General features: G+C 36.9%; 3 protein-coding genes and 1 pseudogene across 3 annotated transcripts; 1 reads left to right on the top strand and 3 right to left on the bottom strand.

Annotated features, from left to right (window-relative positions):
- Positions 1-14,834: 14,834 nt before the first annotated feature.
- LOC133046213 (olfactory receptor 8U3-like) lies at positions 14,835-16,723 on the top strand (annotated as a pseudogene).
- A 6,553-nt stretch (positions 16,724-23,276) lies between these two features.
- LOC133046139 (olfactory receptor 5M9-like) lies at positions 23,277-43,177 on the bottom strand. The gene is given in 4 exon segments (XM_061129083.1): positions 23,277-24,212; positions 42,585-42,630; positions 42,632-42,912; positions 42,914-43,177. Coding segments are annotated over 4 exon segments (1,527 nt in total).
- Positions 43,178-58,381: 15,204 nt separating this feature from the next.
- On the bottom strand, positions 58,382-59,347 carry LOC133046212 (olfactory receptor 5M5-like). Its single transcript, XM_061129133.1, has one exon. It carries the CDS (start codon positions 59,345-59,347, stop codon positions 58,382-58,384), a length of 966 nt encoding a protein of 321 aa, XP_060985116.1.
- A 10,770-nt stretch (positions 59,348-70,117) lies between these two features.
- On the bottom strand, positions 70,118-71,056 carry LOC133046138 (olfactory receptor 5M5-like). Its single transcript, XM_061129082.1, has one exon. The coding sequence runs from the start codon at positions 71,054-71,056 to the stop codon at positions 70,118-70,120; it is 939 nt and encodes a 312-aa protein (XP_060985065.1).
- Between the last annotated feature and the right edge of the window lie 1,033 nt (positions 71,057-72,089).

The raw sequence follows: 72,089 nt of genomic DNA, 5'->3' as shown, positions 1-72,089 counted from the left end.
AAAGAGGCGACTCTTTGGAAAAGACCCTGATGCCGGGAAAGTTTGAGGGCAGGAGGAGAAGTGGATGAGAGGGTGAGGTGGTTGGATGGCATCACTGACTTGATGGCCATGAGTTTGAATAAGCTCCAGGAGTTGGTGATGGACAAGGAAGCCTGGTGTGCTGCAGTCCATGGGGTCGCAAAGAGTTGGACACGACTGAGTGACTGAACTGAACTGGTTTGGAACATTGATTCAAATTCATTTAAAAACTAAATTTAAATTATTTGTTTAATTAGAAAAATAATTTGAAAGAGATGAACCTGAATCTGGCACAATGAATGAATCTTTCATGGGGCTTGCATACTCTGGAAAAGAAAATGAAGGGAAAAGTCACCACACTTGAGGAAAAGCTATTCAGGAAAAGATATTCAGGAGAAATTAACTCTAATTGTCCTGGGTTATTACTTATAAAATATCAACATCTATGCTTATTAATTATCTAAAAACCAAATTAAGTAACAAGAAGAAGGTCTGAGGGAAAAAAACTGTCTATAAATATATAATCACTAATGGTTTTTCTTCATAGATAACACTGTAATGTTACTATGAAGCAGTCAAACTATATTAAAATATGGACTTCTCTGAACTAATATGTGAATAAGAAATATAATTGAGGGAATATGAAGTACTTATATGTAAGCAACAGAAAATTAAACTCATCAGAATATTTCCATTCTAAGCATATTCTTGAAAATATAGTACTTCTACAATTTATTTTGTTAAATTATTAAATCATACTTTCAAGAAAATTTAATTATTTTAAAGACTATTTTAGATACATTATATAAGTGGAATAATGAGCAATTTATCCTACTCTAACTGGCTTATTTTACTTATAATATTCTCCAGGCTCATTTATGTTGTCACATATAGCACAATTTCTTTCTTTTTAAGGCTGATATTCCTATATATGTATATGCCACATTTTCTTTTTTTTCTTTTTTTATTAAAAGATAGTTGAAATTTCTGCAGAGCAAAGTGATTCATATCTCTGTGTATACATATATATTATATATATTATAATACATATCTTATTATTTTATAATATATTTATATTATTAATATTTATCATTATATTATTGTATTTATTATATAAAATTATATATTATATTATAATTAATTGTAACCATATATTATAGTATATAATATATTATATATATTTACATATAATCTATGTAATTTATATATTTATATAATCTATATAATTATATTTTATATTTATTTATATAAATATTTATATATTTATATCATTTATATTATATTATATATAATATACTAAATATATAATATAATCTAATAAATAGTAATTATAATGACAATAAATCATAATAATAAATAATTATAAAAATACTAAAATATAATGATAATTTAGTATTAATATAGTTAATGATTATTATAATGATATATTAATATTAATATATAAGGTAATATATACTATATTATATAATATATGTGTATAATATATACATATTATATGTACATATAATTGTATTGTGTGTATATTATATATAATATATACATATAATATATAATATATTATAATTATATATTGCTATATAATATATAATAATACATAATATATAAATATATTTTAATATATATATAAATATATTATACTATATTATAGTACATTATAATTAATTAATAACATATTATAATGTATTATATAAATTATTATATATTACATATTATATTATATATTATTATATAATATATGATTATATTTTATATTATATATATATATATAATGCCCATAAGGCTCAGTCCATGGGGCACAATGAGGTAGACATGACTGAGTGACTGAGCATGAATTATATATATATATACATATATATTCTTCATGGTCATTTCCATTATGGTTCATCACAGAATATTAAATATAGCTCCCTGTGCTATACAGTGGGGCTTTGTTGTTTATCCATCCTATATGTCCTTACAATTAAAATATATGCAATAGAATACTACTACTGAGCCATAAAGAAAAAATGAAATAATGCCACTTGCAGCAACATGAATGGACCTAGAGATGAATGAACTGAGTCACTGAACAACAAGAGGTATGGATGGAACATATCTGACAATGAACAGACATGTTAAAGCTGGCAGGTTTTATGGAGGAAATTATTGTATCAAATCTTGTAATTTTGTATGTGTTTGAAAATTTCCACAGTAAAAAACCTGATTACATGATAATTAATTTTTTTAGTAAAAAGATAAAAATCGTTGAAAGTCTGTAAGTAGTTGTTTCAGCTTGTGGTTTGAAATACTAATATGTCTTTATTAAAACTATTATCATACAGGTCAGCAAATCTTTACATGAGGAAAAAAAATACATATATTCCTTCAAAGTGTCCTTTACAATTGCTACCTCTGAATGTGATAGAAAAAATGAAATTCAAAATGTAAAAAATGTAGATGATGTATGTGTACTTCAAAAACAAGAGAATTTAGAGATGTACTTTCATAGTTTATTGCTCTCTGGTTTCTGTTGGTATGATAAGGGATTCTATAGTGGGATTCTTATTTGAGGAAAGAAAAATAGTTTCTTTGGTTGATATATTTAAAGCAATTTAATGATATACATATGTATATATGTATGTATGTATTTGTCTATCATCTATCTATTATACTACTACTACAGATGACAGAAGTATCCAAGAATTTTGTTAGACATTCTGAAAGGGACACAATAATAGTACATTCTTGAGACTTTTCAGTTCAGTTAAGTTTAGTTGCTCAGTCGTGTCTGACTCTTTGCGACCCGGTGAGAATTTTAGATTGCATTAGTTTTGAAATATATAGCCCTTCTGCAGTTAACCCTTGATTCTTGATACTAGCTAATGATTTAATCAGCTGTGACTTAAGACGAGTTATTTAAATTATCTGAGTTTCTCTTATCTAAAATATGGGAGTATTTATCCTGCACCATTGTGTTTTGTAAGGAGTAACAATATAAGGTATGTAGATCTCCTTAGTGCCTTGCTTGGCACAGAATTAGGACCCAATAAATCTTAGTCACAGTTATCATCATTCCTGTCATTCTACTTGCGATTATTATAGCAGCATTAATTTGCAGTTTGCAAATTCATTTACTGTCCATTAAAGGTTTACTCATCAAAAGTGCCTGGTGTTATAAGTAGTATTTTTCTTTCTTAATTGGGACTCAGAGTTTATGACTTTCCCAACTGTGTGTGGGGAGGTAATTGATCAGCTTGACTCAAACCTACATCCTGTTCCGAAACCTGTAATCTTCCCACTGCAGCCTGCCGTTTGATCTCCCAAAGGAAGATGCTCCAAGGCTGAGGACAGAGTCATCCCTGAGGAATCAGATGATTACTTCAACACACTCACACTGCACCCCATATTCATTAATCCTGAGTGGAAACTTTGTTTGTTGAAATTGGTTTCTATTAATACATCTCCATGAAAAAGCTGAGAAACATCATTTTAATAAGTCTCCTTGAAACTGATTAAAAGGTAAAATCTACCTTTAGCAATTACAGTAGGGAATTCTGTTTGCAGGAAAGTTTTGTAATAAGACCCAGCGAGACAGTTTCCTCACTGACACTTAAGCACACTCTGACTTCAGTTTCTCTTTACTTAATGATCAGCAGTTATTTAATTCAAATAGATAAGTAAAGAATGGTAGCTACAAAAAATTATATTTTTCTTAGTTTTCCCAGGTATTCTGAATTTTTGCAACCTGACTAGAAATGGAAATATTAACTGAATTTCTTTCATATTATATATTATGGGCAAGCAATAGGCAATTGGTAACTTTTAAATTTTCTGGAGAGATATTTCATATTCACTAACACCAAATAATTTGGTAATAGAATCACTGATTAATTTTTTTCAAATTCAATGCTGCTACTGTTTTTTTTTTTTTTAATAATTCACAGTTTTAACATATGAGGGAAGGTATTTCTAAAATGCATTAAAGGATACCGATGGGTTTAATACTTCCCTGAATTAAAAAAAAATATCCTAAAGAGTCAGCTAGGTAAAAGCTAACTCAGATGGAAATACGATTGAAACAGCTAATGTAAAATATATGTACTACCAATGTGAGACGCCATATACCTTGTGTGCATAGTTTGGATTAGGTGATAGTGTGTGAGCTGCAATAATTAGACAAAGTTTTGGTTTCTTTATAACTCTAGAATAGAAATTGTGAACCAAAATATGATTAAAATGCTCATATTTATGGTTTGATCATTTTCTAGAAATTAGGGCACAAAAATCTCATCACGATGGAAACAAGATATGAAGGTGTCAAATGAAGTCCAGTCAGCGCCAGTGCCCAGCGTCCAGTTGTGTCCGGCTCTTTGTTACTGCATGAATTGTAACCTGCCAAGCTCCTCTGTCCATGGACTTTTCCAAGCAAGAATACTGGAGTAGGTTACTGTTTCCTAATCCAGGGAATCTTCCCAGCTCAGGGATTGAACCTGTGTCTGCTGCGTCTCCTACACTGGCAGGCAGATTCTTTATCATTACCCGGGAAGCCCTCAAATCAACTTACTCTGTGAAAACAAATAAAAAGCTTGCTTCAAGGAATAAGTCAAATTTTCAGCTTAAAAGTATCAGAGAAATAATTGTGTATGTGTGTGTGTAGGGTCTCCTACACAGCAGGCAGATGCTTTACCATCTGAGTTACAAGGGAAGCCCAAATAAAAGCTAAAAGAATACAAACGAAGGTATATGTAGAGAATTAATCATGAATAGCCATATCCTCCTTCATAGTTAAATAAGAAAGATTGAAACGAGGTATATTAGAAATTAAGTACCAAAAACTGGGTAAAGAAAATAAAAAGCCTTATGTAACTTGATTTAGGAATTAAAAACAACAACAACAAAGAAAACATAATTAAATGGTGTCATTTTTTAGCCACTTTATCTGTAGTTCCTGACACAACTAGGGACTTAATAAATTATTGTTGAGCAATAAATGAATTTCTCAACAAGTTTTGGCAGTTTGACTCCCAACAATACCAATCTCATTATTTTCAAAGAAGGTTTCCTCTTTTTTGTTAATTTAGTTAATTATTAGTAAAATTTAAATTTTACTAATGATTAACATACAGTTTACTAAAGATTTAATGCTTCCCTGGTGGCTCAGTGATCTGCCTGCCAATGAAGGAGACACGAGTTCAATCCCTGGGTCAGGAAGACCTTCTGTGGAAGGAAATGGCAACCCACTCCATATTTTTATCTGGAAAATCCCATGAACACAGGAGCCTAGTGAGTTACAGTCCTTGGGGTTGCAAAGGAGTTGGAAACGACATAGCAACTAAACAACAACAATGATTTAATAGGCATAAAAGAGAAAATATTATTCTTAAAGAATGAGCTTGGCAAGTGAAAACTATATATATAATTATAAATGTTAATGCAGAAAAAATGTAAACTCTTACAACTCTGTTGAGAATCTTTATTGAGTCTCCAGTTTGTGTCAGCAAACACATATAAAGAGGCTGATGAGAGACCAAAACTTCTTCCCATATGATAAATATCAGAGAAGACAAAGGAACAAACCAACTAAAAGTTTGGTGTAATGATGAATGATATTGGGGGAAAAAAAGTAAGTTAGGGAAGAGAAGTAGTGTACTAGCAATTAATGCTGATGTGGCATTTATGATGATACAGACATGATTCTAGATCTTTTACACAGTTTACATCCTTTATATTTGCACAGTCTACACACACATTTAATCTTCAAAGCCACACCAGAAGCAGTTACTATGTCCATTTTTGTTTCAAAGATGCTGAAAACAAAACATAGGGTGTTATGTGAATAAGTATTGTCATGGCTCATGCCAACAAAGCCAGAATTTGGGGCTCGATATCTGACTAGTGTTCTCATCTTTCACACTGTGAAAGTGTCCAGGGGGTGAAAGATTGAGATGTCAAAGAAAGGTATCCTAGGCAGAGGGAACAAATGCAAACATGGGGTCTCGCAGGTGGCTCTAGTGGTAAAGAACAAGTTTGCCAATGCAGGAAATATAAGAGACATGGGTTTGATCCCTGGGTTGGGAAGATCCCCCTGAGGGCGAGCATGACAACCCACTCCAGTATTCTTGCCTGGATTATCCAATGGACAGAGGAGCCTAGAACACACACATGCAAGCTGTCATGCCCCAAAATATATATTAAAAAAAAAAAATATATATATATATATATGGATAGAAAGAAGGGAATGGGGGGAGGGGGAAGAATGAAGATAAATGTAGTCAGAAAGCCATAAACAGCCTAATCATTCCCAGTTCTGTGGACCCCTGTTAAATTTTTGAAGTGAGGTTGATTAACCTAGAGCCTGTTATACAGAGTGAAGTAAGACAGAAAAATAAATATCATATATTACTGCATATATATGGAATCTAGAAAAGTGGTGCTGATGAACCTCTCTGCAGGGCAGGAATAGAGACACAGACATAGAGAAGGGACTTGTGGATACAGGAGGAGAAGGAGTTGTCGATCAGCCCCAAGCATGTCTGGCTCTTTTCAGACCCATGGACTACAGCATGCCAGGCTTCCCTGTCTTTCACCATCTCTTGGAGTTTGCTCAAACTCGTGTCCATTGAGTCAGTAATGCCATCTCATCCTCTGTCACCCCTTTCTCTTCCTGCCCTCAATCTTTCCCAGCATCAGGGTCTTTTCCAATGAGTCAGTTCTTCATATCAGGGGGCCAAATCATTGGAGCTTCTTCCTTAGTCCTTCCAATGAATACTCAGTGTTGATTTCCTTTAGGATTGACCGGTTTAATGTTCTTGCAGTCCAAGGGACTCTCAGGAGTCTTCTGCAGCCCCAAAATTTGAAGGCATCAATTCTTAAGTGCTCAGCCTTCTTTAAGGTTCAACTGTCACATTCTTACATGACTACTGAAAAAAATCATAGCTTTGATTATACTGACCTTTGTCAGCAGAGTAATGTCTCTGGTTTTTAAGAAGTTGTCTAGATTTATTATCTTTTCTTCCAAGGAGCAAATATCTTTTAATTTTGTGGCTACAGTCACAGTCTGCAGAAATTTTGGAGCCCAAGAAAATAAAATCTAGCACTGTTTCCACTTTTTCCCCATCTATTTGCCACGAAGTGATGGGATTGGATGCCATGACTTTAGTTTTTTGATTATTGAGTATTAAGCCAGCCTTTTCACTCTCCTCTTTCACCTTCATCAGAAGGTTCTTTAGTTTCTCTTTGCTTTCTGCCATTAGAACAGCGTCATCTGCATATCTGAGAGAGTGGGGCAGATTGAGAGTGTGTCATTGACATGTACACACCACCATGTCTATAATAGATAGCTAGTGGGAAACTGCTGTAGAGGACAGGGAGCTCATTTGGTGCTCTGTGATGACCGAGAGGGATGGGCTGGAGGGGTAACTGGGAGGGAAACTCAAGAGAAGGAGATACATGTCTACTTAAAGCTGAGTCACATTTTGTACAGCAGAAATTGACACAACATTGTAAAGCAACTATGTTCCAATTCAAAATAAATTTGAAAAAAAACATAAAAAAGAATCTGATTTCTGTACTGGGTGAAATGGGCAACTATTGGAGGATTCTGTGCCAGGGAGTGAGGTAACCTAATTTACTCTTTAAACAAATTACTCTGCTTTACAATTGACTGAAGAGAGAAAAGATGGAAACAGGGAACCTAGCTGAAAGGATGGTGGGTAAAACACGGAGTAGCATTCTAGCTGGCAAAATAAGTTGGATGCCAGATAAACTGGAAGAAAGCACTGATCTGAATTCCTCCAAGTCAAGAGTGACTCAAGGTATTTGCCTGGGGCAACCATAGGATTCAGAGGAGTTTGAGAGGAACAGACTTGAGAAAGGAAAGGGAATGGTACTAGAAACTCAGTTTTGGACACTAAATCTAAGATGCTTAGTGCACTACCAAGTAAAGACATTAATCTGATGTTGAATATGAGAGTTTAGAATTCAGAATGTACTAAGGTGAAGAGTTACATTGGGAACAATTTGCATATGGACACTGTTAAATGGAATAAGACTGAATGAAATTAACAAGTAAAGGAAAACGTGTAGATATAATCAGATGAAATTGACAAAGACTTGAACTTGTGTCTGTCCAACATCTAGCAGTCAAGGCAATGAAGAGAAACCAACAATGAAACTGAGAATGAACATTCAGGAAGAAATTCAGGGGGGCATGAAAATTCAAATGTGAGAAAATTCATCAAGGAAGGAAAAACTATAGCAAATATGGTGATAGATTAAATAGCATGATCCTGTTAAGTGGACTTTATATTGAATAATAGGAATAAAAGGATGACTGGAATGATTTCATGAGGAGTGGGAGGACATGCACTAGAGGCAGCATACAAAGACAAACAACTTTGCAAAGAACAGTGCTGCAAAAAAGATAATTTTGCAGTAAAGTAAGTACAAGGCTATGTTTGTTTGTTTTTTCCAGTAGTCATGTACAGATGAGACGGTTGGACTATAAAGAAGGCTGAGGGTCAAAGAATTTATTCTTTCAAATTGTAATGCTGGAGAAGATTCTTGAGAGTCCTTGGACTGCAAGGAGATCAAACCAGTTAATCCTAAAGAAAATTAACCCTGACTGTTCGTTGGAAGAACTGATGCTGAATCTGAAGCTCCAATACTTTGGCCACCTGATGTGAAGAGCCAACTCATTGAAAAAGACCTTGATGCTGAGAAAGTTTTAGGGCAGGAGGAGAAGGAGGTGACAGAGGATGAGATGGTTGGATGGCATCACTGACTGAATGTACATGAGTTTGAGCAAAATCTCTGAGGACAGGGAAGACTGGGATGCTGCTGTCCATGGGGTTGAAAAGAGTCGGACACAACTTAGTGACTGAACAACAACAGCAAAAATGTTAAAGTAGACTTGTTGTCTTACTCAACATTTCTATTTTTCAGTATTTAATCTTAAAAATATCGGATCATTCTAAACCAGTCTTGAGTAAGAGGATTTATTATAGGATTAGTATTTTCTCATTTGTTGTTGTTTAGTCACTATGTCATGTCTGACTCTTTTGGTCACAAGTCATGTACATGGACTGTAGTCAGCTAGCAACTTCTGTCCATGGAATTTTCCAGGCGAGAATACTGGAAGGGGTTGCCATTACCTTCTCCAGTGGATCTTCCTGCCATTTCCTTCTCCTTGGAATCTATCCCAGGGATAGAACTCATGTCTCCTGTATTTGCAGGTGGATTCTTTACTACTGAGCCACCAAGGAAGCATTTTACCAATTAGAAAAAGTGACAAAATATTAAAATTGGATATATAACAGAGTATTAGAAACATATTTTGGAAATAATCTTACATGGTATATTAAATCCGGATATTGTAGTTGTAGTAGTCTTAGTCACTGGTGTCCAACTCTTTGCAACTCTGTGAACTGTAGTCTGCCAGGTTACTCTGACCATGGGATTCTCCAAGCAAGAATACTGGAATGGGTTGCTATTCCCTTCTCCATGGGATCTTCCTGACCCAGGGACTGAACCCAGGTCTTCTTCATTACAGGCAGATTCTTTACCATTTGAGCCACCAGGAAAGCCCAGAATCCTGATATATCATCAGGCTTTTATATTTGTGGGCCCTGAATTTGGCAATTCATCTAGGAACCATGGTTGGTGAATCCACTGATGCAGAACCTCTGTATTGGAGGGACAACTGTGCTATGCAATGCCGTTTTGTATAAAGGAATTTATCACCCTTGCATTTGGTGGGGAGGGAGGAGAGGTGTCCTAGAACCATTCCCCCCTGGATATTGATGAACTTGCTGGGAAACAAAAGGGGGGGGCAGTATAAGTAGTAAATCGTCATATACTCTAAAAGCATATTTTAATAAAGTACATAAAATATGAAGGAAAATGAATTGTCTTGAAACTTAAAAGAGAAGTTACCTGTAGTGGATGACTTATACTGTATATTTTTCATATTTTTCTGTATATCAAATTTTATTATGATGCTTACATATACATTTGACCTTTGAGCAATGTAGGATTAGGGACATAAACCCCACTGGTTGTAGAATTTGCCTTAACTTTGCATTAGATATGCAATTCTTCATCTGAAGAGTCAATCAACTTTGGATAGAGTAGGACTGTAGTAGTATTTATTGAAAATAAAATGGCATTTGAGTGGATCCATGCAGTTCAAACCCATGTTGTTCAGGTGTCAACTAATCTTTATTTATGTTCTCAAAAAATTATCTTTTCATAAAGTAAAGCTATATAAAAATGCCCTATACCTATCAAATTTTCTAAAACTCTAAACTCATAGATTTTATTGAGTTATTTTAGTAAATGAGGTGATATTTTTAAAATCTTGTTAATTATAAATTAATAAGAAAGAGATGGATTATTTAATTAATATTATTAGGGAAATTAGCTCGCTGTGTGGAAAAACAATAGCTTAGATTCTTGCTGTAGGTCACACAACAAACTAATGTTATGTAATTTTAAAAGTTGAGTTTTAATGATATATGATGTAGACAGAGGGTATTTATTATTCTTAAGTCTACATGTAGCAAAGAATAAAGAAAACAACTTATGATTTACAACATCTAGGTGAAAAACACAGTTAGTAGATATAAAGCAAATAATCTGAATCAGAATCCCTTCAACTAGGAAGGTCACAGGGAATGGAAGAGACATGTAAACAAATGATGACAGTGCATCACAAACAGTTGGGATATTTAAAGAGTTTACCACTTTTTTTTTTTTTTTGCTTTTGCTTGTTTTGTTTCAAGCAACTGAATTGGACATGCACAATCAAGAATAACCACTTCAGTATTCTTACCTTTAGAACCCCATAAACAGTATGAAAAGGCAAATGGATAGGACACTGAAAGATGAACTCCCCAGGTTGGTAGGTGCTCAATATGCTGCTGGAGATTGGTAGAGACATAACTCCAGAAAGAATGAAGAGATGGAGCCAAAGCAAAAACAACACCCAGTGGTGGATGTAACTGGTGATGGAAGCAAGGTCCGATGCTGTAAAGAGCAATATTGCATAGGAACCTTGAATGTTAGGTCCATGAATCAAGGCAAATTGGAAGTGGTCAAACAGGAGATGACAAGAGTGAACATCGACGTTATAGGAATCAGTGAACTAAAATGGACTGGGATGGGTGAATTTAACTCAGATGACCATTATATTTACTACTGTGGGCAAGAATCCCTTAGAAGAAATGGAGTAGCCATCACACTCCATAAGAGTCCAAAATGCAGTGTTTGATGCAGTCTCAAAAAATGACAGGATGATCTCTGTTTGTTTCCAAGGTAGACAATTCAATATCACACACACACACACAAGAAAAAAACAGCAAGTGTAGTCTCTGACTAGTCATGCTGAAGAAGCTGAAGTTGAACGACTCTATGAAGGCTTAAAGCTCAACATTCAGAAAACTAAGATCATGGCATCTGGTCCAATCACTTCATGGCAAATAGATGGGGAAACAGTGGAAACAGTGGATGACTTTATTTTTTTGGGCTCCAAAATCACTGAAGACGGTGACTGCAGCTATGAAATTAAAAGATGCTTACTCCTTGAAAGGAAAGCTATTACCAACCTAGACAGCATTTCTAAAAGCAGAGACATTACTTTGTCAACAAAAGTTCATCTAGTCAAGGCTATGGTTTTTCCAGTAGTCATGTATGGATGTGAGAGTTGGACTATAAAGAAAGCTGAGCGCTGAAGATTCGATGCTTTTGAATTGTGGTGTTGGAGAAGACTCTTGAGAGTCCCTTGAACTGCAGGGAGATCCAACCAGTCCATCCTAAAGGAGATCAGTCCTGGATGTTCATTGGAAGGACTGATGTTGAAGCTGAAACTCCAATACTTTGGCCACCTGATGCTAAGACCTGACTCATTATAAAAGACACTGATGATGGGAAAAATTGAAGGCAGGAGGAGAAGGGACCGACAGAGTATCGGATGGTTGGATGACATTACTGACTTGATGGGCATGAGTTTTAGTAAGCTCCAGGAGTTGGTGATGGATAGGAGAAGCCTGGCATCCTGCAGTTCATGGGGCTGCAAAGAGTTGGACACGACTGAGTGACTGAGCTGAACTGAATCAAGGATTAGTGATTTCATGATGACATCATTATAGTTTATTTTTGCTTATTATTAAAAATTAATTAATTTATTTTAATCAAAGGCTAATTACTTCACAACATTCTAGTTTAAAATAAGACCTATTGTTACCTTTGTCTTTATAGGCTATTTTTTTTTTTTTTTTCTAATTGACGCTTTCTAATCACAGCTGCATCCTGGAGGGTCAGTGAACCTGGTGCAGTCATGTCTGGGGAATATTAGGAATTAACTCCCCAAGGAACAGAGACTGCACTTTATAAAGGCCTACTTCACACATTCAGTTACCCTGGGTCTTCCAGCTTTCAGGGGAAAATTTCTTCTACAACCAAGTAGGTTAAAAGATACTGTCGGTCATTTCCATAATCCTCGTTTTCCAAGCCTCTACACTTTTCACAGTTTAAAGGAAAGTAGAAGACCCTGTCTAACTCTGCTCCAACTGGATGAAGCTGACATGTATACACAATAATGAAATACTTTCTTAGCCCACCCCAAATAAAATATCCTATTTGACTTCTGCCCAAGACTTGGGCTTCCTTTAGAAGAAAACACTTTGTTGATGAAACTGTGGAAGCCAGTTCCTAAGGAAGAAGAGCATTTGTTTGTATGAGTATTGTCTTTCTCTCGAGGGAAACTTTTGATCTTTAAAAACATTTGCCAAAAGAGACATTTGTGGCTGAAAGTAATTCACAAAATAGGGAGGTTTTGTGTGTGTGTGTGTGTTTCTAAAATTGATGAGGCTGTGTGTATTTGGCTTCTTTTTCCTTTTACTACAAAGAAGAAATAAAATAAGCCTGATTTCAATGTGTGCTCAAAGAAAAGTAACTCATTATCAAAATTTCTGCTAATTACCTCTAAAATATCCCAATTTGATATTTATTATGGAAGACCAAAGTGAGACTCAGTTCAGTTCAGTCACTCAGTCATGTCTGACTCTTTGTGACCCCATGAACCACAGCATGCCAGGCCTCCCTGTCCAACACCAACTCCAAGAGTCTACCCAAACTCAGGTCCATTGAGTTGGTGATGCCATCCAACCATCTCATCCTCTGTCGTCCCCTTCTCCTCCCGCCCCCAATCCCTCCCAGCATCAGGGTCTTTTCAAATGAGTCAACTCTTCACATCAGGTGGCCAAAGTATTGGAGTTTCAGCTTCAGCATCAGTCCTTTCAGTGAACACCCAGGACTGATCTCCTTTAGGATGGACTGGTTGGATCTCCTAGCAGTCCAAGGGACTCTCAAGAGTCTTCTCTAACACCACAGTTCAAAAGCATCTAGAGTTATTATATTACCATCATGGAAATGGGCAAATGATGTTCAGATCAATATTTTATCATTTTTTTCCATTCTTTTGCCAGAATGTTGAGCTGCAGTGCCAGTAGCTCTTCTAAGATGTCTGTTCAGGAAGACAAGTTAGTTGAAACAGAACTTTCACAAGGTGGGTTTTGCCTCCAGCAAGAGGAAAATAAATGAATGGGGGAAAACAGTTTTCACGTCACATTTTATGTGTGTACTTATGTATAAGTATGTATGTGTTTGTATATATGCATATTGGGATCAGTCCTGGGTGTTCATTGGAAGGACTGATGTTGAAGCTGAAACTCCAATACTTTGGTCACCTGATGTGAAGAGCTGACTCATTGGAAAAGACCCTGATGCTGGGAGGGATTGGGGGCAGGAGGAGAAGGGGATGACAGAGGATGAGATGGTTTGATGGCATCACTGACTCAATGGACATGGGACTGGGTAGACTCCAGCAGTTGGTGATGGACAGGGAGGCCTGGCGTGCTTCAGTTCATGGGGTTGCAAAGAGTCAGACATGACTGAGCGACTGAACTGAACTGATTTGTATGTGGTGGTTTAGTTGCTAAGTCGTGTCCGACTCTTGTGATTCCCATGGATGGTAGCCTGCCAGGCTCCTCTGTCCATGGGATTTTCCAGGTAAAATACTGGAGTGGGTTGGCATTTCCTTCTCCAAGGGACCTTCCCAACACAGGAATTGAACCTGGGTCTCCTGCATTGCAGGCAGATGATTTACCAGATATGTAGCAGAAATTTTGATACTGAGTTACTTTTCTTTGAGCATACATTGAAATCAGGCTTATTTTCTTATATTTATAAAGAGCTGTACTTTTTAACATATGTGTATTCTAACTCAAACTACAACTGTACTTTTTCACTTTTAGAAAGTATTTAAAAATGAATAAATTGCATATGAATCCAAAGTTTGCCTAATTCACAAATAGAAATACTTAATCGCCTCCACTTTTCTATCCTTTGAATATCCTGTTTAGCTTTTATTATATTCAGCATAATATACATTTGTTAAAATAAATGTCTATTAAAACAGATAAAATATTACATATTTAAATTTTACTCCACTGAGAAGTAAATATGGGAGCAGGATATTTAAAAATATCTTTATTCTCTCTATTATTAAATATAACTAAAATAATCTAAACCTAAAATATTACATATCTTTATAAACATTATTTTTATTAAACCTCAAATTTTGGCTTCAGAGAATTAAAAATAGTCAAACAGGAGAGTTTGAGAGGGAATATATTTATTTGTTCTGATATTCTGCTTCAATGAGCAATAATTTCTCAAGTTAAAACCCACACGTTTTGGCATCTGATGACCATTCCTTACTCCTGATAACTTATCTGTCTTTAACTTGTCTCTTTTTGGCAGTTCAGAGACTAAAACAAATGATTGAAGAGAATATTACCAGGGTGATGGAATTCATTCTTTTGGGTTTTTCAGTCCAGAGAGAGATTGAAATCCTTCTCTTTCTTCTCATTTTAGTGGTATATTCTCTAACTCTGGTGGGAAACATTGGCATGATTTCCTTAATCTGGTTGGATCCTCACATTCACACACCCATGTACTGCTTTCTCAGTAATCTGGCCTTTGTAGACTTTTGTTGCTCCTCATTAATAGCCCCAACATTCCTGGAGACCCTCCTGACCAAGCACAGGCCCATATCTCTCTGTGCATGTGCGCGCAGCTGGGCTTTTTCCGCAACTTCTCGATTTTGGAGATGTTCCTTCTTGCAGTAATGGCTTATGACCACTATGTGGCCATCTGCAATCCTCTTCTCTACATGGTGATCATGTCCCAAGAGGTGTGCATGCAACTGGTAGCAGGCCCTTACTTACACAGCTTTTCTGTTGCTTTCGTCCACATAGTTGTTACTTTTCAAGAGATCTACTGTGGCCCCAGTGTTATTAATCACTTCTATTGTGATGATGTTCCTTTGCTGGCTCTTGCCTGCTCAGACACCAGCCTCAAAGAGATCTTGATTTTTATCTTTGCTGGATTCAACATGATCAGCTCTTTGACCATGGTCCTTATTTCTTACCTTTACATTGTGGCTGCCATCCTGAGAATTCAATCTGCAGAAGGAGGCGCAAAGCATTCTCATCCTGTGGTTCTCATCTGACTGCTGCTACTATATTCTATGGGACTCTGATCTTCATGTATCTGCAGCCCAAATCAAACCATTCCCTTGACACAGACAAAATGGCCTCTGTCTTCTACACAATAGTCATTCCTATGTTGAATCCCATGATCTACAGCCTGAGGAACCAAGAGGTAAAAAATGCCTTGATGAAAGCCTTTGAAAAATATTATTTTCTGTCTCTAATAAACATTAAAATATATCTTGTAACAGCTGACTGTCTTAGAACTATGCCACATGCAGATATGTTGTTTTTATTATCTTTGGTAGATTAATTTTATTTTCACCATTTTTATATGAGCAAAATGACTTTGCACAGGTGTTCTATTTTTTATATAATTTATAAATAAGATGAAAGGTTTAAAAAAAGAAAGATAAAAAAGGTTTTTAACAGTCACAGTAGAGTGTATTAAATATGGTAAGAGTATACATCATATTTGAGCAGGGGCACCTCAGATTGAGTGAAAAGCAAGAAGGAAAAATATCTTCTTAAAATTGAGATTGTAATTAAGTTCACGTGATAAGAAGTGAGTGAGGTTATGTTAATTGCTTTTGTCCAACTTGAAAGAAAATATATTTTAAAGTGCTTATGCTTCACCAGAGGGGGATAATAAACCAAAACATAAAGAGTCTAAAATAAATAAATAAATAAAAGACTATAATGCATATTTTGAACAAATTGCTACTATTTGCATATGTGACACTTGACAGTTTTGACCTGGAGAGTTTCTATTTAACTGATAATAAGATTTGGCCACTGCTTTCAAAAATGTTTCTATTTTATACATTGTGGAGACAGAAAAAGGGAAGTGATAAAGTAAGTTTCTTGTCCATCCCCATGTCATTCCATGCAGTAGCAGTTCCTCAACTGTACCCTGTCTGCTAAAAATCATTCCTCTCTGCTTCTAACTCCCACTAGATTCACTGTTGGTCACTCTCTATAATTCCATGGTTCTCATGTTGTTCAAAATGATGTCATTTTTCACCATGCAGATCTGGGAATTAGGGTTGGCTTTTGGAACGTCATACTCTCTTTTTCTGTATCAAAACAAAAATGCAGACATACTCCTATATTCCCCCAGCAAAACTTAGGATCCTTTTATATTTTAGGGATTTGAAGAAATTACAATGGATTGAGGGGACAGGAAGGGGTAGTTTAAAACCAAGTTATAAATGTGGTTGCTGTCATATGTCAGGAATATAGTTCTATGTTGGGGTGGTTGTAAAGTGATATAATCTAAAACCCAATTAAACCATCAACTGGAATGCATTTGTTTTCTTTTATTCAGATTCAAATGTTTAGTGTCTACCATGTGGGTGATATTGTGAGCTGTTCTTGTAGAGCAAATCCAAAACATTCCTGAATATGCTGAGCAGTCTGCTATTTTGGGAAATACTGGCAAAAGAAATGATTGTATAAGTTATTCAGAAACATTTTAGTTTATTCTATCCAAGTTATCTTAGTACACATTTCATTGTTAAATTAGATTTCAGATTTATGTGAAGACATCAGTATTGCCATATTAAATTATTTATATTAAACTTTATTTTAATATATGCCTTAGCTAACCTCAACACCGTTATTAAAGCAGCAATGAGGTGTTCTCAGTGGATGTAAATTGTACAAATTCTGAAGAGAAGCAATGACTTGCAATCCTGATTTTCAAGTTCTTCTATCAATGTCTTTCAGGGTCAGGGAGCATAGTTGCAGAGAAATTAATCTTGGAAATCATGACTGTCAATTGCCAAAGATAAAACGCAAGAAAAGAGAACATCATTGTTGTAGCTTTTTAAAAAAATAGTTTCAAAAGTATAATTTAAATAGTTAAAAGCACAGCAGCAAGCTTACATAGTAGACTGTAGAGTAAAGGCTGAACCTGAGATTGGCAATGTAAGAAGGGTTTAAAGGTTAGTGATCTTTTGAAAGGAATCTGGTGCCCCTTCTGGGTAGCACACTGGATCTGGGGGAGGTTGCTGCAAAACCGCCCATTTACCAAAGACAGTTCAGATACATTTGAAGGCTCCCAGAGAAGAAAGGGTGATAACCTGGGAGACTAAAAAAGACTAAAGAAAAAACAAAGTTCTAACATTGAAACAAAACTCTAAAGAAATATATCAGTTTCATCAGTCTGTGTTAACAAAGTACACACACTCATTGACTTAGAACAACAAACATTTATATTCTCGCAGACTTAGAACAACAAACATTTATATTCTCGCATTTCTGGAGCCTACAAGTCTGAAGTCAGCATACTGGCGGAACCATGCTCTCTGTGAAGCTCTAGGAGAGGCTCCTTCCTTGTTTTGTTCCAGCTGCTCCTGGCCCCAGGCATTCCTTGGCTTGTAAACATCACTCCAGTCTCTGCTGTCTCTACATGGTCTTCTTCCCTCTACATCTGTGTCCAGGTTTCCTCATTCTTGTAAGGACATCACCCACACTGGGTTAACGGTCCACCTTACTTCAGTATGACTTCACATTAACAACTGCATCTTCAACGACCCTATATCTAAATAATGACCCTGTAACCCAATGACCCTATAACCGAACTCTGAGGTTCTTCAGGTTAGGAACTTAACCACATCTTATGGGGGAACAATTTCACTCGTAATAAGTGCATGTAAGTGTGTGCATGCTCAGTTGTGTTCAACTCTGTGTGACCCTATGGACTGTAACCCACCAGGCTCCTCTGTCCATGGGATTTTCCAGACAAGAATACTGGAGTGGGTTGCCATTTCCTTCACCAGAAGATGTTCCCCCAGGGATTGAAATCATGTCTCTTGCCTTGCAGATGATTCTTTGCAGCTAAGCCATTGGGGAAGCCCCACTAATAAGTAAGTTCAGTTAAAGATATGCTGGTTCAAATGTCTGGTGAAAACATACCTTATCTATACCTGTAAGCACAGTTCAGGAAAAAAAAAAAAAAAAATAGCTTAGATTCCCTAAGCTTAAGAAAGAGACCTGTAAGTACCTAAAAAGGCTAGCGAAATGGCCTAAATGACTGGTCAAAAGGGATCCAAAACCAGTTAATGTGGCAACTGGAGTCTTAAAGGTCATAACAAGCCCAAGGACTCATCAAGTAGTTAGGACAAAGGGATATATAACCTAATATCTAATATAGATCAGAAGCTTGAGTTTTTCTCCTTCTGGTTAAGACAGAAGACAAGATGCCCTTCTCTCAATACCAGAATAGATTCTGAAAAGACTTGATCATTCTCAGGTAAAAATCATCCTAGTGAGTGGTAAGATGCAGAGATGAAGTGCCAAGGATATGTTTATGGAGAATATTATAAGAGCAAGTATAGCACTATAGCTAAGTGAACTCCCAAGATGCAGTGACTTAATAAAATAATTTATTCCTTTCTCAGGCACCAGTATGAGTTAAGGGGTTTGGGAAGGGCAATTAGACCCTCAATATGTGGTTTCCATTTTTTCTAAAAAGTGATAATTTCAGTGGCAACATTTTCCAGTGGGAAGGAAGAGAAAAAAGTCCATATCTAATGGCTTTAACATAGAGAAGGTGATCTTTAGGTTTCAGGCATCGCTTTCTACTGATGGCTCATTGTCAAGACCTGACAATATTATGTATCTCACTGACAAGGGACAATGGGAACGGTGGTTAACGGCTGGATGACAGATGTTTTACTTATAAAATAAAATATAAAATAGTGGACACTGAGGAATATGTCTGCCATAAGGATCACAGAAAATGTGATCTTAAAGGGTCAAGTTATAATGATCTCTGTCAATACAGTTGTTTCTTGAGCAGCCTATCATTTCATATTTGACACTAACTTGTTAGAAACAAACTTGGGTGATTTGAAAACATGAGAAAAACAAACAAAAAAATACTTTGTTAATGTGGTTTCCAATACTAATCAAATGGTACTCTTTCTTCCTGCTCAGAACCTAAAGTTATGAAAAAGAACTCTCCTCCCACCATCTGCCTTTTCTCAGAACCAATCTGAGGGAGTGTGGCTTGTGGGCAATTAGTAAATTAGCCTGAATAACAATATTTTCTGTGCTTAAATGAATCCATCTTTCCAGTGATATTATCACAGGTAAATGTTACTTCTCAGAGTCTTTCTACACATGTTCAATTGTGCATCCCTTTTAATTGGATTAGCCCTTAAACAAGAAAACCCATTCATGATAAATTACTTCTTCTGACTTGCTTTTATGCTGGTATTATTAGCAAGAGTCAACAAGGACAAAAAATATATTCCACTTATATTAAGAATGAAGTTTATTTTTGTGTATGGTGTTAGAAAGTGTTCTAGTTTCATTCTTTTACAAGTGGTTGACCAGTTTTCCCAGCACCACTTGTTAAAGAGGTTGTCTTTTTTCCATTGTATATCCTTGCCTCCTTTGTCAAAGATAAGGTGTCCATAGGTTCGTGGATTTATCTCTGGGCTTTCTATTCTGTTCCATTGATCTATATTTCTGTCTTTGTGCCAGTACCATACTGTCTTGATGACTGTGGCTTTGTAGTAGAGTCTGAAGTCAGGCAGGTTGATTCCTCCACCTCCATTCTTCTTTCTCAAGATTACTTTGGCTATTCGAGGTTTTTTGTATTTCCATACAAATTGTGAAATTCTTTGGTCTAGTTCTGTGAAAAATACCGTTGGTAGCTTGATAGGGATTGCATTGAATCTATAGACAGCTTTGGGTAGAATAGCCATTTTGACAATATTGATTCTTCCAATCCATGAACACGGTATGTTTCTCCATCTGTTTGTGTCCTCTTTGATTTCTTTCATCAGTGTTTTATAGTTTTCTATGTATAGGTCTTTTGTTTCTTTAGGTAGATATACTCCTAAGTATTTTATTCTTTTTGTTGCAATGGTGAATGGTATTGTTTCCTTAATTTCTCTTTCTGTTTTTTCATTGTTAGTATATAGGAATGCAAGGGATTTCTGTGTGTTAATTTTATATCCTGCAACTTTACTATATTCATTGATTAGCTCTAGTAATTTTCTGGAAGAGTCTTTAGGGTTTTCTATGTAGAGGATCATGTCATCTGCAAACAGTGAGAGTTTCACTTCTTCTTTTCCAATCTGGATTCCTTTTACTTCTTTTTCTGCTCTGATTGCTGTGGCCAGAACTTCCAACACTATGTTGAATAGTAGTGGTGAGAGTGGGCACCCTTGTCTTGTTCCTGATTTCAGGGGAAATGCTTTCAATTTTTCACCATTGAGGGTGATGCTTGCTGTGGGTTTGTCATATATAGCTTTTATTATGTTGAGGTATGTTCCTTCTATTCCTGCTTTTTGCAGAGTTTTAATCATAAATGAGTGTTGAATTTTGTCAAAGGCTTTCTCTGCATCTATTGAGATAATCATATGGTTTTTATCTTTCAATTCTTTCTAATACCATACACAAAAATAAACTCAAAATGGATTAAAGATCTAAATGTAAGACCAGAAACTATAAAACTCCTAGAGGAGAACATAGGCAAAACACTCTCCGACATAAACCACAGCAAGATCCTCTATGACCCACCTCCCAGAATATTGGAAATAAAAGCAAAACTAAACAAATGGGACCTAATGAAACTTAAAAGCTTTTGCACTACAAAGGAAACTATAAGTAAGGTGAAAAGACAGCCCTCAGATTGGGAGAAAATAATAGCAAATGAAGAAACAGACAAAGGATTAATCTCAAAAATATACAAGCAACTCCTGCAGCTCAATTCCAGAAAAATAAATGACCCAATCAAAAAATGGGCCAAAGAACTAAACAGACATTTCTCCAAAGAAGACATACAGATGGCTAACAAACACATGAAAAGATGCTCAACATCACTCATTATTAGAGAAATGCAAATCAAAACCACAATGAGGTACCATTACACGCCAGTCAGGATGGCTGCTATCCAAAAGTCTACAAGCAATAAATGCTGGAGAGGGTGTGGAGAAAAGGGAACCCTCTTACACTGTTGGTGGGAATGCAAACTAGTACAGCCGCTATGGAAAACAGTGTGGAGATTTCTTAAAAAACTGGAAATAGAACTGCCATATGACCCAGCAATCCCACTTCTGGGCATACACACTGAGGAAACCAGATCTGAAAGAGACACGTGCACCCCAATGTTCATCGCAGCACTGTTTATAATAGCCAGGACATGGAAGCAACCTAGATGCCCATCAGCAGATGAATGGATAAGGAAGCTGTGGTACATATACACCATGGAATATTACTCAGCCGTTAAAAAGAATTCATTTGAACCAGTCCTAATGAGATGGATGAAGCTGGAGCCCCTTATACAGAGTGAAGTAAGCCAGAAAGATAAAGAACATTACAGCATACTAACACATATATATGGAATTTAGAAAGATGGTAACGATAACCCTATATGCAAAACAGAAAAGGAGACACAGAAATACAGAACAGACTTTTGAACTCTGTGGGAGAATGTGAGGGTGGGATATTTCAAAAGAACAGCATGTATACTATCTATGGTGAAACAGATCACCAGCCCAGGTGGGATGCATGAGACAAGTGCTCCGGCCTAGTGCACTGGGAAGACCCAGAGGAATCGGGTGGAGAGGGAGGTGGGAGCGGGGATCAGGATGGGGAATACGTGTAAATCCATGGCTGATTCATATCAATGTATGACAAAACCCACTGAAAAAAAAAAAAAAAAGAATGAAGGTAGATTAAGTGGACACCAATCAACATAAATTGAATAGTAAACTTGTAATCAGATCCCAATGGATACCAGTTTGAACTGTGCTGATCACATTTTTACACATGTCTAGTGCAGCGACATTTGGTTTTACAGAGATTCTTGTCTGGTTGATCCACTCTAGTTATTAAAAGCTTGACTTAAGCAGCTAAACACAGACCTAAGAATGTAATGTTAGTGACAAGAATTTGGAATCAAACAATAGCTTCATCATAGCAATCAAATGTTTAACAGGACATTCTTCTGATCAAAAGTTAGATTTTAAATGACAAAAATCCATATTGCTTCATCTTTTTAAACTATGAGAAGGACATGATAGGCTTTAGTCAAAATTTTTCACCTATTTAATACAGAGAAAAATAACTAGCCAAAATTCAAACCAAAGAGTAGAATTACGGTGAGTCAACAGATTGCTTGAAACACAAATAGTGTTAATAGAGCAATACATACTGAGAATTAACCTTATGATTGATTCATGACACTAGTTGAAGATTCTAAATACATTTTTGTTTTCAAAAGCCCATGCATGTATGAATGTTACTGAAAGCTTGTTTGGTAAATGAGGATCCACCAACTTTTATATTCATGGAAAAGTGATTAAGTCTTAGTTTTTTTCTCATGAAATTATATATTACTTATAAAACAAGTGAAGAGCAATTGTATATACAAAATATCCTACGAAATCATATTCAACTCTTACAAAGTTACCTACAAATTAACATGTGCTTATCCAAATGTATTAATAAGTTATCCAATGGCTACACTTAGCACAATTTTACACACACTGGGACTAACAGTAATAGGTCAGCGTTAGTATGCTTGCACATGTAGATAAAGGAGGCTTAGCCCTGAGAGTCCATTCATGGGGTAAACCATCGCTGTGTTAGACTGGACCTCTTAGCATATTTAAGTGTTGCCTGTACGCAGTCTGTTTTAAACGGGGAATTTATATGCCTGGACATTTATAACAGGAAGTGGCATACACAGAATTATGTCCTGCAGGTTCACTGCCTCAAGTTTGCCTTGACGATTGCTTTGTTGACCGCCTCTTTCACATCTTTGTTCCTCAAACTGTAGATCATGGGATTCAGCATGGGAATCACTGTGGTGTAAAACACAGCCACCATCTTCCCCTGCTCCACAGACTCTTCAGTGGGCCTCCTGAGGTACATGACGATGAGAGTCCCGTAAAACATGGTGACGGCCGTCAGGTGGGACCCACACGTGGAGAACGCCCTCCTCCTGCCATCGGCAGAGCGCATGCGCAGCACGGCCGCTACGATGAGGGCGTAGGAAACGAGAACCACTGAGAGGGAATACGTGAAATTAATCCCAGCAATAACAATCATGGTGTATTCTTTAACGTGGACCCCTCCACAGGCAATCTTGATAAGAGGAGGGTCAGCACAATAGAAGTGGTTGACTTCAACGTTTCCGCAGAAGTACAGGCCATAGGTCCACAGCGTGCAGATCAGGCTGACAGAGAATCCATAGATGTATGGCACAGAGATGAGACGAGCACAGACAGCCCTGGACATTTTACCGCCGTAGAGCAGAGGGGTGCAGATGGCCATGTAGCGATCAAAGGCCATCACAGCCAAGATATATACTTCCACGTGGACAAGGGCTATGAAGAAGTAACACTGCACCAAACACCCCACATAGGAAATGGTTTTTGTCTCTGACAGTAAGTTTTCCAGCATCTTCGGAGTGACATTGGAAGAGAACCACACATCCACAAAAGACAAATGACTCAAGAAAAAGTACATGGGGCTCTGAAGCTGGGGGCTGATGCTGATCAAAATAATCATAGCAATGTTCCCTATCAGAGTGATCATGTAAACTACTAGAAACACCACAAAAAAGAGAACTTGAAGCTCCTGATGACTGGTTAACCCCAGAAGAATAAATTCTGTCACATCTGTGAAATTTGGCATTGTCTTCACTTAGACCCACTCTACATTGCCTATGGACAAATGAAAAGAAATGAATGGATTTATTTTTTTCTTGAAAATTTTGAGTCATCTTTATCAGTATTCTAGTTCAAATACTATAAAAATCAATGCAGACTTTGCACAGTTTAAGACTATATAATCACATGTATTTCCTTTAATAGGCCTTATAGGTAATTATTGCAATATTAGTTTCTTAACTCTAAAACGGACAATTACATTCATGTACTACTAGTATTAGACACGTATTTTTGCTAAATTATTTCAATGATATTAACATCATAGAGGGCTAATAGAAGTAAAGCTAGACTGAGAGCCATCAGAGAAGGACCAAATCCATTTCAACATATTGTCTTATAGGAAAAGACTTGAGACTCATGAATGTAAATATTCAACCAAGGTCAGAAAACCACTTTGTGCTGAACAGGGAGGTAAGGAGAGTGAATCATTGAAATTCCATTGAATACTATTTTTGTGTATGATGGTTGCCTCTCATTGTCAATATTAATACAAATACACATGTAGTATTAACTTACTCATTTCCCTATAACTTGAAAGATAGCTTTAAAAAATGTGTTTATTTATTTTTGTCTGCACTTGGGCTCCTCTTGGTTGGGGTGTGTGGGCTTCTCCCTGCAGTGGCTTCTCTTGTTCTGGAGCGCTGACCCTAGGTGAGCAGGCTTAAGTAGTTGTGGCTCACAGGTTCTAGAGTGCGGGCTCAGTAGTTGTGGCTCTTGGGCTTAGTTGCTCCATGGCTTGTGGAATCTTCCTCCAACCAGGGATTGAACTTGTGTCCCCTACATTGGTAGTCAGATTCTTATTCACTGAGCCACCAGGGAAGTCCAGAAGATATCTTCTTATCTGTGCAATTTTACGGGATGATTGTCTTAAACCTTGGGCTTACAATCTAGTCACTGATATACTTTTCTACATTATGCCAGTATATGATATCAAAAACTTTCAACTTATGAAAATTCTAGTCATGTTTTATTTTATTTAGCTATATATTTCACTTGCTTGATTACTGCTGTTTGCAGGATGAGGTAAGAGGTATTTAATGACACAGACTGTATCAGTTTAACAGTTATCTCAGAAAAGTAAACTGCAAGTGGTTCAATCACCATATCAAAATTATATCAATAGATAAATTCTATTTATATATAAAATAAAATTCAGGTGCCATGTTTTTAAAATTACTGTCTTACTTCAGATTCTACTGCTTTTCAGCAATAATCCATTATATATCTAATTATTTATTTTCAAATTCAATGTCATTACAAGGAAAATGTCCACAAGGAATATTTTCTCCATTTAATACACTTCCCCAGATAAGTCTTCTGAGAGGTAAACTGCTCTGAGTACTTAGAGATGCATCTGTAGGATTAACATCATCTTGGGAATTTAAGATCCCCATAATAATACTGCTTGAAGAGAATATTATGACATAAAATGGGCTGTACTTATAATTGCTTATGATAATTCATTTACAGGCATCAAAACCAATTTTATGTCAAATATATTTGCTATATTATATTTATTATTTATTATATCTAGAAGTAGTCTAAGTTTTATAATATGAAATTGAACAAGCTATGTGAGATTCTGGTTTGTATCATGATTGATTCTTTTTGAAAGTGAGTGAATGAAAAACATACAAAAGAGACAATTTAGGGAATGTAACTACTATGAGACAAAAAAATGGAGCATGTTGATCAGTATGCACACAGAGTAGTCAAAGATCTCTTTGAGGATAAACTTTTCAGTTATGGGCAAGTAGCCAGTTATGTAAAAATATTGAGGAAAATGAAAATATAAGAAGTTAGAAGAGGAACTATTTTAAAAAATGTATAAACTTGATGATTGTATCATGGCTCCCTCCAACTAGTTCAGTTCAGTTCAGTCGCTCAGTCGTGTCCAACTCTTTGTGACCTCATGAACCACAGCATGCCAGGCCTCCCTGTCCATCACCAAATCCCAGAGTTTACCCAAACTCATGTCCATTGAGTCGGTGATGCCATGCAATTTCATCCTCTGCTGTCCACTTCTTCTCCTGCCTTCAATCATTCCCAACATCAGGGTCTTTTCAAATGAGTCAGCTCTTCGCATTAGGTGGTAAAAAAAACGGAGTTTCAGCTTCAGCATCAGTCCTTACAATGAACACCCAGGACTGATTTCCTTTAGGATCAACTGGTTGGATCTCCTTACAGTCCAAGGGACTCTCAAGAGTCTTCTCCAACAACACAGTTCAAAAGCATCAATTCCTTAGTGCTCAGCTTTCTTTGTAGTCCAACTCTCACATCCATACATGGCCACTGGTAAAACCATAGCCCTGACTAGATGGACCTTTGTTGACAAAGTAATGTCTCTGCTTTTTAATATGCTGTCTAGGTTGGTCATAACTTTCCTTCCAAGGACTAAGTATCTTTTAATTTCATGGCTGCAATCACCATCTGCAGTGATTTTGGAACCCCCCAAAATAAAGCTAGCCACTGTTTCCCCATCTGTTTGCCATGAAGTGATGGGACCGGATGCCATGATCTTAATTTTCTGAAGGTTGAGCTTTAAGCAAACTCTTTCACTCCCCTCTTTCGCTTTCATTAAGAGGCTTTTTAGTTCTTCTTCACTTTCTGCCATAAGGGTGGTGTCAACTGCACATCTGAGGTTATTGCTATTTCTCCCGGCAATCTTGATTCCAGCTTGTGCTTCATCCAGCCCAGTGTTTCTCATGATGTACTCTGCATATCAGTTAAATAAGCAGGGTGACAGTATACAGCCTTGACATACTCCTTTTCCTATTTGGAACCAGTCTGTTGTTCCATGTTCAGTTCTAACTGTTGCTTCCTGACCTGCATACAGGTTTCTTAAGAGGCAGGTCAGGTGGTCTGGTATTCCCATCTCTTTCAGAATTGTCCACAGTTTATTGTCATCTACACAGTCAAAGGCTCTGGCATAGTCAATAAAGCAGAAATAGATGGTTTTCTGGAACTCTCTTGCTTTTTTGATGATCCAGCAAATGTTGGCAATTTGATCTCTGATTCCTCTGCCTTTTCTAAAACCAGCTTGAACATCTGGAAGGTCATGGTTCACATATTGCTGAAGCCTGGCTTGGAGAATTTTGAGCATTACTTTACTAGTGTGTGAGATGAGTGCAATTGTGTGGTAGTTTGAGCATTCTTTGACATTGCCTTTCTTTGGGATTGGAAAGAAAATTGACCTTTTCAGTCCCGTAGCCACTGCTGAGTTTTCCAAATTTGCTGGCATATTGAGTGCAGCACTTTCACAGCATCATCTTTCAGGATTTGAAATAGCTCAACTGGAATTCCATCACCTCCACTAGCTTTGTTTGTAGTGATACTTCCTAAGGCCCACTTGACTTCACATTCCAGGATGTCTGGCTCTAGTTGTGTGATCACACAATCATGATTATCTGGGTTGTGAAGATCTCTTTTGTATAGCTCTTCTCTGTATTCTTTCCACCTCTTCTTAATATCTTCTGCTTCTGTTAGGTCCATACCATTTCTGTCCTTTATTGAGCCCATCTTTGCGTGAAATATTCCTTAGTATCTCTAATTTTCTTGAAGAGATCTCTAGGCTTTCCTGTTCTATTGTTTTCCTCTATTTCTTTGCATTGATTGCTGAGGAAGGCTTTCTTATCTTTCCTTGCTATTCTTTGGAACTCTGCATTCAAATGGGTATATCTTTTCTCCTTTGCTTTTTGCTTCTCTTCTTTTCACAGCTATATGTAAGGCCTCCTCAGACAGCCATTTTGCTTTTTTGCATTTCTTTTTCTTGGGGATGATCTTGATCCCTATCTCTTTTACAATATCACAAACCTCCATCCATAGTTCATCGGACACTCTATCAGTTCTAGTCCCTTAAATCTATTTCTCTCTTCCACTGTATAATCATAAGGCATTTGATTTAGGTCATACCTGAGTGGTCTAGTGGTTTTCCCTGCTTTCTTCAGTTTAAGTCTGAATTTGGCAATAAGGAGTTCATGATCTAAGCCACAGTCAGCTTCTGGTCTTGTTTTTGCTGACTGTATAGAGCTTCTCCATCTTTGGCTGCAAAGAATATAATCAATCTGATTTTGGTGTTGACCATCTGGTGATGTCCATGTGTAGAGTCTTCTCTTGTGTTGTTGGAAAAGGGTAGCAACTCACAATTTGGAATTTGATTAATATCTGTGAACTGTTTTCCTACCCCTGAAATCATTCATATGGGAATTAAGTGCACCATAGAGAAAATGATTTGGGCACATAACATAGGCAGTCATATTTCAGTTCTGGTCTGGGTTCACCTATACCCTATATTTTCATGATTGTAGATCTTCTGGCTGCTAAGTGTGGCTGCTAATCTGGCTGCTAAGCCAGATTTGAGTTGATGATTTTGACTGGGAGATAGAGCTAAGACCAAGAATTTTCATATATAAAAACTCTTGACTCTGCTTGGTGAACCCATAATTAACTAATTGATAGAGTTTGATTGGATTATTGGTTCTGCTGATTCTAAGAGGATGAGATGGTTAGATAGTATCACCAACTCAATGGACATGAGCAAACTTAGCAGACTTAGCAAACTCTGGGAGATAGTGAAGGACAGAGGAGCCTGGTGTGCTTCAGTCCATGGAATCTCAAATAGCTGAATACAACTTAGTGATTGAACAACAACAGCAACTAAATGTAAAATATTTAAAAAATCATCAAGGCACCTAAGAAACATAAAGCAATACTACTTCTCCAACTTCCCTTCCTGTGTAATATGTGGGTTTTCTTCCACTTTTCACAATCATATTCAGCTCTGTGATAGTAGAGTGTGTCTCATTCATCTTAGAACACTTCAAACTGACTATATTAGTTTATTATATATTGTAGACATTCGGGGATAATCACACACAATTTTTAAACATCCTGATCTCCAGATAAGCTTTATAGAATGCATTACTGTGTCCATAACTAATAAAATGCCTATTAATTTTTTTTCTAGTGGCAGCAGTCTCAGCTTTAAGGTAAGAAAATAGCTAACTTTTGTTGAATCCTTACACAATCTTTTATAAACAAAGGTCCCATGAGAGAGGTTCTAATTAGTGTATCTTTCTAAAAAATGAGAAAACTGAAGCACTGACAGATAAAGAGGCTTTCCTTGGATCAGACATCTGCAAACTGCCAGACGGAAATGCAAACCAATTAACTGGACTCTCAGGTTACACTCAATAACTTTATATCACTGCTGCCTCTTTGATAACTTTTTCTAATATTCTATTTCTCTACGTTTAAAATTCAGTTTGATTATCGTCCAAAAAAGAGAAAAAGTTATCCTTTGATAATTCATGCTTGATGAACCAGAAGAGCTTGGTATTGCCCTAGAGCCTAAAAAACAGAGTTCTTGGACCACTGTTTATCTACGCCTCTCAAGGCTAGGTGATCCCATAGTCCTAGGGTCGGATGACTGAAGTAGCTTTTTATAGAGAACCACTTTATTATATAACTGTGCAACACCTTTTAAAGCAATTAAGCATATAGAATGCATAATTTAGAAATTTTAAAAAATCACTTTCATTAACTTTTCAGGAATTTTACACACGCGCACACACACACACACACACACACACAATATGGCAAAGGTATAATTATTTGTCCAATATAGTGAAAGAGAGGGAAATGTGGCATGCTACAGTCCATGGGATGGCAAAGAGTAGGACACAACTTAATGACTGAACAATAACAATCATTCCCAATGATGCAATACCTTCAGTTCCACTCAGATACATTTTAAAACACAATGTGAAAATCAATGATCTTTGTAGAGAAGACATAAAAGGCAAAACCTGAAGAGCAAAAATTCTTGTAAGTCCCTATGGTAGCAAGATATTCTTATGAATTTTTATATCAACTATTAATAAAAATAGTAATATTCTCCAAGTATATAATTCCAGATAATAAAACACTGTGATAACAAATAGGTCCATAAGTAAGGTCTTAGTCTCCTCTTCAAAAAGGGGATAAAAATAAAAGATATGACTGCATTAATCTCTATTTCAGAGTATAAAATTTGCAGACCTACCTTCAGCAGCAGCAAAAAACAATGATAATTCCTCACTATTTATAATAGAATCTTGAACACTGCACACATTGAGAGCATCTCCCCAAGGAACTATCCAGATAATGATGAAACAAATTATAATGAAAATTATAGAAACATCTCAGGAGTAAGGGAAGTTAAGGAGGGTTAATCAGAAGAATGTCTTATGATATCATCAGTGACCAATATCCTTAATATCATGGTATAATCTCTCCCATCTTCACATGGTATAATATCGGCCTCAGGAAAACACCTTGCGCCTCAGGAAAGCATCCTTGGTTTGCATTATACAATGTTGCTCAGTCGCTTTCTTTTCTATTATGCTTTAGTTCTAGTAATCATTATCTTTCAGGGCAATCACAGCAATGTACACCCGGTGCATCTCATGGTTGTTGAAGAGATCCCAGGTGCCTCAAAAGTACAGATCCCATGGAAACATCTAGGGAGAATGAGTACAAGTAGAGGTCATTGGTGGAGAAGTTGATTGTAGTAGAACAATTTATCAGTTAACTGAAGCTCTTTTGGGAGTCAGTAGAGCATCTACTTTGATGTCAGTTAGGTCAGAAATAAAATCTTAACTTTTCACCATAATTAACTACCTGTCTTTGGAAAAGTAAGGATTCTCAGTTTCAAAGCTCATCTGTAGAAAAAGGAAACTGCTGTCTCAGTGAGGTGTGGGAATCACAGATAACATTGGGAAATTCTTAGCATAATGCTTGTCTCTGATGAAGCAGTCAAAAAATTGAAATGACCTGTGTAGGTTCACCTATTAACAGTTCACAAGTAATATCTCACCACCTATTTGTGATTTTGATCAGTATTATCTCTGTGTCGAAGGGTTAAAAAAAAAAGCATATGTAAAATAATTCTGAGGTTCTGTTTTTCCACAAAGTATAGATAGTAGGGGCTTCCTTGGTGGCTCAGATGGAAAAGAGTCTGCCTACAATGCAAGAGACCCAGGTTTGATCCCTGGGCTCTGAAGACCCTCTGGAGAAAGGAAAGGCTATCCACTCCAGTATTGCTGGTACTTCCCTAGTAGCTCAGACATTAAAGATATCTAGCAGTTTAAAGAATCTGAATGGAAGCTAAAATTGTTCATAAACTCTTATTTGTACTGCCTCAACTTGGCTGGAAAATCATGGACAGAATAATAATTAGGCAAAGCTTTCCTATATTCCTCAGTGCCCAAGGACCCCAGATTCCTTAGTTCCTTCTCCCCTTTTATGGAGAGACTGCATCAGGCAAACTCACTGGCACCATGTTATTATAACTTAACCTGCACTCCCTAGAGAAAAAGGAAATTTAAAACAAGAAAGCATTGTGTGTGTGAGTGTGCCTGTATGTGTGTGTGTTAGAGGGAGAGAGCAAGGAAGAGAGTGAATGTTAAATACATTTTATACTAGAGATGCTTAACTATAACAAAGTTGATAGATATATAAATAAATGTATGAATGAGATCCATTTTTTAAAATATGTTACAAAACCACCCTGAATTTCAACCATTTCATGGTTACAAAACCATGTAACCATGGTTACTTAACCAATGACCTTGACATTATCATCCTTCATGCAACACTGAAACAACTCTGAAAAGAGTAGAGAAAGTGGTTCACTTTTGGAAAAAAAAAAAGAAAGAGGTAACAAAGATTATCCAAATCCACTTGCCAAATTCACTTGCTAAATTCAGATTTAAATTGAAGTAGGGAAAACCACTAGACTATTCAGGTATGAACTAAGTCAAGCCCCTTACAATCATACAGGGGAAGTGACAAATAGAGTCAGGGATTAAATATGATAGACACAGTGCCTGGAGAACTATGGACAGAGGTTCATGACATAGTACAGGAGACAGGCATCAAGAAGATACTCAAGAAAAAGAAGTGCAAAAAGGCAAATGGTTGTCTGACAAGGCCTTACAAATAGCTGAGAAAAGAAGAGAAACAAAAAGCAAAGGATAAAAGATGTACCCATTTGAATGCAGAGTTCCAAAGAATAGCAAGGAGAGATAAGAAAGGCTTCCTCAGTGATCACTGCAAAGAAATAGAGAAAAACAACAGAGTGGGAAAGACTAGAGATCTCTTCAAGAAAATCAGAGATACCAAGGGAACATTTCATGCAAACATGGACTCAATAAAGGACAGAAATGGTACGGACCTAACAGAAGCAGAAGATATTAAGAAGAGGTGTCAAGAATACACAGAAGAACTGTACAAAAAAGATCTTCATGACCCAGATAATCACGATGGTGTGATCGCTCACCTAGAGCCAGACTTCCTGGAATGCAAAGTCAAGTGGGCCTTAGGAAGCATCACTAAGAACAAAGCTAGTGGAGGCAATGGAATTCCTGTTGAGCAATTTCAAATGCTCAGAGATAATACTGTGAAAGTGCTGCACTCAACATGTCAGCAAATTTGGAAAACTCAGCAATGGCCACAGGACTGGAAAAGTCAATTTCATTCCAGTCCCAAAGAAAGGCAACAGCAAAGAATGTTCAAACTACCACACAGTTGCACTCCTCTCACACACTAGCAAAGTAATGCTCAAAATCCTCTAAGCCAGGCTTCAACAGTACGTGAATCTTGTACTTCCATATGTTCAACCTGGATTTAGAAAAGGCAGAGGATCGAGAGGAGTACGTCAAGGCTGTATATTGTCACCCTGCTTATTTAACTTCTATGCAGAGTACATCATGAGAAACACTGGGCTGGATGAAGCACAAGCTGGAATCAAGATCGCTGGGAGAAATATCAGTAACCTCAGATATGCAGTAGCCACCACCCTTATGGCAGAAAGTGAAGAGGAACTAAAAACCCTCTTGATGAAAGTGAAGGAGGAGAGTGAAAAAGCTTGCTTGAAGCTTAACATTCAGAAAGCTAAGATCATGGCATCTGGTCCCATCACTTCATGGCCAATAGATGGGGAAACAGTGACTGACTTTATTTTTTGGGGGCTCCAAAATCACTGCAGATGGTGACTGCAACCATGAAATTAAATGACACATACTCCTCAGAAGGAAAGTTATGACCAACCTAGACAGCATATTAAAAAAGTAGACATTACCTTGCCAACAAAGGTCCATCTAGTCAAGGCTATGGTTTTTTCCGGTAGTCATGTATAGATGTGAGAGTTGGACTATAAAGAAAGCTTGAATGCTGAAGAATTGATGCTTTTGAACTGTGGTGTTGGAGAAGACTCTTGAGAGTCCGTTGAACTGCAAGGAGATCCAACCAGTACATCCTAAAGGAAATCAGTCCTGAATATTCATTGGAAGGAATGATACTGAAGCTGAAACTCCAATACTTTGGCCACCTGATGCGAAGAACTGACTCATTGGAAAAGACCCTTAAGCTGGGAAAAATTGAAGGAGAGAAGAGAAGTCGACAAAAGAGGATGAGATGATTGGATACCGACTCAATGGACATGAGTTTGAGTGGACTCCGGGAATTGGTGATGGACAGGGAGGCCTGGCATGCTGCAGTCCATGGGATCGCAAAGAGTCAAACACGACTGAGTGACTGAACTGAACTGAGGAGAATTTACTTGTGAAAACATGAGCTATGAAGTCAGCTTGTTGAATTCTCATTCTGGCTTTAGCAATTTTGATACAAGCACTCTGGACAGTGTTTCTTAATATTTCTGGGCTTCATCATTTTCTTTTTTTTCTACTCAAAATGGATTCCTTATATGGATAGGGTTATTTTGAGGATTATACAATAGAAAGTATGCAATACCAAAAATATTGTTCTACATACATGTCTGTGTGTATGTGTGCATGCTTAGTCATTTCTGACACTTTGTACACCCATGGACTGGCTAGTTCTCAATAATATTAGCTATTAGTCATTAAGTAAAGAATCCTAGAGAATGGCATTCAATATATTTCATTTTCCTTATCATCCACCTAAATGACTCAATGAATTTTATAAGTAACAGTACTTAAAATAGTAAATATCCACACTTTTCACACTTTCCTAGTCATTGTATTTCCTTTTTCTATTTTTTCATTTTTGAATCATAAATCTAGTTTGGGTAATGCACATGATTGTCTAAATAAGAAAGCAGAATTTTGATGGTTATAAATAAATAAATGTATAATATAGAAGTCTACATACCTATGAAGAAAGAGCCATCTTTGGAAAGACTATGAATGTCATGGCTCTTCTGCTGAATAATGCAGGCAGAATTTATATTATTTGTCAACTGATACATTTCCCTAAGAGATTACACATATAGGTGAGTATTAAGTAACTACTTTGTTAGATAGTATTTTACACTAAGTGAATTCTCTGGAGAAATAACAAATGGGTACAATTCTGATTTGCCATGGGACCCAACTGCTTTTCTAGTGTTTTTCTTTTTTTCGATTCATTGTCAATATTTTTCTTCATAGGTTGGGAAGTCCACATCATAATATTGATGTCTGCCATTCATACTCATACCATATTCTGTTACCCATAATATTTGCTTAACCAAATTTCATGCAATTTCTTCCACACAACTATCATATCTTTGTGCCACAACTTATTACCATCTCACTTTGGGTTATGGGTTGAACAGTTTCTTTAATATCCATATATCAAAATCTTGACTCCCAATACTTCTGAATATGGCTGAATCTGTAGATAAAGCTTTTAAAGAGGAAATTAAATTGTAATGAATTCAGATGAGTGCATCCTAACCCAAGATGACTGGTGTCATTTTTAAGAAAGGAGATTAGGACACAAAAGTTCACACAGGAAAAACTGTGACAGACACAGGAGGTGACGGCCGTCTATAAGCCAGACAGAAGCTTCAGCATGAAACCAACCCTACTAATGCTTTGATCTTGAGTTACTACCCTCCAAACTAGAAGGAAATCAGTCTCCTTTGTTTAAGGCACCCAGGCTGTGGTACTTAGTTATAGCAGCCCTTGCAAACTAATATGCTCTGCCTTCTGTAGACAAAGAGACTGCTTTCATATTCAAAGGAAGCTTTGCTTCTTTGAAGAGTATCATTTTTAATATATTTTAAACCATTATAGTACACATTCAAAATGTGCACAAAGCATAAATTTCCATGGGGTCACAGAGTCAGACATGACTGAGCATGTGCAGGCACTAATTCAGTTCATGAGAGCAAAGCAAAGCCTCCATGACCTAATCACTTAAAACCCTCACACCTAAATAGGAATTGTTCTTTTATTACTGTAAGTGTAGAGATCAAATTGCCAGCATTCATTGAATCATGGAGAAAGCAGAGATGTTCCAAAAAAAAAAAAAAAAATCTGCTTCACTGATAACACTAAAACCTTTGACTGTGTGGATCACAACAAACTGTAGAGAAATGTAAAGAGATAGGAGTACCAGACCACCTTAGCTGTCTTCTGAGAAACTTCTATGTTGGTCAAGAAACAACAGTTAAAACTGGACATGGAATAACAGACTGGTTCAAAATTTGGAAAGGAATATGTCAAGGCTGTATGTTGTCAACCTGTTTACTTAACATATACAGAATACATCATAAGAAATGCTGAGCTGGATGAATAATAACAAGCTGGAATCAAGATTGTTAGGAGAAATATTAACAACCTCAGATATGCAGATGATACCTCTCTAATGGCCGAAAGTGAAGAGGAACTAAAGAGGATCTTGATTAGGGTGAAAGAAGAGAGTGAAAAAGCTGGCCTGAAACTCAATATTCAAAACACTAAGATCATGACATCAGTTCCATTGTTCATGCATGCCGACTCACTTCAGTCATGTCCTACTGTTTGTGACCCCATGGACTGTAGCATGCCAGGCTTCTCTGTCTATGGGGATTCTCCTGGCAAGAATACTGGAGTGGGTTGCCATGCCCTCCTCCAAGGGATCTTCCTGACCCAGGGATTGAACCAGGATCTTTTGTATCCTTTATGTCTCCTGCATTGGTAGGCAGAATCTTTACTACTAGCACTACATGGGATGTCCCATTACTTCATGGCCAATAGAAGGGGAAAAATTGGAAGCAGATTATATTTTCTTGGGCTCCAATATCACTGTGGATGGTGACTGCCACCATGAAATTAAAAAAGGCTTGCTCCTTGGAAAGAAAGCTATGGCAAATCTAGATAGCATATTAAAAAGAAGAGATATCGCTTGGCTGAGAGAGGTCTGTATAGTCAAAGCTATGCTTTTATGCTTTTTTTTGTTGTTGTTATCATTTATTTATTTATTTTTAGTAGTAGTCATGTATGGATTTGAGAATTGGACTACAAAGAAGGATGAGCACCAAGAACTGATACTTTCAAATTGTGGTGCTAGAGAAGACTCCTGAGAGTCTTTTGGACTGCAAGGAGATCAAATCAGTCAATCCTATAGGAAATCAACCCTGAATATTCACTGAGAGGACAGTTGCTAAAGCTGAAACTCCAATACTTTGGCCACTTTGTTAAGTTGGTCACCAACTTAACAGACATGAATTTGAGCAAACTCCAGGAGATAGTGAAGGACAAGGACGCCTGGTCTGCTGCTGTCCATGGGGTCACAAAGAGTCAGACACGACTGAATGGCTGAACAGCAAGAACATAGTATCCATTACGTGACTGTACCTAAACTTATGTATTCTTCCTATTTTTGAGACTATCTGGAGTGCTTCCTGATGTGGCTGTTACAAAATACATTCTTGTTCCTGTCTCTATATGAATATATATCCATGCACTTCTGCTTGATAAAATTTTGGATAGTATTGCTGGTTTACAGATTAGGTGTATATTCTGCTTAAACTGACAAATAGTTTCACAAAGTGGTTATATGAATTACATTCCCATTAGCACTATTTAAGTAGTTTTTGTTCCATGGTCTTACCAATATTAATATTACAAGTTGTTATAAAAATTTTTTGTATGCTAGGTTTGTGTGTAAGGACAAATATTTTATAGTTCTAATTTTCATTTCCCTAATCACCATCGAATTTGAAGATATGTGACATGTTACTCGGTTTTTTGAATATATCTTTGTATCCTGGAATGTGAAGTCAAGTGGGCCTTAGGAAGCATCACTACAAAGAAAGCTAGTGGAGGTGATGGGATTCCAGTTGAGCTATTTCAAATCCTGAAAGATGATGCTGGGAAAGTGCTGCACTCAATATGCCAGCAAATTTGGAAAACTCAGCAGTGGTCACAGGACTGGAAAAGGTCAGTTTTCATTCCAATCCCAAAGAAAGGCAATCCCAAAGAATGCTCAAAGTACTGCATAATTGCACTCATCTCACATACTAGTAAAGTAATGCTTAAAATTCTCCAAGCCAGGCTTCAGCAATACGTGAACCACGAACTTCCAGATGTTCATGCTGGCTTTAGAAAAGGCAGAGGAACCAGAGATCAAATTGCCAGTATCCACTGGATCATCGAAAAAGCAAGAGAGTTCCAGAAAACCATCTATTTCTGCTTTATTGACAAAGCCTTTGACTGTGGGGATCACAATAAACTGTGGAAAATTCTGAAAGAGATGGGAATACCAGACCACCTGACCTGCCTCTTAAGAAACCTGTATGCAGGTCAGGAAGCAACAGTTAGTACTGGACATGGAACAACAGACTGGTTCCAAATAGGAAAAGGAGTATGTCAAGGCTGTGTATTATCACCCTGCTTATTTAACTTATACGCAGAGTACATCATGAGAAATGCTGGGCTGGAAGAAGTACAAGCTGGAATCAAGATTGCCAGGAGAAATATTAATAACCTCAGATATGCAGATGACACCACCCTTATGGCAGAGAATGAAGAGGAACTAAAAAGCCTCTTGATGAAAGTGAAAAAGGAGAGTGAAAAAGTTGGCTTAAAGCTCAACATTCAGAAAACTAAGATCATAGCATCTGGTCCCATCACTTCATGGGAAATAGATGGGGAGCTAGTGGAAACAGTGTCAGACTTTATTTTTTTGGGCTCCAAAATCACTGCAGATGGTGACTGCAGCCATGAAATTAAAAGATGTTTACTCCTTGGAAGGAAAGTGATGACCAACCTAGATAGCATATTAAAAAGCAGAGACATTACTTTGTCAACAAAGGTCCGTCTGGTCAAGGCTATTGTTTTTCCAATGGTCATGTATGGATGTGAGAGTTGGACTGTGAAGAAAGCTGAGTGCCAAAAAATTGATGCTTTTCAACTGTGTTGTTGGAGAAGACTCTTGAGAGTCCCTTGGACTGCAAGGAGATCCAACCAGTTCATCCTAAAGGAGATCAGTCCTGGGTGTTCATTGGAAGGACTGATGCTGAAACTGAAACTCCAGTACTTTGGCCACCTCAGGATAAGAGCTGACTCATTGGAAAAGACCCTGATGCTGGGAGGTATTGGGGGCAGGAGGAGAAGGGGACAACAGAGGATGAGATGGCTGGATGGCATCACTGACTCGATGGGCATGAGTTTGAGTAAACTCTGGGAGCTGGTGATGGACAGGGAGGCCTGGCGTGCTGCGATTCATGGGGTCGCAAAGAGTCGGACACGACTGAGTGACTGAACTGAACTGAACTGACTGAAAGAGAGAGGAAGAGATGGTAGCTAAAATGGTTTTTATTTTGCATTTTTAAAGCAGAAAAAAAATAACAAAACACTGGATGACTTCAGAATTTATTAAGCTTAGTGTGGGTGTTAGAATAACAAGTGATACTAGTGGAAGACCAAACACAGAGGATAGTTTGCAAAAACATTAGAAGGTAGATTAATAGACAATCCATGTATAGTGTTGCTTATATGCCAAGCAGTAATCAGCATGCATTTCACAGGTCTTTCCCCCCAGATATTTACAGATATTACATCAATGGCCATTGGAACAACTGAGATACGTGATACTACTGTCTCAGATTTGTACTTGGGAAAACCTGAAGCAAAGAGCCATTAAATGACCGCCACAGATTATAGGTGTTAAGTGGCAGAGCTGAAAATATTAATATGCTTTAAGTCTAATTCATTATACTATGTCATTGTATCGCCCAATTAATTCATGGAAGTGAATGAGAGAGAAAGCACATGATGAACAGGTTCTCAACAAGTTTGCAACCCCATGAATCACAGCACACCAGGCCTCTAGATGAGTGATCACACTGTTGTGATTTTCTGGTTCGTGAAGATCTTTTTTGTACAGTTCTTCTGTGTATTCTTACCACTTCTTAATATCTTCTGCTTCTGTTAGGTCCATACCATTTCTGTCCTTTATCAAACCCATCTTTTCTTGAAATGTTCCCTTGGTATCTCTAATTTTCTTGAAGAGATCTCTAGTCTTTCCTATTTTGTGGTTTTCCTCTATTTCTTTGCATTGATTGTTAAGGAAGGCTTTCTTATCTCTCCTGGCTATTCTTTGGAACTCTGCATTCAAATGGGAATATCTTTCCTTTTCTCCTTTGCTTTTCGCTTCTCTTCATTTCACCGCTATTTGTAAAGCCTCCTCAGAAAACCATTTTGCCTTTTTGCATTTCTTTTCCATGGGGATGGTCTTGATCCCTGTCTCCTGTACAATGTCACGAAGCTCCATTCATAGTTCATCAGGCTCTCTATCAGATATAGTCCCTTAAATCTATTTCTCACTTCCACTGTATAGTCATAAAGGATTTGATTTAGGTTATACCTGAATGGTCTAGTGGTTCTCCCTACTTTCTTCAGTTTAAGTCTGAGTTTGGTAATAAGGAGTTCATGATCTGAGCCACAGTCAGCTCCCGGTCTTGTTTTTGCTGACTGTATAGAGCAGTTGCCAAATTTCTATGAATTAAATTGTATGATATTTTGAGAACATATCCTAAAAGGATATGACTTTAAGAGATCCCCCAAGGAAGCACTGGAAATATAAAAGGATGAATATAACTAAATCCCCACAATGAAACTGAAAAATAGCAAATTATTAAAGATAAAATTTTACTCACAGAGAAATAGCAAATAATCTGGTGGTACATCTATCTGTATAACCAAACTAAAAGAAACTGGAAAATAAAATATTTTAAGTACTGAAAGCAAGTTTCTGTCTTTCTACATTCATACCCAAATGAATGCTTCTTTGAGAACTCACAAGTGATATTCTCAGATAAGTGAATAAGGAGGTACTTTCACTAAAGAGAACTAAGTAAGTGTTTATAACACAGAGAAGAAAACTAAACTGTAAATTAAGAGTGGGAGCAAAAAGGATTGTGAGTGGTACATTTATAATTGTCACTAAAATTAAAGGAATATTGATATTAATTAATATTTAATATAATTATAATTACAATCAAATACAATATAGATAATATTTAAACTTCATTATTAAATAATTTATTATTAGTGATGTATTCTATACCTGTAAATGACCATTTATAAGTCAGAAGCAGGATGTATTCACAATTAAAATATTTTCAGTTCATTTACTATTTAATTAGCAAAGTAGATGTACTGATTAATGAAGACTAAGTTAAGACAAGTATGCATATACAGTTTATAGGAATTTATTAAAAATGGATAAAAGAATGTGTCATAGATAAAATAATGTGTCATAGATAAAGAGCAAAAAGAATAGAAACTTAAAAATATGATTTAATTCACAGTAGGTAAAGGCGGAAAAAACACATAAAGATTTGTGAAAAGCACAAATTAAGTTGTTAGAAAATAATCAAAAGTGCCAACCTCCACAATAAAATAAGATCACTATGATTAAAAGGACTCAGGACCTGAAAATAAAAGTTTTGAAATATACATAATAGGCATAACCAACTAAAATCAATAAAAAAAATACTGCCCAATATATGTGAATATCAGACTTTCAGACTTTATACATCATAGCAGGGATAGAAACCATAAATGATAAAATGAGTAACACTAGTTCAGTACTTGACTAAACCTAATCATACAGCCTCAATATATTTAAAAAATACAAAAAAAATTTGCAAATCCACATCATCTTTCTCCATCTTTGCATAAGAAAATTCGAACATTTTTAAGGCTCTGGAAGATCTTAAAGAATAAATTGCACTAGATGGATGTAATAGGACCCTGCTCTGCTCAGTTCCCATCTCCTGTAAGGACTTTCAGCATCGTATCTTTCCCCCACATGTATCTCAGAAGGAGATGCCAAAGATGGGCAGTAGGGTCCATGACATGGAGAGGTGCAGTATCTGAGTTTCTTAAATATATGAAACAAAAAGAGCATAGGAAGCACTGTTCAATACTCTGTAATAATCTAAGTGGGAAAACAATTTGAAGTGGAAATCATATTGGTAGAACAAACAAACAAAAATAAAAATAAATAAGTTTTTAAAAAATCTCAAGTAAATTTGGCATTTCTCTCAAAAGTTTTATGAATGAGGATTCCATTACACCAGTCCTAATATCTACACATACTTCTTAGAATAATAACTTAAGATACCCAATGATCTTCACTGATATATAAGGTGAACAAAGGAAAAACCAACCAAAAGAAGCAAAGAAAGAAAAACCTTTCTTTCTGATATGGTTGACAGGTTTTGGTAAATAGTTTGCAAATTATTAAGCCCTCCAAATCAAACACATTGTCATTGCCTTAGCATCATTTGGTAAATCTGTCTTTCATAAATTTCTACCATTATGAGTACTATGGGTAGAATTATCTGATGTTTATTAATTTTACAGAACAATAGCAATGCTTTATTGATTTCAGCACTGTGGGTGCTGGTGGTTTAGTCACTAAGTACTGGCAAACTCTTGAGACCCCATGGACTGTAGCCTGCCAGGCTCCTCTGTCCGCGTGATTCTCCGGGCAACAATATTGGAGTGGGCTGCCATTTCCTTCTCCATTCAAGGTGGTAGTCATATTAAATACAGTAAAGTAACACAAGCTAATGACTGGACAAATTCTTTCAAGTCTCATAGGTGAATTACAAAAGAAAAAGACAAGTCAATGAGAAAAAGTGACTTATTAGTTGAACATTTTCTCTAATTGGTCAGAGAAAACAATTATATTACATACCTCTGACTAAACGTGTACTCGATTTGACAAATAATTTCTCTTGAAACACTTTCTTTATTGCTCTTTTAACATCTTTGTTCCAAAGGCTGTAGGTCAAAGGGTTTAGCATAGGACTCACAAAGACATAAAAAACAGCTGCAATTTTGGTCTGCTCTACAGATGCCTCAGAAGGTGACCTTAGATACATCCAGAACAGTGTCCCATAAAACATAGTGACAACTGTCAGATGAGACCCACAAGTGGAGAAGGACTTGCACCTCCCTTCTGGAGAACGCACTTGCAGAATGGCTGTAAAGGTGACAATGTAGGAGATGAGGATGATGGTGAGAGAAAACATGAGGTTGGAACCAGTCACCACAAAGATGGCAGTTTCATTGGCATAAGTATCTGAGCAGGCTAGGACTAGGGTCCGCACAGTAAAAGTGGTTGATTTCATTGGGTCCACAGTAGGAGAGGCAGAGCATCAGGATGGTCTGGGTAAGACCATTTGCAAAGCCATAAGTATAAGGAGCAGCAACGAGAGAGAGGCAGATGCCTCAGGACATTTTGCTGCCGTATAACAAGGGTTTGCAGATGGCCATGTAACAGTCATAAGCCATTGCTTTGAGTGTATAGCTATCTGTGAGCCTCAAGGAAATGAAAAAGTCAAACTGTATAAAGCAACCAAGGAAGGAAATGGTTTTTTTCCTTAGATGAGAGATTGACCAGCATCTGAGGAGTGACAATGGTGGCATAACAGAGGTCTACAAAGGAAAGGTGACTGAGGAAGAAGTACATTGGAGTCTGAAGCTTTGAGTCAGTTCTGATGAACAAAATCATGCTCATGTTGCAAATGACTGTGATCAGGTAGATGACTAGGAAGACCACAAAAAGGACAGGCTGCAAGTCAGCTCGATCTGTCAGTCCCAGGAGGATAAACTCAGTCACATCTGTGTAGTTTTCCTTTAACATTGTGTTTGCTCAGCTTCCATTGATTTCTAAAATAAAGGAAATAAAAATTAATTGGTCCTTTGTCTTTTTTCCATTACTCACATGGTGTCATCTGATGCCTGCCTCTCTCAAACTTCTAAATACATGTCGTATAAATGGCTGATTCATGTCAGTGTATGGCAAAAACCAGTACAATGTTGTAAAGTAATTAGCCTCCAATTAAAATAAGTAAATTAATTAAAAAAAAAAAATAACCTAAGAGACTTCCCTGGGAATCCAGTGGCCCTACAATGCAAGGGGTGAGAGTTTGATCCCCAGATAGGAAGCTAAGATCCCACATGCCTCATTGACAAAACAAAACAAAACAAAACAAAATATAAACTGAAGCCGTATTATAAGAAATTCAGTAAATACTTTAAAAATTGTCCACATTGAAAAATTCTTTAAAAAAGCACAGAAATATCCTAGTAAGTATGTATTTGATGTTTTCAATAGTTAACTTAATATAAAGTTCCTTTACATAAAATAGTCATATTTTCCAATGCTTTTCTGCAAGTCTTTTCCTATATGAAAATCTTTTATCTTTTCTGCAATTCATTCTCATGAATTGGTCACTGACATTTCCTCTTAAACATTGCTTTTCTTTGAAATTACAATCCTTTGTTTTCAGTGTAATTTTGGTGCAGTGTCTAAGCAATCAGTCAATAAAGTTCATGAATTTTCTCAGCTGAATGGACTTAAGGAAGTAGAACAGATAGCTACTTACAGGGCCATTGTCTGTCTACCTGCCGCTCTAACCTCAGGGACATTTTAAGTTAATCCCTCCCATCACAACATAAAGTGATGCCTGTTCACTTCATCCACTCTTGCCTGCCTCAGGTGGCCCTCACATCACCAAAGCTTGTTTCACTTTTAAGACATCTCAGGCTATCCTTAGCTTTGTATATTGTAGCCAGTTATTGAGGGCATAAGTTGGTTCATGGGACACAAAAGTAAGTCATTTCTTTTTTCTATACAAATAGATAAGCATACATTACACAAAAATATGTGTATTTTTATACAAACACAAATGTATATCATTGATATTAAATATTAAAGGAGGGACTAATTAGGGGAAAATAATATATTAAAAGTTTTCTCTTGGGGGAGGAGACAATTATTTTAAAATGATTGTCAGACACATCCCCAAACCATAATGATTTTGCTGAAACTATCCCTCGTTTTAACTCTTACAGAGTTACCCTCTTACAGAGGGTAAGAATAAACTCTAAGATACAGATTTGATTGAAGTTCTTTAAAACATGTAAATGGTCACACTGATAATAATAATTATATTACCTATAAAACTGTGATATTATGTGAAAAATCATAAGGTGCACTTCTCAACTTTTGTGAATGATAAAGGAGACCATAAAGGCAATGCTGGAAAAATCTATACATTTGTTCAATAGCAGGAAATGACCAGGTATGTCATTGTTATAATGACCCTTATTAAAAGCCACAGTACGGGGGTGGACACAGATCACGTTTAAAGCACTTTGTAAATGAAGAACCACCCCTGCTTTCTCACCTGTTTACACTACTTCCTTGTCCTGCTGAGATATTTGAATTTATTGACCAGGGTGGTAAAATGCAAGTGAAAGCGAAAGTCACTCAGTTATGTCCAACTCTTTGTGACCCAGTGAACTACAGTCCATGGAATTCTCCTGGCCAGAGGGATCTTCCCAACCCAGGGATCAAACCCAGGTCTCCCACATTGCAGGCAGATTATTTACCAGTTGAGCCACATGGGAAGCCCATGCTGAAGTCATCTAAATCAATGAAATCACAATCACTCGGTTTCCTTTTATAAGCTCCTAGGCTTATTGTCATAACAAGCAAACATTATTTTGTTTCTGGATTGTTTCTTTAATTTCAGTATTTATTAAATCATCAATCAAGACCCCCAAATAATTAACATCTCCATTCCATTTTTACTGTGTGGAAATGAGGCAATGCAAGCAGTCAACATGTTAGATCATTTACCGGAATTCTTCATGGTTATGACATTTCTTCACAACAACAGAGCACCACATCCTACATGATGGGGCAAGGAAAACTCAAGAGAGAAGTGGGCAGAAATGGCTCTGGAGTCTAACAAGCTTTGTTCTCTGGACAATCACCCTCATGCTGAGGTTCTGTCATGTGGTCTTTGATCTATTTTTTTTCCCATTATTTCACTCCAAGGTACATTTATAAATATTTGTACTATGAGAATAATAGAAGAGTTTAAACCTGCTTGTTTTTTTCATCTGTATGTTAATGAAGGTGGTAATTTTCACTTAAAGAGGTCTCACACTTACCTGTCTGAGGTAAGTGTCCAAAACAATTAGTCCAATACTTAGAAATGACTCCTGAATCTGAGAGTCACATTTTAGCATTTGTCAAGCTGAACTATATCTTACATTTGATGTGTGCTTATGGCATCCTCTTTTGTGGGGTAAACATAGCATATCACTTGCATCAGGTGAAAGTTGGTGGCAATTAGAGGGGCAATATGGGAGAAAGTGGACTTCACTGGTCACCCAGACAGTTAAGAAATGCCTGCAATGCAGGAGACATGGGTTCAATCCCTGGTTCGGGAAGACTCCTGAGTAGGGAATGGCTACCCACTCCAGGATTCTTACCTCGGGAAGTCCATGGACAGAGGAGCCTGGTGAGCTATGGTCCATGCAAAGATTTGCACACGACTGAGTGACGGGCACATTCACTATTTTTTTCACTGTCATAGTAGAAAGTACTCAATAACAGTACTTACTTAGCTGATGGTCTAGGTAGCACTAATACTTTTTTACCCACATTACAGAGAAAGAGAAGAAAACCAACTTAAAAAAAAACTTTGCCTAAATTATAAAATAATAATGATTTTCATACAACTTTCAATGAAGAATGTTTCTCACATTGTACACACATTGTACTTATTCTAAATATGTACTGTTATTTTTTATGCAAACTCAGATTTTTTTATTGACTGACTTTAGAATTGTTTATAAAAGCATTTGCTAATTTATAAGAATAGATTCCAGCTCATAATCTTATTTTTATTGATTAAAGTATCTATTTCTAATTTCCAAAATATATTTTAACAATACCAAGTCCTACCTGTGAGAGGAGAGTGATTTCCTAGGGACATCACTGATGTGAAGAACCTGAGAGGTTTATACCAGAATGTCACAGATGGACCAGCTCCTTAAGGTTCAATTATTTTTCATAGAAAACCATTTAGGTTACAAACAAACATGAGCGTTTCACTTTTTTAAAAATCTTAAGTTCATCGAAGACGTGACTTCTTGCCACACCCCAAGATCATCAGGGAATCAAATCTCCTGAAATGGTAAAGCAATGGGACTCATTGTTTGTTTTAACTTAAGCCTAAATGTCTTGATATTTGAGCTGATTGGGGGATATATTAAGTTCTCCATATTTTGTAGATATTAAGTTATACTAAATTAGATACGCACACTGGCCCAATAAACATTGACTTTATATTATTAGATTATGTCAAGCAATAAGCACGTTTTATTCCTAACATCATTTCTAGTTTCTATCCCATCTCTAATACTTAAAATCTAAAAGTTGTTTCTGACATTCACAGATCTTCAGCAGTTCTTTTTATTGTGTTTAAATTTTCAACATGCGAGATAGAAGAGTGCATGATGTAGGAAAACCACTGGACAATCAGTCAACTTTAGTTAGTTGGGCTACTTTATATCCTGATTCTAAACCTTGTTCTTTGTATTATAAAATAATAAATATTTAGCAAAGAGAATATGGTGGCTATACCGATAACATAAATGCATGGTGATTTTTCTTTTGTCCGCCTAGCCCATCTAGACCTAATGTCTTTTTTCTCTACATTTTTTTTGCCCATCTGAAGTTTATCATTAGATTCCATCATTAGAGCTCCTTTGATTTCGAATTTGTGAGTTTGGCCAGTAGGAGAAACCAGGAGCATAACAGAGGTGAGAGCATAATCAAAAAGTATCCAAATTTCTTTCTCATTTCCCCCCAGTTTCACAATGAAGTGCTAAGGTGGCTGCATTCTTCCAAGGGAAAATTTCCTGCTGAGGCATGTGTTGAGATGTGGCCTGGGATGTTCTTCCTGGATCTAGTTTCACCGGATTCCTGACAGTGGCCTTTGTGTTGGCTGCTTCAGGTCTGGGATTTATTTACCTTCTGAACTTAGCCTCGAGGTGTTTCAGCTACTTGGACTGATTTCTTTAAACTGCCTGTGTTCTCTTTATTAAGTTAAATTCTTTCCATTAAATTCTCTTCAGTTAATGAGTATATTTTGTTTTGCCTCCACAGAGTTTGACCTCCATTCACCGTGCTGTCTACCTCTCTGCTCTACCCTTGACTAACACACTCTGCTTTCATTACTTACTTATATTTCTAGTGTCATTGCTAGAATTCAAATCTTTGTGAGCAGAGGTGTCATTTCCACAGCTAGCACAGTCCCTGAAGATAACAGTTATGAACCAATATGTCCTAAATACTTCAAGGAGTGTGCAATGTGTATTTATTGAGGACTGTAAACAGCTCTTAGTTTTCCCTCTCTCCGGTAAACCTGCATTTCATTGAATGCATAATCTCAGCCCTCAAACTGAAAGTCTACAGAGAGAAGATTTGGGATAATGACAAACTTGTTTAAAGGTCACAGGAAAGAAAACACGATGGGAGTAATTAGTTATAGATAACAGGCACTGAGTAGTCAATATGTGCCAGTCTTAGGGTTAACAGCTACACAAGCATTAGCTCAGTTAAACTTACAAATGGTGTAGGTTCTTAGTATGAGTACCTTCATTTTACAGATAAGAGACTGAAACAAGTAGAGGTTAATTAACTTTCCCTGGAACCTACAGTTAATACATTGTGAGGCTGGGATCAAACAGATTATTAGTCTTCGATATCGTATTGCTTAGAAAAGAAATGTGGTACGTTCACACAATGCTGCACATTCTCTGGGTATAAAGGCATTCACTTATCGATTAATCTGTTCATTCATCCATCCACATAGTTGTCAAATATTCAGAGAAAATCTTCTGTTTGCCACTGTACAGTCAATGGAGAAAGTGTAAGAAAAAGATAAAGGTGGTTTTTGTCCGTCAATTGCTTCTGTTTCATGGTAGGAGGCATGAGGCATAGAAACTCTACAGTCAGATTCTAAATAATTTAGATTGAATAAAAATGATGTTGGAAAGTGGAAGGGAGTAGATCTTTCACTACTCAAAGAACTATAATGCAAAAGTCATAGTGATAGTTTATTAACTCAAGTGATATTTATTCAGAATATCTCTATTCTGACTTTAAATTAGAGAGCAAAGCTAGACAAGGACCTAAGACCTGGCCCTCATGACACTGAGAATACTGGGGATAATATAATCATGAGTGAGTCACAGTGATAATATTAAAAATGCAGTTTTAAAATTTCTATGAATTAAAGTTATATGGTATTTTGAGAATATATCCTAAGAGGATATGACTTCAAGAAATCAGCAAAGAGGCACTGAAAATACAAAAGCATAAATATAATTAAATCCCAACAAACACTGAAACTGAATATTAGAAAATGAAAAAGTATCTTACCCACAGAGAGATAACAAATAATATGGTAATATATCCATCTGCATAGCCAAGGAAGAAGAAGCCAGAATATAAGATATTTTAACAACTGAAAGCAAGTATCTGTTTTTCTACATTCATACCCAAATAAATTCTCCTTTGAGAATGGACAAGTGATATTATCAGATAAGTGGATAGAGAGGGACTCTCACTGAAAAAGTGCTTAAGGATATATATCATACAGGAGAAAACTAAACCAGAAATGAAGAGTGGGTGCCATATAACAGTGAGAGAAAAATCGATAAGTGTCATGAAAATTAAAGGAACACAAACATTGAATCACTATTTAATATAATTATAACTGTAATCATATACAATATAGATAATATTTAAAGTTCATTAATATTTATTAATTTACTATTAATGATTTATTCTATACCTAGTTAGAAGCAGGATGAATTCATTATTAAAATATTGTATGTTCCTTTTATCATTTAATAGCAAAGTAGATGTACTGATTAATGAAGACTAAGTTAAGACAAGTATGCATATGCAATTTAAGGGGACTTATTAATAATAAAAAATAGAATGTGTCGTAGTCAAACAAGGATTAAAAAGGAAGGAAAGTTACAAAATATGATTTAATTCGCAGTAAGTAAAGAGGAGAAAAAGCATAAAGAAGTTCGTGAAAAGCACAAACTAAGTTGTCAGAAATATTCAAAAGTGTCAATATCCACAATAAAATAAGAAATAGTGATCAAAAAGACTCCAAGCCTGAAAATAAAAAAAGGCAAAATAAACATACTAGACATAACCAACTAAAATCAAACAAAGGAAACAGGCAAGTATATGTGAATATCAGACAAGTCACACTTTTAGACTTTATACATCATAGAAGGGATAGAAAGTATAAATGGTAAAAGAATAATACTAGTTCAGTACTTGATAAGACCTAATAATATAGTCTCAATAGTTTTAAAAACTACAAAAGAAAACAGGCAAATCCACATCATCTTTCTCCATTTCCATGTATGAAGATGCAAACATCTGTAAGCACACTGAAGATCTGATAAAAGAAAATTCACTAGACAGATTTGACAGGACCTGCTCTGCTCAGTTCCCATCTCTTCTAAGCATGTTTCAGTGTCATGGTCTTTCCCCCAGATATGCCTCAGGAGGAGAGGCCAGAGATGAGCACCAGTGTCCATGATGTGCAGAGGTGCAGGATCTGAGTTTCTGAAACAGTGAAATAAAAGAACCTACTCTTATAGCACAGGGAAGGCTGTTCAATATTCTATAATAATCTAAATGGGAAAACAATTTGAAAAATATAGATGCGTGTGGAGGTATGGCTAAGTCACTTTTTTGTACAGCTGAAACTAACACAATATTGTTAATCAACTACGCTCCAAGATAAAATAAACATTTCAAAAATGAAAAATGTGGCATTGTGTGTTATATTGATTGCAGTTATCCTGACACTGGTAGCTGTTATGACTGTCAGTAGCCTTTGTGTTGGCTTATATTTTGGATGTGTACTGAAAATAATTCATAGCAACAACAACAAAATGAAGCCTCAAAACTAGTTTTATAATAGGGATATAAATAGCTTAAAACACTTAAAAGAAATAATAAAAATATTCTCTAGGATATTTAGGATTTACATCAACAATCTTATGAATGGGGATTCTATTGGACCAGTACTAATATCTAAAGATATATCTTGGAGCAATAACCTGAGATTCTTAAAGATCTTCATTTCTATATAATTTGAATAAAAAATACAAAATAAACAATCCAACAGACAAGTTCACATGTTTGGTGACTATGTGTAATGTAGATAGAATACTCTGTCTTTTGCTAAGTTTATAGAGCAATGACACTGCTGTTTGGTCTTGTGTCTTTTTTTTTTTTAAATTTATTTATTTATTTTTTTTCTATTTAAAACTAACCTTTATTTGCTTCTTGGCTTTAGCTGAGTTGAGAACCTCCGGGTTATTAATTACTAGTACAGATTTTACATTTCAGTAGGTTCCTCCATTTCTCAAAAGCTTTTTACTTTAGAAAATCAATTGTTCTCTCTTTTGAACTGTAATGTTGCTATGATTAGGTAGGTTTTATGAACATCTGTGATACATTTCATCTTCATAATCTACTGTGGTATTTTGAGAACTAATGCTGTTAAGCATGTTGTTTGAGGATGATTCTCCTTTCCTTCAGTAAGTGATTTTTTGATATAAATTATTATTTTTTTTTAATATATTTTTTTATTAGTTGGAGGCTAATTACTTCACAATATTTCAGTGGGTTTTGTCATACATTGATATGAATCAGCCATGGATTTACACGTATTCCCCATCCCGATCCCCGCTCCCACCTCCCTCTCCACCCGATTCCTCTGGGTCTTCCCAGTGCACTAGGCCGGAGCACTTGTCTCATGCATCCCACCTGGGCTGGTGATCTGTTTCACCATAGATAGTATACATGCTGTTCTTTTGAAATATCCCACCCTCACATTCTCCCACAGAGTTCAAAAGTCTGTTCTGTATTTCTGTGTCTCCTTTTCTGTTTTGCATATAGGGTTATCGTTACCATCTTTCTAAATTCCATATATATGTGTTAGTATGCTGTAATGTTCTTTATCTTTCTGGCTTACTTCACTCTGTATAAGGGGCTCCAGCTTCATCTATCTCATTAGGACTGGTTCAAATGAATTTTTTTTAACGGCTGAGTAATATTCCATGGTATATATGTACCACAGCTTCCTTATCCATTCATCTGCTGATGGGCATCTAGGTTGCTTCCATGTCCTGGCTATTATAAACAGTGCTGCGATGAACATTGGGGTGCACGTGTCTCTTTCAGATCTGGTTTCCTCAGTGTGTATGCCCAGAAGTGGGATTGCTGGGTCATATGGCAGTTCTATTTCCAGTTTTTTAAGAAATCTCCACACTGTTTTCCATAGCGGCTGTACTAGTTTGCATTCCCACCAACAGTGTAAGAGGGTTCCCTTTTCTCCACACCCTCTCCAGCATTTATTGCTTGTAGACTTTTGGATAGCAGCCATCCTGACTGGCGTGTAATGGTACCTCATTGTGGTTTTGATTTGCATTTCTCTAATAATGAGTGATGTTGAGCATCTTTTCATGTGTTTGTTAGCCATCTGTATGTCTTCTTTGGAGAAATGTCTGTTTAGTTCTTTGGCCCATTTTTTGATTGGGTCATTTATTTTTCTGGAATTGAGCTGCAGGAGTTGCTTGTATATTTTTGAGATTAATCCTTTGTCTGTTTCTTCATTTGCTATTATTTTCTCCCAATCTGAGGGCTGTCTTTTCACCTTACTTATAGTTTCCTTTGTTGTGCAAAAGCTTTTAAGTTTCATTAGGTCCCATTTGTTTAGTTTTGCTTTTATTTCCAATATTCTGGGAGGTGGGTCATAGAGGATCTTGCTGTGATTTATGTCGGAGAGTGTTTTGCCTATGTTCTCCTCTAGGAGTTTTATAGTTTCTGGTCTTACATTTAGATCTTTAATCCATTTTGAGTTTATTTTTGTGTATGGTGTTAGAAAGTGTTCTAGTTTCATTCTTTTACAAGTGGTTGACCAGTTTTCCCAGCACCACTTGTTAAAGAGGTTGTCTTTTTTCCATTGTATATCCTTGCCTCCTTTGTCAAAGATAAGGTGTCCATAGGTTCGTGGATTTATCTCTGGGCTTTCTATTCTGTTCCATTGATCTATATTTCTGTCTTTGTGCCAGTACCATACTGTCTTGATGACTGTGGCTTTGTAGTAGAGTCTGAAGTCAGGCAGGTTGATTCCTCCAGCTCCATTCTTCTTTCTCAAGATTACTTTGGCTATTTGAGGTTTTTTGTATTTCCATACAAATTGTGAAATTCTTTGGTCTAGTTCTGTGAAAAATACCGTTGGTAGCTTGATAGGGATTGCATTGAATCTATAGATTGCTTTGGGTAGAATAGCCATTTTGACAATATTGATTCTTCCAATCCATGAACACGGTATGTTTCTCCATCTGTTTGTGTCCTCTTTGATTTCTTTCATCAGTGTTTTATAGTTTTCTATGTATAGGTCTTTTGTTTCTTTAGGTAGATATACTCCCACATATTTTATTCTTTTTGTTGCAGTGGTGAATGGTATTGTTTCCTTAATTTCTCTTTCTGTTTTTTCATTGTTAGTATATAGGAATGCAAGGGATTTCTGTGTGTTAATTTTATATCTTGCAACTTTACTATATTCATTGATTAGCTCTAGTAATTTTCTGGTAGAGTCTTTAGGGTTTTCTATGTAGAGGATCATGTCATCTGCAAACAGCGAGAGTTTCACTTCTTCTTTTCCTATCTGGATTCCTTTTACTTCTTTTTCTGCTCTGATTGCTGTGGCCAGAACTTCCAACACTATGTTGAATAGTAGTGGTGAGAGTGGGCACCCTTGTCTTGTTCCTGATTTCAGGGGAAATGCTTTCAATTTTTCACCATTGAGGGTGATGCTTGCTGTGGGTTTGTCATATATAGCTTTTATTATGTTGAGGTATGTTCCTTCTATTCCTGCTTTTTGGAGAGTTTTAATCATGAATGGGTGTTGAATTTTGTCAAAGGCTTTCTCTGCATCTATTGAGATAATCATATGGTTTTTATCTTTCAATTTGTTAATGTGGTGTATTACATTGACTGATTTGTGGATATTAAAGAATCCTTGCATGCCTGGGATGAAGCCCACTTGGTCATGGTGTATGATTTTTTTAATATATTGTTGGATTCTGTTTGCTAGAATTTTGTTAAGGAATTTTGCATCTATGTTCATCAGTGATATTGGCCTGTAGTTTTCTTTTTTGGTGGCATCTTTGTCTGGTTTTAGAATTAGGGTGATGGTGGCCTCATAGAATGAGTTTGGAAGCTTACCTTCATCTGCAATTTTCTGGAAGAGTTTGAGTAAGATAGGTGTTAGCTCTTCTCTAAATTTTCGGTAGAATTCAGCTGTGAAGCCATCTGGTCCTGGGCTTTTGTTTCCTGGAAGATTTTTGATTACAGTTTCGATTTCCTTGCTTGTGATGGGTCTGTTAAGATCTTCTATTTCTTCCTGGTTCAGTTTTGGAAAGTTATACTTTTCTAAGAATTTGTCCATTTCTTCCAAGTTGTCCATTTTATTGGCATAGAGCTGCTGGTAGTAGTCTCTTATGATCCTTTGTATTTCAGTGTTGTCTGTTGTGATCTCTCCATTTTCATTTCTAATTTTGTTAATTTGGTTCTTCTCTCTTTGTTTCTTAATGAGTTTTGCTAATGGTTTGTCAATTTTGTTTATTTTTTCAAAAAACCAGCTTTTAGCTTTGTTGATTTTTGCTATGGTCTCTTTAGTTTCTTTTGCGTTTATTTCTGCCCTGAGTTTTAAGATTTCTTTCCTTCTGCTAACCCTGGGGTTCTTCATTTCTTCCTTCTCTAATTGCTTTAGGTGTAGAGTTAGGTTATTTATTTGGCTTTTTTCTTGTTTCTTGATGTAAGCCTGTAATGCTATGAACCTTCCCCTTAGCACTGCTTTTACAGTGTCCCATAGGTTTTGGGTTGTTGTGTTTTCATTTTCATTCATTTCTATACATATTTTGATTTCTTTTTTTATTTCTTCTATGATTTGTTGGTTATTCAGAAGTGTGTTATTTAGCCTCCATATGTTTGAAGTTTTAACAATTTTTTTCCTGTAATTGAGATCTAATCTTACTGCACTGTGGTCAGAAAAGATGACTGGAATGATTTCAATTTTTTTGAATTTTCCAAGACCAGATTTATGGCCCAGGATGTGATCTATTCTGGAGAAGGTTCCGTGTGCACTTGAGAAAAAGGTGAAGTTGATTGTTTTGGGGTGAAATGTCCTATAGATATCAATTAGGTCTAGCTGGTCCATTGTGTCATTTAAGGTTTGTGTTTCCTTGTTAATTTTCTGTTTAGTTGATCTATCCATAGTTGTGAGTGGGGTATTAAAGTCTCCCACTATTATTGTGTTACTATTAATTTCCTCTTTCATACTCGTTAGTGTTTGCCATATATATTCCTCCTATGTTGGGTGCATATATATTTATAATTGTTATATCTTCTTCTTCGATTGATCCTTTGATCATTATGTAGTGTCCTTCTTTGTCTCTTTTCACATCCTTTATTTGAAAGTCTATTTTATCTGATATGAGTATTGCGACTCCTGCTTTCTTTTGGTCTCCATTTGCGTGAAATATTTTTTTCCAGCCCTTCACTTTTAGTCTGTATGTGTCTCTTGCTTTGAGGTGGGTCTCTTGTAGACAGCATATATAGGGGTCTTGTTTTTGTATCCATTCAGCCAGTCTTTGTCTTTTGGTTGGGGCATTCAATCCATTTACATTTAGGGTGATTATTGATAGGTGTGGTCCCGTTGCCATTTACTTTGTTGTTTTGGGTTCACGTTTATACAGCCTTTCTGCATTTCCTGTCTACAGAAGATCCTTTAGCATTTGTTGAAGAGCTGGTTTGGTGGTGCTGAATTCTCTCAGCTTTTGCTTATCTGTAAAGCTTTTGAATTCTCCTTCATATCTGAATGAGATCCTTGCTGGATACAGTAATCTAGGTTGTAGGTTATTCTCTTTCATTACTTTCAGTACGTCCTGCCATTCCCTTCTGGCCTGGAGGGTTTCTATTGATAGATCAGCTGTTATCCTTATGGGAATCCCTTTGTGTGTTATTTGTTGTTTTTCCCTTGCTGCTTTTAATATTTGTTCTTTGTGTTTGATCTTTGTTAATTTGATTAATATGTGTCTTGGAGTGTTTCGCCTTGGGTTTATCCTGTTTGGGACTCTCTGGGTTTCTTGGACTTGGGTGGCTATTTCCTTCCCCATTTTAGGGAAGTTTTCAGCTATTATCTCCTCGAGTATTTTCTCATGGCCTTTCTTTTTGTCTTCTTCTTCTGGAACTCCTATGATTCGAATGTTGGGGCGTTTCACAGTGTCCCAGAGGTCCCTGAGGTTGTCCTCATTTCTTTTGATCCTTTTTTCTTTTTTCCTCTCTGCTTCATTTATTTCCACCATTTTATCTTCTACCTCACTTATCCTATCTTCTGCCTCCGTTATTCTACTCTTGGTTCCCTCCAAAGTGTTTTTGATCTCATTCATTGCATTATTCATTTTTAATTGACTCTTTTTTATTTCTTCTAGGTCTTTATTAAACATTTCTTGTATCTTTTCAATCTTTGTTTCCAGGCTATTTATCTGTAACTCCATTTTGTTTTCAAGATTTTGGATCATTTTTATTATCATTATTCTAAATTCTTTTTCAGGTAGATTCCCTATCTCCTCCTCTTTTGATTGACTTGGTGGGCATTTTTCATGTTCCTTTACCTGTTGGGTATTTCTTTGCCTTTTCATCTTGTTTAGATTGCTGTATCTGGAGTGGGCTTTCTGTATTCTGGAGGTCTGTGGTTCCTTTTTATTGTGGAGGATCAACCCAGTGGGTGGGGTTAGACGATTGGCTTGTGAAGGTTTCCTGGTTAGGGAAGCTTGCGTCAGTGTTCTGGTGTGTGGAACTTGATTTCTTCTCTTTGGAGAGCAATGGAGTGCCCAGTAATGAGTTTTGAGGTGGGTCTGTGTGTTAGGTGTGACCTTGGGCAGCCTGTATGTTGACGTTCAGGGCTATGTTCCTGCATTGCTGGAGAATTTGCGTGGTATGTCTTTCTCTAAAACTTATTGGCTCTTGGGTGGTGGTTGGTTTCAGTGTAGGTGTGAAGGCTTTTGGACAGTCACTTATTACTTAAAGTTCCATGTAGTCAGGAGTTTTCTGGTGTTCTCAGGTTTTGGGCTTAAGTCTCCTGCCTCTTGATTTCAGTTTTCTTCTTCCTGTAGTCTCAGGACTTCTACAACTATACAGCCCTCCTTTCGAAGACAATGGGCTGCTTTTCTGGGCGCCTGATGACCTCAGCTAGCGATCAGAAGTTGTTTTGCGAAGTTTGCTCTGCGTTCAGTTATTCTTTTGATGAATTTGTAGGAGAGAAAGGGGTCTCCCTGTCCTACTCCTCCGCCATCTTGGCTCCTCCCCGGTCTTGTGTCTTAATATATGTGTGGTGCTATTTTAATATACTGACAAAACTAACAACTTGATAATATTCTTCTTTTTTTTTTTTATAACATTCTTCTAAGTCTCATAGGTGATTTATAAAAGGAAAAGAATAGTCAATAGCCAAAATGATTTGTTAATTTAAAGTGCTCACTGATTGATCAGTGAATACAGATATGTTACATGCCTGTGACCAAAATGTCTATGCTATTTGCCAAATAATTTATCTTGAATTGATCTTCTTACTGCTTTTTTAAACATTTCCTCTGCCAGTGGATCTTCTCAATCCAGTTCTGAAACCTGTATTTTGTGAGTCGCCTGCACTGCAAGCAGATCCTTTACCATTGAGCCACTGGAGAAGCCTCGTTAACAGTTCTAAAAATTGTAAATCACTATGCTGAACACCAGGCTTCCCTAAAAAATCTATTCACAATGCAGGAGACCTGCGTTCCATCCCTGAGTTTGGAAGATCCCCTAGAAAGGGGCATGTGAACCACTTGAGTATTCTTGCCTGGAGAATCCCCTTGGACAGAGGAGCCTGGCAGGCTACAGTTCATGGGATCACAAAGAGTCAGACACGACTGAGTGACTTTCAGATGTTGTATACCTGAAACTTAAAATTACAAATCAGTTCTAAATCAGTTTTAAAAAAAAAAAAAGCACAACTCGATTGACCTAACAGAACCAAGTTCTGCTCAACTCTCCTCTCTTCTGAAGAGTTTTCCAGCATCGTGAGCTTCCCCAACCTGTATGTCCCAAGGGGAGACGCCAAAGGTTGAGCAGTCAGGTCTATGACATGGAGATTTGTGCAAATTTGAAACAAAGTGTCCTTGTGTGAAAACTTAATGATGATTAGGTATACTTCGAAAAGTGCTCTTTATATTACTCACTGTTTTTGTCTGTGAGCTGTTAACAGTGCATACAAAAAAAAAAAGTGAAAGCCAATATAAGTTAATGCCGGAGGTATACTGGTAAAAAAAAAATTGAAAGAAATATTAAAAAAAAAAAAATCTAAAGGAAATTTGGCATTTCTGTCAAACATTTAATCAATGAGGATTCCGTTAGACCAGTACTAATATCTAAATATAGTTCTTAGAGTAATAATTTAAGATACCCAAAAATCTTCTTGGATATATAATGTGAACAAAGGAAAAAACCAACCAAATAAGCAAAAAACTTTCCTCCTTACACGATTGACAAGTTTTGGAAAATAATTTGGAAATTTTAAACCCCTCAAATCAAACAAGTTGGCATTGTCTTAGCATCATTGGTAATTCTGTCTTTTATAACTTTCTACCTTTATGAATACTGTGCACAGAATTATCTGTCCTTTACTAATACAAAAAAAAAAAAACCAATGCTGTTTGTTGTTGTCATTGAATTTCCATGTGGTATACATTTTAAATACAGTGAAATGACACAAGCTAATGATCTGACAGATTCTTCCACATTTCATAAGTGAATTGCAAAGGGAAAAAAATAAGTCAATGACAAAAAGTGACTCATTAATTTAAAATTCTCTCCAATCGGTCAGAGAATACAAATACATTACAGACCTCTGGCCAAATGTGTACCTAATTTGACAGAAAATTTCTCTTGAATAACTCTCCTTACTGCGTTTTTAACATCTTTGTTCCGAAGGCTGTAGATCAAAGGGTTTAGCATAGGACTCAGAAAGATATAAAAAACAGCTGCAATTTTGCCCTGTTCTACAGATGCCTCAGAAGGTGGTCTCAGATACATACAGAACAGTGTCCCATAAAACATAGCGACAACTGTCAGATGAGACCCACAGGTGGAGAAGGCCTTGTGCCTCCCTTCTGGAGAACGCACTTGCAGAATGGCTGTAAAGATGACAATGTAAGAGATGAGGATGATGGTGAGAGAAAAGATGAGGTTGGAACCAGCCACCACAAACATGGCAGTTTCATTGGCATAAGTATCTGAGCAGGCCAGGACTAAGAGCGGTGGGTCTGCACAATAAAAGTGGTTGATTTCGTTGGGTCCACAGAAGGTGAGGCGGAGCATCAGGATGGTCTGTGCAAGACCACTTGCAAAGCCATAAATATAAGACGTAGCAACGATAGAGAGGCAGACACCTCGGGACATTTTGATGCCATATAACAAGGGTTTGCAGATGGCCATGTAGCGGTCATAAGCCATTGCTGTGAGCATATAGCTATCTGTGAGCCCCAAGGAAATGAAAAAGTCAAACTGTGTAAAGCAACCAAGGAAGGAAATGGTTTTTCTCTTGGATAGGAGATTGACCAGCATCTGAGGAGTGACATTGGTAGCATAACAGAGATCTACAAAGGAGAGGTGGCTGAGGAAGAAGTACATTGGAGTCTGAAGCTTTGAGTCACTTCTGATTAATAAAATCATGCTCATATTGCCAATGACTGTGATCAGGTAGATGACTAGGAAGACCACAAAAAGGACAGGCTGCAAGTCAGCTCGATCTGTCAGTCCCAGGAGAATAAACTCAGTCACTTCCGTGTAGTTTTCCTTTAACATTGTGTTTGCTCAGCTTCCAATGAAGTCTAAAGTAAATGAAATAAAAATGCATTTGTTTTTTTTATCATTTTCCATTAGTAACATCATTTCATCAATGCCTGCTTCTTTTAAACTTCTAAATACATGTGGCATAAAGAAGTTATATAGGGGACTTTCCAGGTGATACAGTGGTTAAAACTTCATTTTGCAAGGCAGGGAACAAAGATTTGATCCCCTTTTAGGGAGCTATGATCCCACATGTCTAGTGGCCAAAAAAAAAAAAAAGAGCAAAACATAAAGCAGAAGCAATACTATAAGAAATTCAGTAGTCTTTAAAAATGTTCCTCATCAAATTTGTCTTTAAATATCCAGAAATAACCTAGTAATCATGTACTATATGCTTCAATATTTAATTTAAAATAGAGCACATTTACATAGTTTCAAATGTTTTTCTGCAAGTCTTTTCATAGTTGAGAAACTTAGATCTTTTCTACAAATCATTATCATGAATTGGTCACTTACACTCCCTTTAAATATTGCTTTTCTTTAAAACTATGATTCTTTTTTTCAGAATAATTTTGATGTAGTGTCTAAAGTGTCAGCAATTGAAATTCATTGTTTTTCCCCCACAAGTGGATGATTTAGGGAAATGGAACAGATAGATCTTTATAGAACCAGTGTCTATCTACCTGCCACTCTAATCTGAAGGTTATTTTCTAGGTAGTCCCTCATCCTGTGTTGCATGTTCATTTTATCCACCCTTGCCTACCTCAAGTGACTCTCAGGTGACCCTCACGTGACCAAATCTTACTTCAGTAAGATATCCCAGGCTATCCTTAGCTTTGTATATTTCAGCCAATTATTTAGGGCAATAATTGGCATATGGGACTCAAAATTAAACCAGTGTTTTTGTATAAATAACATGGAAAAATACAGTACGTAACAATATGTGATTATTTTTATATATATCCACATTTATCAGTGGTATTAAATATTAAGAGAACGAATAAATTGGGTAAAATTATGTGTTAAAAATGTCCCTTTGAGGAGAAGACAGTCTTTTAAAAAGTGATTGACAGACCCATCCCCAAACTGTAATAATTTTGTTGTCACTTCACTTCATTTTAACTCTTTCAGAAAATAAGAATAAACTGTATGATAGGGGTTCAATTTGAGTTCTGTAAAAGTCACACTGTTAATAATAATCATATTATCTATAAAACTGAAACAGTATGTAAGAAATCATAAAGTGTTTTTCTCAACTTTCGTACATGATAAAGGAGACCATCTCCTTGGAAGAAAATCTATGATGATCCTAGATTGCATATTGAAAAACAGAGACATTACTTTGCTGACAAAGGTCTGTCTAATCCAAGCTGTGGTTTTTCCAGTAGTCATGTATGGATGTAAGAATTGGACCATAAAGAAAGCTGAGCACCTAAGAACTGATGCTTTTGAACTGTGGTGTTGGAGAAGACTCTTGAGAGTCCCTTGGACTGCTAGGAGATCCAACCAGTCCATCCTAAAGGAGATCAGTCATGAACATTTATTGGAAAGACTGATGCTGAAGCTGAAACTCCAATACTTTGGCCACCTGATGTGAATAACTGACTTAGCAAGGAAAACTTAGAAGTGGACAGAAGTGGCTCTGGGCACTATAAAGCTTGGTATTCTTGACAGACACTCTCAACCTGAGGCTCTGTCTTGTGGCCTTTGATCTATTTCTTTTTCCATTGTGAAACCACTCCATGGTATATTTTTAAATATTTGTACTATGAGAAAAATAGAATTTAGCTCAGCTGGTAAAGAATATGCCTGCAATGCAGGAGACCCCATTCTGATTGCAGGGCCCAGAAGATCCCCTGGAGAAGGGATAGGCTACCCACTGCAGTATTCATGGGCTTCCCCGGTGGCTCAGATGGTAAAGAATCTGCCTACAATGCAGGAGACCTGGGTTTGATCCCTGGATTGGGAAGATCCTTGGGGGAGGCCATGGCAACCCACTCCAGTATTCCTGCCTGTAGAATCCCATGGTCAGAGAAGTCTGGTGAGCTACCATCGATGGGGTTCCAAAAAGTCAAACACGACTGAGTGACTAAGCACACAGCCCAGCAAACTGTTCAATACCTAGTCCTACCTGTGAAAGAAGAATGATTTCCCAGTGACAGCACGGATATGAAGCAGCTGAGGAATTTATACCAGAATTGTCACAGAGGGATCAGCACCCTAGGGTTCAATTATTTCTCACAGAAAGTCATCTAGACTATAAATTACCATGAGTGATTTACTCTTTTTAAATCTTAAGCCCATGAGGACATGATTCTTGGCTCTCCCCAGTATCTTCAGGGAATCAAATCTGAAATGATATACTAATGGGACCCATTGTTTTTGGTTTTTTTTTTAACTTATGCCTAAATGTCTTGATATTTTGAGACTTGACTTGGGGAAGTTAAGTTTTCATGCAGATAGAAGACTGAATGATATAGGAAAGTCATCAGATGGTCAGATAACTTTTGCTGCATTTGAACTACTTATTTACTGATTCTGAACATTGCTCTTTATATTTTAAATTGTTGTAGTAATAAATACCTAGCAAAGGGAACACCATGGATATACAGATAATATAGATGTGTTGATGCTTCCTTTGTCAGTCTAGACCATCTATACAGCTTGTCTTTTTATTTTCTTTCTTTCTTTCTTTTTTTTTTCTACCTGGAGCTTAATCCTTAAATTCCATCAATAGAGCTCTTCAAGTGTCTAGTTTCCATCTGAGTTAGGCCAGCAGGAGAAATTAGGAGCATAACAGAGATGAGAGGAAGAGAAAAGTATCCAAATTTCGTTTTCATTTTCTCCCAGTTTCACAATGAAGTGTTAAGGCGGCTGCATCTTTTCAAGGAAAATCCCTGCTGAGGTGTGTGCTGAAAAGGTGGCCTGGCACGTTCTTCCTGGATCTCGTGACACTAGAACCCTGACAGAGGCCCTTGTGTTGACTACTTCAGGACTTGTATGAAAATCGCCTTATGAACTTAGCCTCCAGATGCTTCAAATTCTTGGACTGATTTATTTAACACTGCCAGTATTCTCCTCATTAAATTAAATTCTTTCCATTAAATTCTCTTCAGTTAAAACATGTGAGTAAGAATTTGTTTTGTCTCACATCCCTGATCTCAGACCAGAGGGTTACACAATAATTTCTCAATAAATGTTGTGACTAAAGTGAAATTTCTGGCTTTACCATTGCTGGATACTAAAGGGGCCATTGAATCACCATCCTTCTGGGTCATGGATCATTTGCAGACTCCACACAGGAGTCAGAGATTAAAATTACTAGCATTGTGCTGTGCTTATTCACTCAACAGATCTGACTCTTTGTGATGTCATGGACTGTAGCCTGCCAGGCACCTCTGTCCATGGCGATTCTCCAGGCAAGAATGCTGGAGTGGGTTGCCATGGCCTCCTTCAGGGGATCTTACCAACCCAGGGATTGTACCCAGGCCTTTGCATTGCAGGCAGATTCTTTACTGTCTGAGTCACCAGGGAAGCCTGAGAACACTGGAGTGGGTAGCCTATCACTTCCGCAGGGGAACTTCCTGACCCAGGAATTGAACCAGGGTCCCCTGCATTGCAGGTGGATTCTTTACCAGCTAAAATATCAGCATTGTTGCAGATAAAACTGGATATGAGAATGTGGCTTAGACATGCTTCTCTACCCCTTTTTTGAGAATTAGAGTCACCCAGGCACAGCAGAATAGTGAGAGAACTGTTGCCCCCTCCTCCCCTTTGACATGACCAAGCATCACATCTGATTGAGATGGACATGGTATCAACCACACGGAGCAGAAAAGGACATTTCTATCGTTGATGAGGCACCTGCAGTGATCTTTTTCATCATGTCATGTATTTCCATTCACCAAACCAGGGTAGGTAAGTGGGAATCTATAGAGAGGATCTGAAGTGTCCTTCAAAATCAGCACTGCTTTTACACTTGCCTCTGGATATCTTTGAAATAAAGATCCTGTTCAGTAGAATACCAAAAGCACAACCACTTTAGAGGACGCACACACATAATGCACACCAGTCACGAGAACTAACTTATGTGATTCGACATGTGAACAACACATTCACATCTTTGAAAATTCACAGCTTGAAGTTTCATATGTAAAGGACTTATTGTATATGCATACAGTTTTGCTGTTTGTGATAACATGAATTCACTTGGAGGGCATTAAACTACTGAAATAATGCAGAAAGAGAAAACACACAAATGTTGTATGATATCACATGTATGTGGAATATAAAAAATATAACAAACTTGTGAATTAAACAAAAAAGAAGCAAACTCACAGATATAGAAACCAAGCTATGGCTGCCAGTGGGGAGAGGGAAATGGGGAAAGGCAGTATAGGGTTGGAGAAAATTGAATTATTATGAGAATATGTAAAATCATGTGTATGAAACTCTTAAAAATTTTAATGCACTGCAGAATTTAAAAAATCTTTCACTAAATAAAAAAGTATGATATAATACACATAACATAATATATATATATGTATATATATATGTATGTATGTGATGCAAAGACACCATATCACCATATATGATCTTACTTTGGAAACTGTAGGCATGTGTGTGTGCACACAGTTAACGCAGAGCACTGCAGAAAACCATGTGTGAGTTGCTCCCTCAAACACAAAGGTTTTACTTCATTGAGGCTGTGACTCATTTCTGTCTATGAGTTTCCAGTCAAGATGCCACAACCTTTGCTGGAAAACAGGAGTTAGCACCAAGTTACAGGTGCTCTGAAAGGAGTGTGTAGGGGGAAATGCTCTGAAACAGCATATTCATTTGTATGACAGCATCAAGATGGCTTAGGAAATTTTTCATGATCTTTAACACACAAGCAACTCAAGAGAGAAAATAAGTGGTGATTACTAAAACAGAGAAAAATGGAAGGAAAATGATCAAGACTTGGGAATTTCAAATGTATAAAGACGTGGCAGGAAACTGAACTAGAGAAGATCATTTGAAGAAGGATTTATTTATTACGTATCACTTGATGTTTGCCTGTGGGACCAAAAGTGGTCTTGACTCATAAGCTCAGTGACTTATGTGAGATCCAGACGTAACACCTACTGAAGTAGAATAGAGCTACTGATAAATGGAAAGACAAAAAAAAAAAAAAAAGTCCGTTGAGAGAATTTGGGTACACAGAAAGAAAATAAAAGTTGACCTGGCTGCCTGGTAAGGCTGGAGTGAAGATGAGAATCTTCTGAACAAGATACTTATGGGTTAACTAGTTCATAGCCAAGAAGAGCCTCTATCTGTTGGAAAAAATATATACCAAAGGATTACCTCAAGGACAGTTCAGTTCAGTTCAGGTGCTCAGTCGTGTCCAACTCTTTGCGACCCCATGAATCGCAGCACACCAGGCCTCCCTGTCCATCACCAACTTCCGGGGTTTACTCAAACTCATGTCCAACGAGTCGGTGATGCCATCCAGCCATCTCATCCTCTGTCGTCCCCTTCTCCTCCTGGCCCCAATCCTTCACAGCATCAGGGTCTTTTCCAATGAGTCAACTCTTCGCATGAGGTGGCCAAAGTACTGGAGTTTCAGCCTTAGCATCAGTCCTTCCAATGAACACCCAGGACTGATCTCCTTTAGGATGGACTGGTTGGATCTCCTTGCAGTCCAAGGGACTCTAAAGAGTCTTCTCCAACACCACAGTTCAAAAGCATCAATTCTTCGGTGCTCAACTTTCTTCACAGTCCAACTCTCACATCCACACATGACCACTGGAAAACCCATAGCCTTGACTAGACAGACCTTTATTGGCAAAGTAATGTCTCTGCTTTTTAATATGCTATCTAGGTTAGTCATCACTTTCCTTCCAAGGAGTAAGCATCTTTTAATTTCATGGCTGCAGTCACCATCCGCAGTGATTTTGGAGCCCCCAAAAATTAAGTCAGCCAATGTTTCCACTGTTTCCCCATCTATTTCCCATGAAGTGATGGGACTAGATGCCATGATCTTAGTTTTCTAAATGCTGAGCTTTAAGCAAACTTTTTCACTCTCCTCTTTTACTTTCATCAAGAGACTCTTTAGTTCCTCTTCACTTTTGCCATAAGGGTGGTGTCATCTGCATGTCTGAGGTTATTGATATTTCTCCCAGCAATCTTGATTCCAGCTTGTGCTTCTTCCAGCCCAGCATTTCTCATTCTGTGTCTCATTCTGTACTCTGCATATAAGTTAAATAAGCAGGGTGACAACATACAGCCTTGACATACTCCTTTTCCTATTTGGAACCAGTCTGTTGTTCCATGTCCAGGTCTAACTGTTGCTTCCTGACCTGCATATAGGTTTCACAAGAGGCAGGTCAGGTGGTCTGGTATTCCCATCTCTTTCAGAATTTTCCAGAGTTTATTGTGATCCACACAGTTAAAGGCTTTGGCATAGTCAATAAAGCAGAAATAGATGTTTTTCTGGAACTCTCTTGCTTTTTTGATGATCAAGGACAGTAGAAAGCTACAAATTGTTAAACCTGGAAGTAGGACTTTGTACACTATAGATAAGATCCAGTACAATAGCAAATACACTCTATCCTTGTCAAAAACGATCAAGCATTGCAAGACAATGAGATGGGAGCATTGCATCTAATATAAGGGTTTCTGAGACCAGAACACTGTTAACATACTAGTTGCATGTACACAAACATGCCATTCCTGCAAGACAGAGGGCAGTCTACTTGTACAGATGAATTTTGTAGGATATTTAATTACAAGTCAATGAGAAGATATTTTGTTTCAGAAAAAAGCAGTAAAGGTAAAATTTTAGCATGAATTCGCTGTAAGATGGTTTTCACATCCTCTGTTTTATTTGTTTGCTTTGCTTAATATCTCATGAAAACCTTCAAAAGGCTATTAAAATCATGGATCCTCAATGAAAATAAGGCACCCCCACACAATCTTAACAAGAAATAAAAAAAATCAATATGCAAGTGGTTCTTAGGTGTCCACCTCTAATGATAAGATCTCTTGTACTACGATCAGGTCCATCATATGCCTGAGGACAAGTCCTTATATTAGTGTGTGGGGAGCAGAATGTTTGCCTTTCTTGGTTCTTCTGCACCACTGACGGCTCTGTAAAATATTGTTCAGAAAGATCAATAGAAATTTCAATAACTTTGTTGCCAAGGAAATTAGTTGAATTTAAAACTGACACTGAAGACAAAAAGGAATGTCTGTACATAACTTGATAAAACAATGTGTAAATTGTAGGCATTAGATTGAGACTTTACTAAAGTTTCTTTTGACTAAAAAGAGAAAGTGGAAGCACAGAGACTTAACTTCTGGTTTGGATGTGCACTTGTTTTCTCTAACTCTGATTAAGATAGTTCATTGATCCTCTCTAAGCTGAGAAATGTAACCACATTTCTAGCAGGATATGGGAGGTAGGGACCCACTTTTAAAGCAAATCTCAGAAGAACTTAGTGGTAGCCAGGAGTGTGACATTGGGAATCAGCCCCCTCGAAATTCATTGGAACACCTGGGATCAGAGAGAAAATCATATGTCTTAGTTTTATTCTCCATAATTTCAAATCACTGCCTTAAAAACTGTATGTGGGCACACAAAAAATATCAAATTGAAAGTTTGATGACTGCTTGTTTTATGTTTTCCCTTTCTTTTATAATGAAACGATGTCCTCTCCAAAATTCAGAGCTCTTATCAATATCCTTCATGATGAATGTGGATGTCTTGAACAGGTCAGGCATTAACAGGAATTTGAAACTGGCAAAGTGATTGGCAGACGTCATTTATATAGGTAGGTTGACTCCTCAAAACAACCCAAAGAGGCAGTTGACTCACACTTGAAGTTTCAGCTAAACAGATAGAGGTTCTTTTAATGGAAAATTGAGTCACTAACTGACCTTGTGCTACGTGGCTAGTATGTGTTAGGGCAGGGTTTGAGCTCCTGCCTTCACAAACCCAGTTGCCTACAGTTTCAGTCACAGGTAGTTTCCCACCTCAACCTGAAGACCGGTTTCCACAGTTAGCGCAACACTAAAACAGAAAAGAAGAAAACTAATGATGATAATATTTTACCCACAGAGAAAAACAATCCGAGAGTGCATCTATCTCTATAATCAAACTAAAAGAAGCCGGAAAATAAAATATTTTTTAAATACTGAAAACAAGTATTTGTCTTGGTATATTCATATCCAAATAAATGCTCCATTCCAAATGGACAAGCGATATTCTTAGATAAGTGGATTGAAGGGAGTCTTACTAACAGAACTAATTAAGGGTTTATAACACTCAGAAGAAAGCTAAACTATAAACGAGGAGTGACAGCAAAGAGAATTGTTACAGAAACATGGATAAATGTCACTAAAGTTAAAGGAACATGGATATTGAACCAATATTTAATATAAAAACACTTGAAATCATATGCTACATAGATAATGTGTAAACTTCATTATTAAATAATTTATTATTAGTGATGAATTCTATGCCTGTAGATGACAGTTTGTTAGTTAGAAGCACGGTATATTTGTAATTAAAATATTCTAAACCCCTTTTATTATTTAACAGGAAAGTAGATGTACTGATTAATGACTAAGTTAAGACAAGTATGAATATAAAATTTAAGGAAATTTATTGAAAATAGATGATAGAATGTGTCATAGTCAAACAAGGAGTAAAAAGAAAAGAAATTTAGAAAATATGATTTAATTCACAGCGGGTAAAATCAAAAAGCTTTGACCAATCTAGACAGCATATTAAAAAGCATAGATATTACTTTGCCAACAAAGGGGCTTCTAGTCAAAGCTATGGTTTTTCCAGTAGTATGGATGTGAGAGTTGGACTATAAAGAAAGCTGAGTGCTGAAGAATTGATGCTTTTGAACTGCGGTGTTGGAGAAGATTCTCGAGAGTCCTTTGGACTGCAAGGAGATCCAACCAGTCCATCCTGAAGGAGATCAGTCCTGGGTGTTCATTGGAAGGACTGATGCTGAAGCTGAAACTCCAATACTTTGGCCACCTGATGTGAAGAACTGACTCACTGGAAAAGACCCTGATGCTGGGAAAGATTGAAGGTGGGAGAAGAGGACGACAGAGGATGAGATGGTTGGATGGCATCACTGATTCAATGGACACAAGTTTGAGCAAGCTCTAGGAGTTGGTAATGAACAGGGAAGCCTGGCATGCTGCAGTCCATGGGGTCGCAGAGAGTCGGACATGACTGAGCGACTGAACTGAACTGAACTGACTGAACTGGAAACAATAAACATACTGCTAAAGAGCTATGATTATCAGAAACAACTTCTAGTTTTTAAGTATCAGAGATGGGATAGAAACTATATATGATATGAGCAATAATACTAACTTATTACTTGACATAATTTAATAATATAAACTCCATGTTTAGAGAACTATGAAAAGAAAAAAATCCACAAACATCTCTCTCATGTCTTATGTGTGAAACAATAAAACTTGTGTGAAGATACTGAAGATCTGAAAAAAGCAGAGAAATCAGCTAACTTGGCTGAATAGAGCCATATTCTGTTCAACTGCCATCTCTTCTGAGAGTTTTCCAGAACCCATAAGATTCCCCCACTTGTATGCCTCAGGAGGAGATGCCAAAGGTTGAGCAGTAGTGTCCATGACATGGAGATGTGTGAAAATCCTAAACAAAAGTGTCACTGTGTGAATACTTAGTGATGATTTCTTATGCCTTGACAAGTGCTCTTTATATTGTTTTGTGTTTATGGTTGTGACCATAATAAAAAATAATGAATGAAAGTTAAATATCAGTTTTAAAAGCAGAACACATATTGGTAAAACAAATCAAAAGATTTCTTTTTTCAAAATCTAAAGGCAATTTGGCATTTCTGCCAAATGATTTAATAATGAGGATTACAATGGACCAGTGCTAACATCTAAACAAGTTTCTTAGAGTAATAACTTAAGATACCCAATGATTTTCACTGACACATAATTTGAACAAAGGAAAAAAATCAAGCAAACAAAGAAAAAAACCTTTCTTCCTGATATGGCTGACAAGTTTTTGAAAATATTTCAGAAACTGTAAACCCTCCAAATCAAACAAATTTTATTGTCTTAGCACCACTTGGTAAGTCTGTCTTCTATAACTTTGAGTACTGTGAATAGAATTTTCTGTCCTTAGTAGTTTCACAGAGCAATAACAATGCTGTCTGGTCTTGTCATTAAATTCCTATGTGACATTTACTTTAAATACACTAAAATAACACAAGCTAATGATCTGACACATTCCTCCAAGTCTCATAAGTGAATACAAAAGAAAAAAAAGGCCAGTAGGAAGAGTGATTTATTTATTGAAAACTATCTCTGATTAGTTAGAGAATACTAATATATTATATACCTCTGGTGAAATGTGCATCTGATTTGACAAACAATTTCTCTTGAAACACTTGCTTATTGCTCTTTTTACATCTTTGTTTGGAAGGCTGTAGGTTTGTATATTAAGACTTATACTAAAACTCTGTACACTTATGAGTAAAGTGGATAGAATAAACTGTCCTTTATTAATTTTATACAGCAATAACAATGCTGTTTGGTCTTGTGTTTTAATTTATATGCGGCATTTTTTTTTAATACACTGAGTCACACTAATAATAGGCTAACATTCCTCCATGATTTATAGGTGAATTTTAAAAAAATTCATAGTCAAAATGACTTTTTAATTTAAATAACTCACTAATTGATCAGACAATATGGATATGTTACATACCTGTGATCAAAATGCGCACTCTATTTGGCAGAAAATTTCCTTTGTATTATTCTCCTTACTGCGTTTTTAACATCTTTGTTCCGAAGGCTATAGATCAAAGGATTTAGCATAGGACTCACAAAGATATAAAAAACAGCTACAATTTTGCCCTGTTCTACAGATGTCTCAGAAGGGGGCCTCAGGTACATGCAGAACAGTGTCCCATAAAAGACAGTGACAGCTGTCAGATGGGACCCACAGGTAGAGAAGGCCTTTCGTCTCCCTTCTGCAGAGCGGATACGCAGAATGGCCGTGAAGATGAAAATGTAGGAGATGAGGATGATGGTGAGAGAACATGTGAGGTTGAAACCAGCCCCCACAAACATGGCAGTCTCATTGAAATTAGTATCTGAGCAGGCCAGGACTAAGAGAGGTGGGTCCGCACAGTAAAAGTGGTTGATTTCATTGGGTCCACAGAAGATGAGACGGAGCATCAGGATGGTCTGGGTAAGACCACTTGCAAAACCATAAATGTAAGGAGCAGCAACAAGAGAGATGCAGATACCTCGGGACATTTTGCTGCCATATAACAAGGGTTTGCAGATGGCCACGTAGCGATCATAAGCCATCACTGTGAGCATATAATAATCTGCAATCACCAGGGCAATGAAAAAGTGGAACTGTATAAAGCAGCCAAGGAAGGAAATGGTTTTTCTCTTGGATAAGAAGTGAATCAGCATCTGAGGAGTGACATTGGTGGCATAACAGAGATCTACAAAGGAGAGGTGGCTGAGGAAGAAGTACATTGGAGTGTGAAGATTTGTGTCAGTTCTGATTAACAAAATCATGCCCACATTTCCGATGACTGTGATCAGGTAGATGACTAGGAAGACCACAAAGAGGACAGGCTGCAAGTCAGCTAAATCTGTCAGTCCCAGGAGAATAAACTCAGTCACTTCTGTGTAGTTTTCCTTTAACATTGTGTTTGCTTAGCTTCCAATGAAGTCTAAAGTAAAGGAAATAAAAATGAATTTATCCTTTGTCTTTTTTCCATTACCCACGTCATCACCTTATGCCTACTCCTCTCAAACTTGTAAACACATGTGGCATAAAGTAGTAACCTAGGGGATTTCCCTGGAGACCCAGAGGTTAAAACTTCACCTTCCAGTACAGTGGGCAAGGATTTAATCCCCAGTTAGGGAGCTAAAATCCAACATGCCTCGTGGTCAAAATACCAAAACATAAAACAGAAGAAATATTGTAAGAAATTCAGTAAAGACTTTAAAGATGGTAATTTGCGAGGGAGAGATTTGGGGAAAATAATGTATGTCAGACTTTATTTTTGGGGGCTCCAAAATCACTGCAGATGGTGACTGAAGCAATGAAACTAAAAGATGCTTACTCCTTGGAAGGAAAGTTATGACCAACCTAGATAGCATATTAAAAAGCAGAGACATTACTTTGCCAACAAAGGTCCATCTGGTCAAGGCTATGGTTCTTCCAGTAGTCATGTATGGATGTGAGATTTGGACTGTGAAGAAAGCTGAGCACTGAAAAATCAATGCTTTTGAACTGTGGTGTTGGAGAAGACTCTTGAGAGTGAGTCCCTTGGACTGCAAGGAGATCCAACCAGTCCATCCTAAAGGAGATCAGTCCTGGGTGTTCATTGGAAGGACTGATGCTGAAGCTGAGACTCCAGTACTTTGGCCACCTCATGCGAAGAGATGACTCATTGGAAAAGACCCTGATGCTGAGAGGGATTGGGGCCAGGAGGAGAAGGGGACGACAGAGGATGAGATGGCTGGATGGCATCACCGACTCAATGGACATGAGTCTGAGTAAACTCCGGAAGTTAGTGATGGACAGGGAGGCCTTGCATGCTGCGATTCATGGGGTCACAAAGAGTCGGACAGGACTGAGTGACTGAACTGAACTGAACTGAATGTATTAAAAATTTCCTCTTGGGGAGGAGACAGTTTTTTCAGAATGATTGACAGAATCATCCCCAAATCA

The sequence above is a fragment of the Dama dama genome, chromosome 24 (genome assembly GCF_033118175.1).
Source record: "Dama dama isolate Ldn47 chromosome 24, ASM3311817v1, whole genome shotgun sequence".
Lineage (NCBI taxonomy): Eukaryota > Metazoa > Chordata > Mammalia > Artiodactyla > Cervidae > Dama > Dama dama.
This window is presented reverse-complemented; position numbering and strand designations above follow the sequence as displayed.

What these genes read in the sequence shown, in the direction of transcription:
- LOC133046212 (XM_061129133.1), bottom strand. Translation starts at nt 59,347, where the DNA reads ATGTTAAAGGAAAACTACACGGAAGTGACTGAGTTTATTCTCCTGGGA.
- LOC133046138 (XM_061129082.1), bottom strand. Translation starts at nt 71,056, where the DNA reads ATGTTAAAGGAAAACTACACAGAAGTGACTGAGTTTATTCTCCTGGGA.